A 72,089-nucleotide genomic window follows, 5' to 3' on the forward strand; every position below is an offset into this window, starting at 1 on the left:
ATAAGGATTCCATTGCAAATGGAGCATTTTCACACTTTTCCACTCAACTCAAGCGCATTTATTTTGGAGAAATGGAGTGGATAACATGATTATTTATATAACTAAATAGATTTTGCGTTGTATCAGATGGAGCCTAAAGGATGAAGAAAAATTAGTCGTTTTTTTTTGAACATGTTAACCCGTATAACTTTTCACCCATGCCTTCCCAGACTCCTAAAATCTGTTGTTTATAGGTCAGAGATTATGTTTTAAGTATTTTGAAATAAATCTTGACCATTAACTTTCTCTAGCTCATCGTTAGTTGTATAGAGTAAAATGTAGATAGGTAGAAATTTTGATAAGAATATTTAATGAAATAAAAGAGTCATAATAATAATGCAAGAAACCAGGACCGCAATTTTTCAGTTTCTAATTACAATTTGTAATTGCTACCTAAGTTTTGTTTCACGCATGTATATGTCTCTAAGAGGAAAAAGGTAAATCTGATTTTTAAAATGTAGAGTAGCTTTTATCATTTTATGTGTAATCATAATAGCCTAAATTACACACATTTTCAATATCAGATAATTCATGTAATTGCCCTGCTTTGGTTAGCCTGAAGCTCATAATTTCTCTGATTTTTCCTGAACATGACCCAAAGATAACAAATATCTGGGACATTAAGTAGTATGATTAAGTCACCATTCTGATAGTGTCAAGCAAATTAGAGTTTTCTGGAAGTTTAAAATAATTTATTAGGAAAAAAATCACCCTTTATTACACTACACCTTTTACCTCTGTCTTTTTTTGTAGGGAATAGGATAAACTGATCATTTGGATATTGCATTTGCCTCAAAAGAAAATCAGTGTCGTAGAGACAGTCACATAGGTTGAGAAAAATGAAGACTTGTTTTATAAGCACGCATTTCCATCAATGCTTGTGGTTGCTGAAACTTCTAAACCAAGATGAGAATGAAGAGAAAAATGTTTTCTTGTAAATATTTTCCTTTCAGTCCTTCCTTAAAATCTAATTTTATCACCAGGTTCAATATTTAATTAAAAGCAGGAAAGTGGGGGGGCCAGCCCAGTGGTGCAGCGGCTAAGTTTGCACGTTCCACTTCAGGAGCCCGGGTTTCACCCGTCCAGATCCCAGCTTGTCAAGCCATGCAGTGGCAGGCATCCCACACATAAAGTAGAAGAAGATGGGCACAGATGTTGGCTCAGGGCCAGTCTTCCTCAGCAAAAAGAGGAGGACTGGTGGCAGATGTTAGCTCAGGGCTACTCTTCCTCAAAAAAAAACAAAAAACAAAAAACAAAAGAGCAGTAAAGGGGAAAATATTTTAAATAAATTGGCACAGGATTTTCTAGCCATTTAAATAAAAACTTGAAACTGCAGTGTTGGAACTCATCTATGTCCATTTCATAACAATTTTACAATTGTACATAGAGAGTGAGAACGTTGGAAAAAATCTCTAGGCCAGGCCACTTTCTTTATCTTGTAAAAATTACTCTAAATTTCATCCACTGACAGGCATATTTAAATCCAGAGAGAAAAATATTTTAATAAATATTTCTTGCATCAGTTTTCATACATAAAAATGAACATGTTTCTTTCACTTTCAGAAAATGGAGCAGAAACTTTTTGAGGGGCCCACCAGTACCTGAAGGATAAAGGGTCTTACCTGGAGCTATATGGACATTGGCCATGAGTTTGTCCCTGAATAAGGAGGCAGGAAGGTGATCTGAGTTCACTTCTCAGTTCCGTGGTACGTGAAGAGAGACAGAAGAACACAGAAATGGTCCAAACTTGCCAAGAGCATGTGTTCTGGTCTGACCCAGATCCTTATCTATCAATCGGCAAAGGTAAGCCAGTGATACCAGCAGGTGACCTCTTAAACACGGGGCTGAGATATGGTGAAAGCAACACCATGAAGAAGACCAGGGTCAGCCCTTGTGATGGCAGGTGACATGGAGGTCAGCTACACTCCATTTTATGGACCATTAGGAGCAACAGAAATGTGTGCCCAGAGAAGTTAGAGGGGCTGGGGTAATTCTATCATCATTTAGAAACAGAAGTAGCTCAGGCAACTCATTTGCCCACTCTTCGCTTTAGTTTTCTCCTCTGTGCAATGGAAATAACAAAGCCTATCTCAGAGAGCTATTGAAAGAACACTGAGTATGTGTCCGTATTTAGAGCATTGATGTATTCCTTCTTTCATTCAACAGGTATTTACTGAGCGCACAATGTTCAAGACATAGAGATGGACAAAACAAGGAAAGTCCTGCCATGTATAATCTAGTGAGAGAAGACAGAGAACATAAAGTAAACAAACAGTGAAAGAAAAGATGGTGATATATTAAGATAAGGCAATGGAATAGAAAGTGAACTAGCTGCTATTTCAGAATGTCAGGCAAGGCCTTTATGACAAGATGACCTTAAGATTGTACCTGAATGATAGGAAGGATCCAGCCAAGTGAGATTAGATTGATGAGTCCCCCATGCTGAAAGAACGTCAAGTGCAAAGGCCCCAAAGTGGGCTTACACATGGTATGTTTGAGGAACCAGAAGAGGACTACGGTGGCCATATTGCAGTGGACAAATGAGAGTGCATGGTGCCTGGAATATATTATATGCTCAGAATATAATAGTTGTTATTCACGTAATGAATGCGTGAATGGAAAAGCAATTGAAAACATAACCCTGGGAATAACAGGTTTACCATTGTCTAGAATAATGGCCATGGCATGTGAAAATAGTACCGGTAAACACGAGATTGCCTCAGCCCGATGGAGTGTCTGATGGTAGATGCCGATTTTGCTTAGGAACCAGTGACAAGTCATATTACAGACCCATAAAGTACTCCAGCTTTGCCGAATTTATTACAATTTCTCACTGACTTTCTTGCAGCCCGAAGTGTGATGTGAACCAGCCTTTCCTGACCACGGTCTCACCAGGGCTGGACTCACCATCTCCCGTCAGCAAAGCCTAGCTCCGTCCACACAGTTGGCCAGAGTAAACAGAAGGACATTACACAGATTGAATGTCCGGGGGGCATTCTCCTTGATAGTATGAAATAAATGCCAAGGGCGGAGAAGCAGGAGTTTTTGAAAAAAGTATATACGAAATGATTGGCATTAAAGAAGAGTAACCAAGAGCTTGGTCCATGTGCAACAATGAATCAGTATTGTAGTCACACAGACATGCGCTGAAATATTGATTTTTGCTTTTCTCTGATAAAAATACAGACCTGAGCTTTGAATTTACTTCTTAATGAGAAGCCATTTGTCCCTTCATGATGACTCCGTTAGGCATTCTTCTTTGTGGATATTTATATAAACCAGAATTTAAAGTTACCATGAGTAATCATCATATGACTTCTCTTCAATGTTGCATAGTTTTTGACTAGGTCAAAAAATAACACGTTCAGTCTCAAAAACAAATTTTAAAATATTGTCTATTTTTTTTGTGAGGAAGATTAGCCCTGAGCTAACGTCTGCCACCAATCCTCCTCTTCTTTTTTGCTGAGGAAGATTGACCCTGAGCTAACATCCACGCCCATCTTCCTCTATTTTATATGTGCGACACCTGCAACAGCATGGCTTGATAAGCAGTGCTGGGTTGGCACCCGGGATCCGAACCAGCAAACCCCAGGCCCCAGGAGCAAAGCACATGAACTTACCCTCTATGCTACCAGGCTAGCCCCTGTCTAGTATGTATTTTAAAGCAATAACTTTACTAAGGTGATCAGTAGCAAATCCATTTTAATTTGTACTTCTCTATTAGACAAAATAGAATACTTTAAATAGAATACTTTAACATATAAAAAATATTGCCACTTAATTGACTTTTACTCTATAGGCTATTTATGCTGGTAAATATTAGTTTTCCACACAAAATAAGATAAAGAAACAGAATTTAATTGAAGACAACAAATACAACATATTTTACTTTTACATGTGAGAATGTATCGAAATTGATGATTCTTAAAAACAGTAGATGTAATTCCAACAGGTTTTCTATCACATATGATAGACTAATTTGTGATTATTCAGGGTAAGGAGGAAGACTTTGCTTTGGACAGCTCAGTATAACAGGCAATAAAAATGCATTATATGGACCAATTTATAACATAATATATGTGTAAATAATCTTGGGGGGGCCATTCAACATGGCAGGAAGCAATGTAATTTCTGTATAGTGAAAATATCACTAACAAAGAGACAAAAGAATAATTTTATTGTTTCCATAAAAAATGTATGAAATCAAATCTATGTGGTTTTGAGACTATGAATGATTTGAGATCAATCATAAATCTTATTAATTGTGTTTCAACCCTTAAAGGCATGAATGTTTTCATTAACTACCAAGCGCACAATTGTATGAGCCACAATTATCTTCGCACAGACAGCAGTAGTCAAACCTTAAAGCAAATGCCTTCCTTATATTCTTCTTAATGAAATGATGCAAGCCATGTTCTTTAAAGATTACTTTATCCCATATGTCCTAGACAAATGTGGCAGCCAATATACGTTTTATTTTGTTTTGCATTTTGCTGTAATATGGTAATAGGCCTCCAACAATAAAACCAATAAATATTATTCCCTTGAATTTTCATGTGCAAAAATGGAGTAATGCAGTTCAATAATTTTACTTTACTTCATCAGAACTTCAGCTAATGTTCTATGTGTGTGTGTCTGTGTGAATATATAATTTTCAATATGCGCTTTAGTACCACTTCTTCAACTTAAATAGATGGCAGACAAATTTAATAGGACCAAGATTCTATCAAAAGTGTCCAGGTATATGTGGAAGTGATTGATCAGGAAACAGAGTCCTTATCAGGAGAATTTGTCACTATCTAATGCAAAGAACCACTAATAACACATGCACGGCTACACATATGCACGCCATCACTGTTACCATAGGTAGACCGTGTTTTAACTTGGTGAAGTGTTTTGAGACGAAGTTGCAAGCAAAAACTAATATTTTAAAAGTCTACACTGTGTAACCAAAGCTATAAGCACGAATCTTTTTGGAGGGAAATACTTGATTTACGAGGGTAGCACCTTATAATGTTTTTCAAATATTCCTCAGGTGAATATTTTTATATAATTTCACCAAATGACATATCTGCCTTTCTTGTAAGCATTCCTAGAAATATGAGAAATACAGGAAAAGCACTCTTACCATGAAGATTTATTAAGGAAAATAATCAAATAAACCACATACATAAACAGATACGTAAAATAAGATATATATAAAACATGTTATACGTAATGCGCATAGGTAGTGAGTAATCTTGAGCTAGCTCAATGTATAAGAACTCTTTACCCAAAAATAATAATAATCTAGACTTTCTTGACTTGGTTTTTAGGACCTTTCAGTGCAGTTGCTATATTCAACTTTCAAGTTCCTCCCGCCTCCCCATCTGCGTTCACCACTGCTGTCACTCAGATTGCCATCCTCTGTGCCAACATGCACTGCACTATGTCCAGACACCCAGGCTTTGAGTTTTCACCTCTGTCTTTCAAGAAACTATTCTCTTCCTATTTCCCAGATGAGACACCGCCATGCTGATCAAGACACAGAATAGCCTTCCAAACCAAACCCTTTCTTTGCCCTAGCCCATCTCTTGCAAAGGTAACCATAACAGACATAGATATATCTACCTATCTCTCCATCTTTATACATATATATAATGGAATATTATTCAGCCATAAAAATGGAAATCCTGCCTTTTGTAACAACATGGATGGACCTTGGGAAGATGATGCTGATAAGTCTTCTCTGACTTATGAAATAAGTTAGACAGACAGAGAGCCAAACATTGCATAATCTCACTTATATGTGGAATCTAAAAAATACTGAACTCATAGAAACAGAGTAGATTGGTGTTTGCTGGGGCGAGGAGGATAGTGCAGTGGTTGAAGATGGTCAAAGGGTACAAACTTCCAGTAATAATGTGAATAAGTCCTGGGCATCTAATGTAAAGTGTGGTGATTATAGTTAAAAACACCATATTATATACTTGAAAATTGCTAAGAGAGTAAATCCGAAAAGTTCACACATACACACGCATACACACACACACAAAAGGTAACTATGTGAGGGGATGCACATGTTAACTAACCTTATTATGGTAACAATTTTGCAGTATATATGTACATCAAACCATCATGTACACCTTAAAGTTGTCATATGTTATACGTCAATTATATCTCAATAAACCTGGAAAAACTAAAAATAAAAACGTAATTCCTTTTTCATCTTGTTATCATTTCTACTGAAAGATCTGCTTTTATTTTATTTTTGCTCTGTTGAAGAAAATGTAATTTTTGCTCTGGCTGATTTGAAGATTTTATCTTTATCTTTGTTCAGCAGTTTTATATGATCCATGCAGGTGTGACTTCCTTTGTATTTCTCCTAATAGGGGTCCATCAAGCTTCTTGAACTGTACGTTGATGTCTTTGCCAGTGTTGGAAAATTTTCAAGCAATATTATTTCATATATTTCTTCTATTCTTTTTTCCTCTTAATCTGGGACTCAAATTACACATATTTTAGATCTTTGAATACATCCCCTATATCTTTCAAACTCTTTTCTGAAGTTCCTATTCTATTTCTATGTGTGTTTAAAGTATTCTGATCTTTTCTTTGGTTTCCAATTTTCTCTTCTGCCATATTTAATAGATTAACAATTCTACCTCTTTAATTCTTATGTTTGGTTATAGTATTTCTTTAGTTCTAAGATTTTAAATTGACTTTCTTATAGAATCCAAGCTTCAGGTAAATCTCCAACTTTTCCCTTTTTTTCTGGAACATAATACTACTAATTATTTTAAGTCTGTTACTTATAAAGTAACCTCAATAACTAGATCACCTGTGCATCTATTTTTATAGTTTGTATTTTTTATCTTGGTTTTCATGCATTTTACAGACAAGTCTGATAATTTTTAACTATAAAAACTGTAGAGGTTCTAGCTGATGATCTTCCTGAAAACAGGATTAATCTTGAGTGCCAGTCGGGTGGCACAGTGGTTAAGTTCATGTGCTTCACTTCAGCAGCCTGGGGTTCATGGGTTCAGATCCCGGGCCTGGACCTAGCACTGCTCATCAAGCCATGCTGTGGCGGCATCCCACACAAAATAGAGGAAGATTGGCACAGATGTTAGCTCAGCAACAAGATTTGCAACAGATGTTAGCTCAGGGCCAATCTTCCTCACAAAAACAAAAACAAAAAGATGATTAATCTTCACGCAGACACACAGTGTTTGGGGATCACCCTGATCCAGCCAAGGAGAAGTTTTGACCTTCTTTGGTGAGCTCTTATCCTGAAGGCATGGACCTTGCTCTTAGGGCATGTCTCCTCTGGGATCTTAATTGAAAAGTCCCGAGTGTTCTTTGGGGTCATCCAATTTGTTCATCTCTATACTGCTTATTCATTTTCCCTAGAGCTATAAGACTGCTGAAATATTTGCTCAATTCTTTAGGTCTCAAACTACAGCCTGCTTCTTGGTTTCTGGATGTCTCTTCCCGAACCTCACCAGTTGAGGAAGTGGTCAGATGCCTTGCTGCTAAACTTCATGCAGTCTCCCTCTCACTTCCCTGTGGTCATTTTTTCCCCTCAAGTTCAATTCTTCTCAGAGGGGCCAAATACTAATCTGTGTCCTCAGCACAGTGAGACCTCATGATCTCCAGGCCTTCACCTTTGGCTCTGCTTCCTCACCCACGGACTTGACAAAACCCTAAGGAAAAATAGAGAGAGACACATGGAGCTCTCAAGTCTTCCTCTCTTGTCTCCAGAATGTGGGCACCTCCTGTTCTGTCTGCCTTGATGGTTCTCTGATGCTTTCAGAGAGGTGCTTTATGTACTCATCCAGCTTTTACTCTTGTCTACAGAAGGGTCAGCCTGAGAGGTGCTACCTTGTGATGGTTGACAATGGAATCGATGAATTATGTGAGTTTTTCAATTATGAGAAATACTTAGTCAACACACCTCCTGAATAAATTTGACATCCCTGAATACTAAAAAATACCTGGTAGAGTTACTTCTATTTGTAGGATTGCCATATTCTCTATGTTGTTGGATTTTTTCTCATTTCTTCTGTCACTCTGGATGGTGGTGGTGAGCTTATCACAACCCACCTTTGAGCAACTAGAAAAGTTGCCAGATCAAATTTAGCCAGAGTTTTTAAAATAATTGGGATGTTTTCAGTATAACACAATAAACTGTCGTTCGTGTGCAGCAGCTCATGATTTCATAGTTAACCAATTTCACTTTTGCTGTAACAAATTTTAACATTTATAACTAGCTGATTTTCCTTTCACACAATATTTGAGCAATTGTATCGTCCTTTATTGATGCTGTATTGAGCCTGTGTTGAAAATCTATGGGTGAGTAACCCTCAGGATGTCAGTAGAACGTTTTAAGTGCTACGAACTGGGTTATTTAAAATCTACTCTCCACAAAGTACTTGAAGTGCCTATAACTCAGCTAGCTCAAGACATAATCACAGAGTGGAACTTTATATTCCATATGCTAAAGTAGCTCATTGAACAAAAAGGTGCATTAATATCTACTATGCAGAGAAATCGAATGTTAATTTTTTGACTCTCAGCCAGTGGAATCTGCTGAGCCTGTTATGGTAAATATGAGATTTCCAAAGAATTATCCAGAGAAATCAGTCCATGAGAGATTTCTTTTTTCTGGAGCCTTTCTTACCAAAGAAAATGCTTGCTGTAAGATGGGAGGAGGTGGTGGTGTCAGGGGATAAAAACTTAGAAATAGATTATTCTGCTTACAATTGCACTGGATTTTATTCCTATTCATCCCTATGAAATAGCAATGGAAGTTTATGGGGATCTGTAAGATATATTAGCACTTTAAGTCACATCTGTTCCATTTTACTGCAAGCTGATGTCCTATTAAAATCAAACAACTGCATACTTTAGAGCCAAAAATTATTACAAGACCGCCTCACCAGGAAAAATATGAAACAAACAAAACAAGAGATAGTGAATAGAGCTACTTATTAAGCATGAAAATGATCCTCATCTGGGATTATATGGATTCAACATTGGAAGCATTTCATTCCTCAGTTGTCATTCCTGCAGTAAATACAAATTATCACCGTAGTTTTCCTAGCAAGACATAGATATCCTATTTTAGAGCAGAAACTGAGGGAAGTGTTATAGACTAGGATGGTTCTTACGAAAGAAAGGAGAGTAGGAAAAAGATAAATACAAGGATTGATTTATGAAGTGGTATGTAAAAAATAAAGATACAGGTTATGTTGGGAGTGGCATCAGAGTATTTTGAGGAAACTGTGTTATTAATTTTTTCCAAATCATGGAGGCAGAATTATGGGTCCAATATAGACTTAGCTTAAATTACTGCAGAAATTTCAATAAATCACTTTTGTGAGGCAAAAAAAATTAAAAATCCTATTGTGCTATTCACTTCATAATGACATGAAATACAGGCAAACTTCAGTCCTGACAATGTACATTTTTATTTATCAATAAAGATAACTTTATGCAACTAACTGTATCCAGGAGTAGATTAAACATCTATTACAGTTATTCTGAAGACTTTTAATAGAGTAAAATTTACTTTTGTGAAACATACAATTATTAATCATTGGAAGGTGTTGTATTATTTTAATTAAAATTAATGACCTGAATAATACATGAATATGTGAATACTTAATTGCTCAAAACGCAATGGTGTTATGAAGTACTTGGGTCAAAAATCTGTGGTCAAATGCGTGCACGTAGATACGAAAGCCCTGAAATATTTGGATATTCTTCTCTTGGTCATTTAAAGAATAACAATCGACATTTATTTGAAATGGATAGCCTTTGTTAATCTTTAGGTTTAATCTTCCTATTGATAACTTTAAAACTTGCTCTGCATTCAGAATTAATAGACAATTTACCAGAACATTAGATTAATAGAATTTCACGTCTGGAATAACCATTGAAACGTGCAAAGTTGTGAAGGCACATCTGATGGAGCTAACCTTGCATTCTTCAATTGACAACGGGTAAGGGGAACTCAGCGGAAAAGCACTTTTCAAACAGCATGACATCTCCTATCAACAATTAAAGTTCAGTGGAGGATAGCCTACTGGATTTTCATTTATTAATGGATGCATCCATTCATTGTGAGTCAGTCATTTACAAATACTTATTAACTATACACTATATTATAGACTAGGTTTCTTACATCTCCCTCCAGCCTACCCCGACTACTTGATTACTAAAATTTTTCTTTTATTTTGTCTACATTTACTTCTATGAACGTCTTCTAATGTTAAAACAGTGATACGTTCCATCCAAAGATTCAGTCCCATACAAGAGTAACCTCCCTAGAAAATGTAATACATCTCTTTGTTGTTGTTAGTGCCGTCAAGTCAATTCCAACTCCTAGTGCCACTGTGCACAGCAGAGCAGAACCCTGCCCGGTCTTTTTGAGCCATCCTCTCACCTTCCAGCACTGTATCAGACAATGCTCAGATGCTAGTCATATGGTTTTCATGGCCAATTTTTTTGGAAGTGAGTGACCAGGTCCTTCTTCCCAATCTTAGTCTGAAAGCTCTGCCAAAACCTGTTCACCATGGGTGACACTGCTGATATTTGAAATATCAGTGACATAGCTTTCAGCACCACAGCAACATACAGCCACCACAGTGTGACAACCAACAGACGGCTGGTGTGGTTCCCTGACCAGGAAACAAACCCGAGGCCCAGAGCACCAAATCTTAACCACCAGGGCTGGCTACAATATATCTCCATGTAATATGAAGACACCAAATACTATGTTTATCTTAGTCTACTTGAGCTGCTATGAAAAAATACTACAGACTGGGTGGCTTCAACAGCAGACATTTATTTTTCACAGTTCTGGAAGCTGGGAAGACCGAGATCAGTTCCTGCTGATTCAGTTCCTGCTGAAGACCTCCTTGTAGACAGCTGCCTTCTCACTGCGTGCTCACATGGCCTTTCCTTGGTGCATGCACATAGAGAGAGAGAGAGAGAGATCTCTGCCTTCCTCTCCGCATAAGGGCACTAATCCCATCATAAGAGTCACTCTCATGACCTCATCTAAACTTAATTACCTCCCAAAGGCCACGCCTCTGAATACCATCACATTACGGGATAGAGCTTCAACATATGAATTTGAAAAGGGACACAAATATTCAACCCATAATGAGGCATATTAAAGCATTGTTAAGCTATGTGAATATCTCCTATTGTTTTCTTAATATCCATGCATTTTTCCCAGAAATCATTACCGAATGCTTATCATGTTTAAGGAATTGTGACAAACACAGGAAATGGGAGGGTAAAGCTCTTGAGTTCATGAGGAATTTCCAACTTTGTGGCAGAGAAACTTACATGAACAGATAAACATAGTACTCATTATAACACTTAAATAGAAATATATAAAATTTTTATAAGAACACAAAAGAGAAACTGATTAATTATGACTGGAGGAACCAGGGAAAGTTTACAATAGGAGGTGAGAATTAGCTGGATCTTAATGAGTGCATGGTAGGAAGTAAGATTGGAAAAATTTAGAAGGCTATCTGGGCAAAGCAAACTTTTTTTTAAATACATTTTATTTATTTGTTTGTTTATTCTTTGGTGAGGAAGATTGGCCCTGAGCTAACATCTGTTGCCAATCTTCCTTGTTTTGCTTGAGGAAGATTGTCCCTGAGCTAACATCTATGCCAGTCTTCCTCTATTTTGTATGTGGGATGCCACCACAGCATGGCTTGATGAGCAGTGTATAGGTCCACACCCAGGATCCAAACCCACAAATCCCAAGCTGCTGAAACAGAGCATGCAAACTTAACTACTATGCCACTAAGCCAGTCCCCAAAGCAAACTTCTATGCAAATGGATCATGGCTTTTCAAAAATAACCCACTTAAAATTGGTGAATAGTATTGTGAAGGTGTATCAGAAAATGTGTGATGTTTACACAACTGCATCCTTTTTGGTATAGAAAGAAGGTGAGGATGGAAAGGAAGTTTGTATGAGGGTATAAAAGGCCTTAAAAGGCATGCCAAAGATCTTGGACTTGACCTGGTAGATAGTGGGAAACCAACTAAGTTTTCTAGATGGTGAATGATTTAGGTTACTAGATTATTAAAATGTTAAAATCATAGCTAATCCATCTGACGTGCTTTTGATATACCTTCTCCATATATTTCTATAAATGTTACATACATTAACTTATTTTATGCTCACAGTAACTCTACAAAGTAAATGCTAGGATTTTCTTCAGCTTACAGGTGAGTAAACTAAAGCTTGGAACCACTTGTGTAAGATCATACAGGGAAAGAGTGACAGGACCAAGTGTCCAACTCGTCTTTCTGACTCTGGGGACTACTCTACCAAGCTCTGCACTCTATAAAATCAAAGTTCTCATAGTAGTTTATAAAATTCAATGTAGAAGTAAATGATTAACATTTTTTATGTTAGCCTCCTCTTCATTTTGCTTCTCTCACCCTGGACTTGGGATATGCTTATTTTAGACATGGGGGTTGGGGCTGTGAGGGACAATATACATCTATTGTACTTTTCTAAACATTTTCCTTGTACTTGAAAAAGTAACTAGAAGCAATAGGGAAAGCTAAATAATATCTCCCATAAAAAATCTATTACTGCACTCCACTGCATTTTAATGCTTACTCTAAAATATTATTGATATGCTCAATATCTTCCTTTTAATTTCTCAAGTAACTTCCAGAGAATTTAGGTGAGGTAGATAATAAAAGAGATAATAAGTGGTACATGAAAGGTGATGAAGTTTAAATTTAAGAACATACTTTTAAAACTCTTCTAATAAATGTTGGCTAGTTCAACAGTTTTTTCAGTTCACGGTGCAGGAACAAGATGGCGGCACTAATAGACATTCAAAACAGATTCAAATGTAAAATGATGTTACATGATATACAGCCATAAAGAAGGATCTTTTCTCTGTTTTGAGGGTCTGTTTCCTATGCTTGGTGACCTTGACATATTTTCTTGAGTCTATCCACCTCTGTTCTTGATTTGTGATTTCCAAATTCAAAACTAGATCTGATAGCTTTATCTTGATTCTTATATACATTCTTCTTTCTGGAGACTGTTTTGTCATTGTGAAACTTATTTCTCCTAATCTTTGTTTACAACTCTAGTACAAATAATCATTCTGCTCCCCTCCATCAGATGCTCCCTAAAAGAGCATATTTTTTCACCAAGGATTGGCACATTCCTCATCCAACTGAATCATAGAACTAATAAAGGCCATAGCAACAGATTCTCAAGGTGTGCAATAGTTGTTACAGAAGTTGTAAAATAATATGATTATTAGATGACAATATATTATGATTATTCTCTTATAAGTATTTATCTAATTAATAATCACAACCCTACAAATTGGCAATTTGACAAGTTAGAAAATTATTTACACGAATGTATATTTTTATATCAAAAATTAATAAATTAATAGGCATCAAAATTTTATACAAAATTCTAATCTGAGAAAGTAATATAATGTGTGATTTAAAATTAGAAACTCCAATTGCAAAGGAAGAAGTAAAACTTGTCACTATTTTCTGATGACATGATTTTATATATAGAAAACCCTAAAGAATCCAGCAAAACACTTTTAGAAATAATAAATGAATACAGTAAAGTGGGAGGGTACAAAATCAACATGCAAAAATCAGTCACATTTTTATACAACAACAAAGTAGCAGAAAGAAGTATTAAAAATATAATCCCATTTACAATTGCAACAAAATGAATTAATCAATCAATCAATCGATCTACTTGTGAAAACAGCATTTCTATTACACTTAAACATCCACCATCCACTTATCAGTTCACTTTGCTATTTTCTTTTTCATCCCTTCTAGTAAAGTGGCATAACATAATTCAACAGTAAATCAATGACATTCAGCAAAGTCAATGTTTATATATCAGATCTAAGAAATGCACAACAGAATATGATAAGAGTATTTCCTATAATTAATGTGCTCCAGTGAAGGGAAAACATTTGGGATTTGACGTAATTTTCAAAGTTCAATGGGCTATACGTGGAGCAAGTATTTCAGCCATAATGCAGAGGTCTCAGCCCGCACCTGGTTAGGGTAAGAGTCATAGCATTGCATGTTCCAGTGTTCCACATATTTTTTGTCTATTTAAATACCCACAGCTCTTTAATATGGAACTTTGAATTCCGGATTCCAAGCAATAAAAAAGTTATCATTATCAGGTTGAATTTTTTCCCAAAGACATAGAGAATATTTATCATCCCCCAAGACTTTCACACCAAAATAAAGATACTTTCCTATTTTAACCCATCTTACACGGATAGTTCATTTGAGTTTAAAATCAGTAGACATTGTCTAATTAGCCAGCACCACACATTCATAATTTAACAGGTAGAATTTTATAGTTTCATTTAATGTGTATTTTATATTAGAATAGTGTTAACACATAATTTAGAACTGATATTAACTTTTCATAATTCAGTGGCAGTGCCTTATTTGATAATCTTTGGAATTATTCAAAAATTTGTGTAACAGAAGGAGTCTAAAACAAAGATGAGCTTAAATCCAAAAGAATGTTTGAAGTAGAAATGCTGCATAATAACATAAACCCATTTGCATCTAAAACTGTATATGCCTGAATATACATAAATATATATTTTTTAAAGTCAAAGAAAAAGTAGTGAAGAGTACACACCAAATTCTTAATGATAGGTTCTCTGGAAAGAATGGGTGTTTGTGTGTGTGTATCTGTGTGTATAGAACGACGTTTTACACTACTTGCCTATTTTCATTTTTTGTTTTAAAAAAATATATATTTATATATTACTTGTGTAATTTTCTTAAAGAAGGACTTCAAGTCAAGAATATATGGTAATCCCTTATAGATCACAATGGGAAGGCAGTCAAGACCACTTTCAGTCAATTCTTCTGGGTCAGAAGTCCATTCAGGGCAGGGAATGTGTTATATTCATATATGCACTCCCCTTGATGATAGTGAAGTAGTTTATACACAACAGGTTCTTGATAATGACATATTTGGTGAGTGAATGAATAAACGCAAGTCACCAGCAGGTAGTGATCAGGAAATCTGACTGTGTAAATATCACAGAGCAGTTTCTGTGAAATGCAAGAATAAGGAAATGTGACAGGAAATGTCACAAGGATTTTAGTTCAGGAGCAGAGTTCCAATTCTCAGATTTTGGGAAGTGGAATACAGAGTCCTGGAGAAACCAAGAGAGAAACTCAGGCATGGGAGCAAGAAGACATAAATGCTATTCCTACAATTCTTAAGTGGATCCTGAAACTGAAGTTCGGCCCTAATAAACAGGGTTGAAAAAATATGACCTGTAGACAGACGGCATCAAGGTTGATTCAATGCTGAGCCCAAAGAGAAGAACCAAGTTCTTTTTGTGTTTCTGTTCCCAGAAAATGGCCTAGTCGCAGCACCTTGGATCAATGTGAAGCCAGCCACCAGAAATTAAGCCATTGCAGGATATATAACAGGGTAAGGAGGCAAGAAAAGAAACAGGTCCCCAAGCCCCCCATCTATGAGACACATGAGTGGGAGGCATACGGAGGATTACAGGGCAGTGAAACTACTCTGTATAATACTATAATGGTGGATACATGTCATTCATTATATATTTGTCCAAACTCACAGAATATACAACACCAAGAGGGAATCCTAATATAAACTATGGACTTTGGTTGGTAACAATGTGCCAATACAGCTTCATCAATCATAACAAATGTACCATCTGGTGGGGGATGTTGATAACAGGGGAGGCTGTGTATGTGTGGGGGCAGAGAGTATATGGGAAATCTTTGTACCCTTCCCCTCAATTTTGCTATGAACCTAAAACTGCTCTAAAAACTAAAGTGTACTAAAAAAAGAGAGAGAGAGATATGAAACCAGCAATAGAATAACAGAGATGAGGGAAGATGATTCTAGAAGGAAGATTTTCATTGGTCATGTTTCCTAGTGTCCTAGAACAATAGAGGAAAGCATTTAATGTTTTGGACATGTCCCAAATTTTGTCATCTTTTTTCCATTACAAGTACTATTTTCACAATTCAAAGCTAATCATCTCTTGACAGTAGTATTTCAGTCATGTATTAATTGGCCTCCCTGGTCCAGTCTTTCCCTCTTCCAATCCACATGCTACACTGCTTCTAGATTTCCATTCCACGAATCTCTAACATCACTCCCCTATTTGAATTTCTCAGTAATTCCTATTATGCACCAGATGAAGTCCAACTTCTTCATGTGTCATAGTAGGTCTGAGCAGGTTAAATGTTGCAGTCACCATTAGCTTACAATCAAAGAATAGACAAAATAATATGATTATGAATGCAACACACACACACACCCTAATGTGCCCCTTCAAAACTGAAGAGTATAATAAGGAAACAAGTTATATGAGTGAAATACAACAAAATCTGGTCAATCATAAATTTTTAAATAGCAAAGCAGAAACTAGAACACAATGTGACTAATTTTAAAGAAGGAGTCGACTCCTGATGAGGGCCTTGTAAAGACACGTGGGAATGATCAGACTAGAGGTTGGGAAAATTTCCTTAAACAAAGATGAAGACTGGCTGAAGAAGTGAGTTTAAAATACATTCCCTTTAAGGAAACAAAGTAGACAATATAGTTAATTTAGGGCCAGACTGAAAAGCATATGGCATGTTTTCATTTTTTAAGAATGATAAACCTCTTAAAGAAGAGGAAGTCTCAATGAGCTTTTGAGATCAAGTCAAATGATAAAACTCAGCATTTCACAACTCGAATATTCAATTATTTGAGTTCCAGCTTATCTTGAGTTAGCCAGAGGAATTGAAGGTAGTGAATTCAGTTTAATCTAACCAGATGGACTTATATGGGTAAAATAAATCAAGTACTGATTTTAAAATAAAAGATAACAAGAAAAATAATAATAACAAAAACAATAATAAAACAAGGCTATTAATAAGAGGAGATAAAGGGGGAGTCGTAAATAATGAGATTAAGGCCTTTAAACAATCTTGTTACAAATGAATATGTTCCCAGTTCAGGCATCTTCCCTCATGTTGGATATGACCAGTAGCAGAAATGGTATTCGTGGTTAATGGATTTTGCTTTTGCTGTCGGTGACTGTCTTTAGTTTCTAGTACAAAAGGTCCGAGTTGAGGCTCAAAACTTATGCAAACCAGCAAAATGTACATTCTGATCATCCCGCCCAAGTCCTCACTTCCTGTTACTTCCACTTCCCCTTACTACCCCCAAGAGAGGAAGGTCGTTTCTCACTGACTTATCTACTCTTCAGCAACACGGATTAAAAGCCAGGGCCTAACTGTTAGTGGCTCAACTGTTTACTAAAAGAGAAAACAGAAAAAAACTAGATATTAAAACATTCTGAACTCAGCACTCAGTGACAGTTCCAAGGTGGTCATTTTTCCTTTTTTATCCTATGACTTAGAATTAGACACAAATTTGATCTTCGTTCTCCTTTCCCTCTGGCTAGTCTAGTCCAATGCTTAAGACTGTGGAATCTAAAATCAGACTACTCAAGGTCAAGTCTTAGCTCTGACACTTACTGGTCATGTAATAACATGGCCAAAGTATTCAACCTCTCTCACTTCAGCTGTCATATCTCTAACGTGGAAAGAATGATGGACTCCACTGCATAGTTCTTTTGAGGAGTAAAAGAGTCAATATTTGAAAACAAGTTTAAACATTGCCAAGGACATGATATAAGAGCTCTCAAGGTGGGAATTTCACAAAATGTAATTTGAGGGTTCCTCTGTCAATGTGTAGTTATTTCTATTGTCCTCTCTAGGGAAATAAAGGTCGTCAGCAACCTCCACACTGCTACAATCAATAGTGAAGTCTTCCACCTCCTCTACCTCCTGACTCTCCTGGATCCCCTTCTTCATAGCATCCCTTAGCCCATTGCTGATCCTGCCTCTTCTCACCATGTCTCAAACAGTGGAGCGCCCAAATGTTCAGTGTCCAGACCTTTCTCTTTTCTCTTTATGCGATTTCATCCAGAGCATGATTTATGAACCTTTTATTAAATGATGTTTCCTACATTGGAATATAATTAGGAATATAAATTCCTAAATTTAAATCTCCCAGACACAACTCTCCCTTGAACTTAAAATTCACACTTCTGATTACCTATTGAAAATCACTACATGGATGGCTAATGGATAGCCAACATTTAAAGTTTTCCTAACTGAAAATCTGATCTTTCCCCAAATCTGTTTTACTCAGTTTTCCTGATGTCATTTTACAGCAACACCATCCTTTTAGTAGTTTAGGATGAAAGCATTGAAAACATTCTGGGTTCTTCTTTTCTCTAAAGCTGTATGTCTAAACTGCTAGTAAATTTTGTTGCTTCTACCATCAATATACACCCCAAATCTGACCACCTCTTAGCATTCGCACGGCAACCATGCTGGATCAGGCCACCACCATCTCTTACTTGGACGAGTTGGAGAGCCTCCAAATTATTCTCTCTGCTTTGACCTTCCCCTCAACAGTCAGTTCTCAACTCCGCAGTGAATGATGCCTCCAAAATATAATTCCACTCATGACACTCCTCTGCTCACACTCTTCTAATGGCTGTCAGCTTCACTCAGAGTAAAAATCAAAGCCTCTCCCTGAGGCTCCAGGGCCTATGATGACCAATCCGTTACTTCTCTGAACTTCTCTCTTGCTCTTCTCCTGATAATGGACAAATAATAACAATGATAATTCCTTGCATACATTAAATAAATAGATTAGCCAGTGCAAACAACTTATCTATAATACAGAATAAAAGAATCAAGCATGCTGTAATGTTTTGTACAGGTTTAAAAACATGAGGACATTCTTAAATGGACATTTGGAATATATGTAGAAATTTTATTCAACTCTTTGAATAACCTTTTTGATTTTCTAGAAGGCCACATAGGGGAGTAATACATAAAAATGGCTTTTAAAAAGTCAAAGTTTTTACCGTTTTTATCTTTCTTATGCTGACTTTGCAGAAAACAAGCCAACAAGCTTGGTACTAGAGGAAAGGGAAGAGAAGGGAAGAAAGAAAGAGAAAGAGAGGGACGGAGGGAGGGAGACAGAGAGGGAGGAAACAAAGAAGGAAGGAAGATAGGTTTGTAAATATAAACATAGTTATATGCCAATAAACATAAAACTATTTTACACAATACTCGTCTTTGAAACACATAAAGCAACAATTCATTCCAAGATAAATTACAGTCATATAGGTATCTTAAATGTTTGTAAAACCACTTATACATTCAAACAAATTGCAAGGCACGTTAAATAACATGAAATATTTCAATATTGATACCTAGTGACACACTAGAAGAGTTCCCTAATTAAGGAATTCTTACTGATTATGACTGTCAAAGTAACTAACATCTTTTGAAATGTTATCCATAAACAGACAACTTGAGTACACTTTGCCAATGCATACTTCTACTCACGAATGATTTATTATTCAGAATCCCATACAGATTGATCAATCATATGCAAATTTATAACTGCTGATGAAGTTGTTTTCTTTGAGTTTGAGATGGAGAGTAATTCTTTCCAACTGCCATACCTGTGGGTTATTAATTAATTTCACATTCACCATTATTAAAATATTATTACCCATGATTGAATGTGTTAATGAAAAATAACTACTTGTCACAGGCAAATATTATCAAAAGAGCAATAAGGCAATGAAGGCCATACAACCAAAGATGTAATCCATTAGTCATTTCACGGAAGAATCCAAGAACGCCAGAGACACGAAATAGCGTAACTAAATAATCTTGGTTTATTTGTTGGAGAAACATTAAGGAAAAACAAGGGTGACATTTTGGTTTTATTTTCTTTAGATGCTCCAAAAATTCTTTCACTACCTAACACGTCTGCAAACATAGGATAGTATTTCCCATGTATGAAAAATATGAGAAATAAACCTAAATTTAGAAAAAGTCACATATTCTGATAAAATATACTGGGGGAATTAGTTCAGGCATTAGGATAAATTGATCACATAAATCTCGAGCAAAATATATTAATAGCTACAGTAAAATCCAATAAAACAAAATTAGCTTCTGTCTGCCTCAGGGCACATTCGACTTCTCTTACAGATCTGTTCCCAACACCATTTCAACTGGATGCCCTCTGTCTGCCAAGGAAGAGTTTGTCTTTAAAAGACTCATTTTTTTCTCCAATGAGGAATCTTTCTACCATTGAAAAACTCTGTATTAGAACTGTACAAAGCTTGTTTTGAATTACCACTTGGACAAATAACTAGAGAAAAACCTACTTTTCTTGTCTTCCTATCATTAGTCTAAAAAAACCTAAAACAAAAATAATGCTTTTAATTCTGGCAGCAATGTCTCCACTTGTATGTCCATTAAAAGAAATAATGTAATGAAAATATTTTACAAACTGTAAAGGAATCCATGTTAGGCAGCATGATTATTATTTTATTTACAAGAAAACATCTAGGACTGAGAATTTATAACATATAGTTGGCCAACAAAATAATAATTCCCGCCCTAAAATAAAAGTTTAGAGTAATAGAACTTTGATACTTTTCCAGAATACTCCTTTTACTGATATATTAAACCATCTGATCTGCTTCCAAAGTAGGTAAATTTATTTTGTTAAGCAAATATTAGAGTTACTTATTAGCGTAATATTGTTATTAATTTATGACTCAAAAGCTGACTTAAGTTGTTAAACAGCTAATCTTCAGAATGCTTTGCATGAAAGAACCACCTTATTTTTCTTCTAAAATAAGAACAGAATCCACATCTTCTCACAAGAATGAAGTAGGGTTACATCCGTCCTTCAGATGCAGACCAATGAACTGCATAAAAGCTTCTCAGAAACCAACCAGATTCTATAGGTATGTCAAATCACTTTCACATTCCCAATTAGGTGAAGACAAGCTAATGGTAATGATATGTTAGAAAAAAGTCAACTTTTATTTCCTCAGAAGTATCATGAGTAGTAAAAAAACACAACAAAACAAGCAGAAACCACCTGCTCTTTTGTTTGTCTCTGTGTCTCTCTTTTGTACAGATATTAGACTTAATGTCTTGTGTTCCGACTGAGCATCAGGCTGGCCAAGGTAAGGACATTTTTCCCTGTGGTTATCACTGGAAAGCCATGGAATTACTTACATTGGCAAAATTGGATTTTGTGAGACTGAACGGTAACTTGGAAGGAGGGCTTTACATAACAAAATGGAAAGCCATTTTTCTTTCTTAGATTTTATTTTTTAGGGCTTAGACGTCAAGGAATGAAGCCATTTTTTGTCATGGGATGAAAGATCATACTACTATATATGAAGGCAAAGATTGTGGCAGGAATATTCCCTGTCAAAAATCTTAAGGAATAGCTGAGTAAACCACGTGGCTGAAGCTGTTTTTTCTAATTGCATTTTATTTACATTTTCTTGTCTTCTTCAAACCTTCAATAAAGTCTTATTAAAATATTTTAGCCTGGCCTATATTTAACCACAAAGAATTAAGAGCAGTATTCTTTCCTAGCCCCTACCTCTTAGGCCAGAGGTAAACAGGAAGAAGCAATTTTCCTAAAATCAGGATGATAGTGACAGTGGTATATTCTCCAATAAAAGGAGACAAGAATCTTGCTGCCACACAAGGAAATACTTCCCCTATTGACAATACAGGATCAGCATAATATGTTATTAAAAGACCAGCAGGTTTCCTTTCAGTTAAAGAAGATAACTGGGTTTTTATGGGGAGGAAGTGGGCTTTTTTTTCTTGTTTGTTTTAAGTAGGTTTTTTCATAAATCTAGATATAAAGTTAATAAGAAGTAGAACTAGATGGAAATGTTTTCCATATTTTGGAATCAGTCTTTCGTGGATTAGCATGTGATTTGGACAAGCTTAAAAATTATGTTTACAGACTCAGGACAACATCCAATCCATCAGGAAATCCTTTGGTTCTTCCTTTAAAATGTTTTCAAATCCAACCACTTCTCAACAGCTCTCCTCCTAGTACCTTGATAACCTGTAGACTTCCTAACTGGTCCACCTACTTACACTCATCCCTTACAATCTATTTTCAGCTTAGCAGCCAGAAATGATCATTTAAAATATAAGCCATGTCATGTCATTCCTTTAACGAAAACCCTGAAATGCTTCTCCATGACAGCCATGTCAAATTCCTGCCAAGGCCTCAAAGAAACCGTATAATCTATTCTCCCAACTCCCACCCTTTGCATCTCAGAATCCAACTCTTACTCTTCTTGCTCTTGATGACTCTATTCTCTCACTCTGCTCCAGCCACAATGACCTCCTCATTCTTCCTCAAATACACCAAATGTGCTTCCACCAGACAGCCTTTTGTATTAACTGGGTTTTCTGCCTAGAAAAATCTTCTCTTCTCTCACAAATCTGTACAGCTAACTTCCTCCTTCAAAGCATTTGATTAAATGTCACCTTTTCCTTAGGACCTCCAGACCAACCTATTAAAACTGCGACTCTCCTCATCTACAGCTAATCTTTCTTAACTTGTTCTAATTTTCCATTTTCCAAAGCACTTGTATTTTTCTATTATGCTATATAATTTACTTATTTTATCACATTCAGTATTTATCACCTATTGTCTCTATCCCTCACTATAAGTTTCACAAGGGGAGAGATTTTTGTTTTGTTTACTACTATATCTCAAGCATTTAGAACAGTGTCAGACACTTCATAAACACTCAATAAACTGCTGTTTAATGAAATGAAGGAAAAAGCAGAAGAGGATCAAGACTGGGCCCGAACAGACGCCATTCTAATCCTAACAAAAAATTTCCAATTACTGCAAGCAAGAGGTTTTCTCATTCATTTTTTTAACCATATTTATTGGCTATAACTATGAGTCCTAGAGTTCTAGCTGCTGGGGATATCATGGTGAGCCAAAACTAACATGGCCCCTAACCACAGGAGCTTATGTAGTAGTAGGAGAAACAAAAATTAAAGAAACACAAAAGTAAATCTCACTTGTTATAATAAAACCAGGAGGCTATGGGGAGATCTGACCTAGGGAGAAATGCCAGGCAGACTTTCACAAGGTAGTAACAACTGAGCTGAAATCTGAGGGATGAGTAAGAGGGATTTAACAGAGAGGAGGAAGGCAGATTTTATGAATATGGAGTAACACATTCAACCCTGATGACAGAAAACACAGTACTTACCAGGCACTGAATTAATGCCGTTGTGACTGGAACCTAAAAAACAGGATGAGGGTGGAGACCAAAATAATCCCTGGTTGTGTAATTTGACAGGCCTGATCATGGGCCTTGTAAATCATGTTTAAGATTTTGATCTTTAGGCTAAGAGAAATAGGAAGCTACTAAAGGATTTCAGTGCACGTGCATAGGTATGAGAGAGGATCGGGGCTAGTTACTGACAAGATCAAATTTGGTTTGAAAATGGTACTTTGACAACTGAATATGCATAAGAATGAAGTTGGATCCCTTCCTTACACCACACACAAAAATTAATTTAAAATAGATCATAGATTTAAATGTAACAGTTAAAAGAAAATATAGGAGTAAATCATTGTGACCTTGGGTTAGACAAAGGTTTTTTTTTGACAAAGATCAGCCCTGACATCTGCTGCCAATCCTCCTGTTTTTGCTGAGGAAGACTGGCCCTGAGCTAACATCCATGCCCATCTTCCTCTACTTTATATGTGGGACGCCTGCCACAGCATGGCTTGCCAAGAGGTGCCATGTCCGCACCTGGGATCTGAACCGGTGAACCCGGGCCACCAAAGCAAAATGTGGGAACTTAACTGCTGTGCCACCAGGCCAGCCCCTAGACAAAGGCTTTTTAAATATGACATCAAAAGCATAAGCAACAAATGAAAAATTAGATAAATTGAAAATCTTCATCAAGATTAAAAACTTTTTTGTTTCATGGAAAACCTTAAAGAAAGTGAATAAAACAGCCTACACAACAGGAGAAAATACAAAGGATTTATGTTCAGAATAAATAAGAATTTACAACTAAACAAAAAGATAACCAAATTTTTTAAATTGGCAAAAGATTTGAATAGAACTTTCTCCAAAGAAGATATACAGACGGCTAGAAAGCAAAAAACATCGACATCTTTAGTCTTTAGGGAAATACCAATCAAACCCACAAAGATAAACCAATTCACACTCAGTAGAATGGCTATAATCAAAAAGGCCCATAATAACAATTGTTAGTAAGGATGTGAAGAAATTATAACCTTCATTACATTGCTAGTGGGAAAGTAAAATAGTGCAGTGCTTTAGAAAATAGTGCAGCCGTTCCTCATAAGGTTAAACATCGATTACCTTATGGTCCAGTGATTTCACTCTAATGTATATACCAAAGGGAGTTGAAAACATATGTCTTCACAAAACCTTAGTCAAGGGGGCCAGCCCCGTGGCCGAGTGGTTAAGTTCACGCGCTCCACTTCAGCGGCCCAGGGTTTCGCCAGTTCGGATCCTGGGCGCGGACATGGTACCGCTCATCACGCCACGGTGAGGTGGAGTCCCACATGCCACAACTAGAAGGACTCACACCTAAAATATACAACTATATACTGGGGGGATTTGGGGAGAAAAAAGCAGGAAAAAGAAAAGATTGGCAACAGTTGTTAGCTCAGGTGCCAATCTTGAAAAAAGAAAAAAAAAAAACAGTCAAGAATGTTCTTAGCAGCATTATTCATCACAGCCAGAAATGGGAAAAAAAAACCCAATGTCCATCAACTAGTTAATGGATAAACAAATCTGATATAATCATCCAATGGAGTATTATTTGTCTATAAAACAGAGTGAAGTATTAATACATGCTACAACATGGATGAACCTTTTAAATATCAAGCCAAGTGAAAGAAGCCAGTCACAAAAGGTCACATATTTTATGATCCCATTCATGAAATGTCCAGAATAGGCAAATCCATAGAGCCAGGAAGTAGCTTAGCAGTTGCTAAGGGCTGAGAGTGGTTGAGGAGAAATGCAGACTGACTACTAATAAGTACAGAGCGTATCTTTCCAAATGTTCTGAAATTGCTTAGTGGCTGCACACCTCTGTGAATGTACTAAAAAAACATTAAATTGTACATATAAAATAGGTACATCGTATGGTGTATGAGGTATATCTCATAAAGGTGTCATTTTTGTTTTTTAAGTTCATTGGTAATGGTACAGACTCTGGAGTCCGACTGCCTGATTTTGAGTCAGTCTACCCTGTACCATCTGGTTGAACTTAGGCTATTACTTCAACTCTCTATGAGAGTCACTACCTTACAGCGCTGCTGTTTGGCCCACACATGAAACAGTACATGTAAAACGCTGAAGTTGAGTCTGGCAAAGAGTAAGCCCTAATTAAGTTAGCAGTTACTATGATCCGCCGCTGCAGCACCTCAGTAATACGTGACCATACCGGATTCCCCTGAGCTCACCAAGATGAAGAACACCGTTTAAAAAATGTCGCTAATCATTTCTAAATAACATTTTGTTTCTTATATTGAAATAAATTAGTACGTTGCATACCTATGTATAGACAAAATCCAGTAGAAAGAGAAAAACTTAAAATAACTAGGTATACTCCTCAAAATAGAAACATATATGAAGAAAATGCCAAAACTTTACTGGAAGATAAAAAGGAAGTCTTAGCTAAATGGAGAAATTTTCCACATGTCTGGATGAGGAGGCCAAATACAATAATTCCTTTAAAAATAGTTTATATACAAGTCATTTCCTTTGGATAGTCTTTTTTTTTTAATCGTAAACTTCACCTGGAAAAATTAAGAGGCAATTACTAGCTGAGAAAATTTGGGAAAAGATGGGACGGACGCATCTTTCTGAATATTAAAATAGATTGCAAGATATAAAACAATTAAAACAGGGCTGCACAAAACAACCGAGTATAATAATTCAGTACAATAATAATCCGATACAATACCAGATTTACCAGGCAACTTAATAGACTACAGTAAGCCACCATAAAATAGACTCTACTGTGCATAAACATTGACCGCATGCTGAGGGAACTGTAGCAAACCAATGGAGAAGGAAGGTATTATTCAATAAATAGTGTTGACCCCATAAACCAAAATTAGTTTCAAAAAGACCAAAGAGTGAATATTTAAAAAACTATTAAAAAGTAAAATTTAAAGAGATATTTAACTCATTGCCGAATCAGAAGCAACTTGCTAATTACTAAAACAACAAAAGCAATTACAAAAGAAAATGTTAAAGGTGTGAATGCACTGTGAGCTTCCTAATGCCAAAAAGAACACAAAATAAAATTTTTAAATGGGAAAATAGGCCAAGCTTAATGTTTTATTTGTATACACACACACACATACATATAGTCAAAATGAATGTGAAAAATAGGAAAATGTGAGAATGAAAAGGCAATTGGACAGAAAAGAAAAGAAGAAAATATAATTATTTAATGAAGATATAAAAATATGCAATTTCTGTAGTTACCATCACGTTGAAAGAAAACATGCTTTAATATATAGAAAATATTTTTTAAAACACTATCCAGTGCTCATGAGTGGGGATAGCGAATATAAATTGCTTTGAACATCTGGGAAGCATTCAACAGTTTGCATCAAGAGGCTTAAAAATGCATATGCCATTTGACTTATTCTAATTCTGACATCTTTCCTAAGTATATCATCAGATGTTTTGACATAAAAATCTATTAAAATATCTCCATTACAATCATGTTACTATAATAACAATCTTGTTATAATATGCAAAGAAGACAACTTTTCAACAATTAGAAAATAGTTCATTTAATTAGGGCAAATCTATATAAAAGATCATTTTATGTAATAAAAATAGGTTTTGAAGAATTTTAATGGAATGAGAAAATTTTCACAGTATAATATCTGGTGAGAAAAGCACGACATAAACTGTACTTAGAGTTTGATCACAATTTGGGCATAGAAAAAATATTCAACAGAAATATACAAAATGCTAATATGCTAAGATGGTTATCCTTGATTAATGAGTACGAAGTGATTTCTATTTTTGCTTAATTTGTTCTCTATTTTCTAAGATTGGACTCTTTTTCTGCAATAATCATGTACACCACGGCAGAAAGTGGCTTCTCTGAATATCTATTGTGTTCTTGCTTCAATCATTATTTTTTATTTTCTGCTAGTTTGCAATTATTAAAAGGTGACTCTGAGATGCAGAACCACTTTAAATGTCATTTAAATTTCGAAGCAAGTATTTTACCACTACCAAATTTACAAGAAAACTGATACATTATAGTACCTATTATCAACATGGATGAGTTTTATCATACATAAATAATAATTTTAAAGGCTATTAGTACATTCACATCTTTTAAATATATTCATAGTTTATATTTTCCCCCAACTCTGTCAAGTAACAAATGTTCAAAGAGACAAGTTTAAACAAAATTATTATTTACACTTTTTTAAACTTCACACCTCTATATGTTACCAATTTGGGGGGATATGTTCAGTAAATTTATGAAGAAATGAATTGTAAGAGAAATTTATGAGTTTAAAGTATACTTACTTAAATTACAGCACATAAATCCATACAGGACAAAACCGTTTTGTAAGTAGCAATGAATGAGGTGGAACATATACTAATTAACTTGCATTTGCTTAAATTCAAATGCAAATTAAAAGTAGAGGATTTCTTCTGATCATTGTTTCCTTTTTATCTAACAATGATCACATAGATACGAAATGGGCATCACTTTTCTGAAATGTGGTATTACTTTTGAAAACCAAGTATTGCAAGAGTAAATTATATAGAATACATTTTGGTTAAATCATTCAAGTGAAGTTATTATCACTCCGGTTCCTATATCCCGCCCTCCCTAAAAAAAATCCAAATATTTTCATCTTGGGGCAAGTTCACGAACTGAAATGAGGGTAATGTTTAATTCAAATCCCCTCCTCCTCCTCAGATCTTGGCTATGTTTTAAACTTATTATAAGCAAAAGGGATTGAAAGAGCGTCAACAACCTATTCTAATCTAAGTTTACATCCCCTGATTGCTGGTTAACGCCCTCATTTCTTAGATATTTTGTAAGAATTCGTTTCTCTGAGAATAAATGCGCTAAGCACAATTTTTAAAAAGATATTTACAGATTACAGTCTTTTGGAGGATTCATTCAGCAGAGCTTCACATTCTTTCATTCACATCTAAGCTATTTTTAAAATTGACTATTCACTTTTTTTGGTAATTTCCAGTGTATATTGGTGCAAGTTAGATTGTTTTGCCCATCTCGTTTTTATTCCACATCTATTTCCCCTGAGCAGTCAAAACTACTGCAGTATAACATTTATTACTATCTATTTTTTATTGCTCCTCAATTCTGTAGTTATGCATCACTTACTTGAATTTCTCTCATTAAAGTTAATACACGTATATGCTTTAATCTTGTAAATACGTTCATATCACATCCTATTGGAATAGCTAAAAGGATATCAATAAACTGCCTCGTGTTTGCAGGGCTTCCGCCCTCCTTTCTTTCTTTGCCTCTCTCTCTTTCTCTTATTTAACTCAGCATCCTCAAAGTGTAGAAATGATTGGATTTTCATTAAGTCTGCTAAATAAGTCTTCACACGTTACAATGAGCAGCTATCGCTAGGAAATGTCAATAACCTTAGAAGTCAAGCCATGCTGACTCGCTTCCATTGAAGCAGGGAAAAAACCATTCCTCTGAATTTATTAGCTAATCACGTGGAGAACATTCAAACACAATTAAGCTTTTGAACATGGACAAGAACAATGAGGACTGTGGAAAGCGCACTACGTTGAGAGCAGAAACTGTGGCTCTAATGATGGCTCTGTCGCTGACCGCCTTTGTGAGCCTTGACAGGCCAGCTATGAGATCTTTCCTGCATCTCCGTTTCATCTGCAAAAATAGTATTTGGTTACAATTTCAAAAGTTTTATTCAACTACTGTTGGAGAAATATAATTAAAAACAAAATCTTCCTCCGACCCATAAAAAACATAACATAAAATTATATATATATAAAGATTATATATATGTATGTGTGTATATATGTGTGTGTAGAGAGAGAGAGAGAGAGAGAGATTTATTATAGGAATCAGCTCACACGATTATGGAAGTCAAGAAGTCCCACGATCTGCTGTCTGCAAGCTGGACACCCAGGCAAGCCGGTGCTGTAATTCAGCCCAACTCCAAAGTCCCGAGAACCAGGAGCACTGATGTCCAAGGGAGGAGAAGATGGATGTCTCCACTCAAGCAAGAGAGCAAACTGGCCCTTCCTCTGCCTTTTTTTTTTCAAGCCCTCAATGGGTTGGATGATGCCCACCCGCACTGGTGAGGCAGATCTTCTTTATTCAGCCTACAGATTTAAAGGATAATCTCTTCCAGAAACACCCTCACAGGCTCACCCAGAAATTATATTTTACTAGCTGTCTGAGCATCCCTTCACCCAGTCAAGTTGACATAAAATTAATCATCACATAGCCCAATAAAAAAAGAAAGATCTTGCCATGGTCTGTAATATCCTAAAAGACGTGTACATGTGTGTCTAAGAGAGAAACCTGTGGAATGGTGATGAAATGAAAATAGACAAAACACACTAATAAGAATCTGTCAATGGTGGGCGTATCACGAAAGGTCTAGCGTGGTGACAATACAATCAAGAAGTGAGTGACAGGGAGGAAGGTAGAGCGAGAGTGTGAGGGGGCCACTCTAACCCCAGAAAGGTCAGTAATAATTTTAAGACTCCGTGGGCTTTTAACTAATCTCAGATCTTCACTGATGCTGCCGGTAGTATTGACCTATGTTCATTAGACTTATGGTCCTTCTAAAATCATAGATCCAATAAAGAAAAAAAACTTGATGTTCCTCACCTTTCATTGATGAAACTTTACATTTATTTGGACAGACAATTTGATAACGTAGAGAATTGGTGTGTGATTTAGACAGAAAACACCACACAGCCCCTGAGGAAGTATACAGCAATTCCTTTCTAAGATTTGTGTCCTTCTCTGCATTACTCCGGGGCCTTCTTTTCAAGGAAAAAGATGGGCTTATTCTTCAGTCAATAAAGTGTAGAACTATGCACTCAATAAATGTTGATTTCTTATAAAGTTTTTAAAGTACAGGCATTTTTTCTATGTTTCTTTTGTGTGTAATTTTACACAAGGGACTTCGTGTGCCTGTTCTATGCTGTCACTTTAGTGCCATTTTTACTCCTGTTAAGAGCTGCATGAAACCTTTGAAGAAAAGAGAAAATATTCAGAGTAGACTGCTTAACATATTAAAGAAACATATTTAGATTAGATTGCAATAAATTTGATTTAACCACATCACTGCAACCACAACATCAACATACACATTACCAACCATGCCTGCAAAATGGAAAAAGAAAAAAGTAGTCAAAGGAAATGCTTTATTACATGTTTTACCTACTTTAAGGTGCTGACTATTGAATAATTCTGCTGCCTCAGAACTAGGTTAACGACTTAAAGTTGCGTAAATGTTACTGATTATTTCTGTTGCTTTTTCATACAATTAACATAAACTTGATCTATGTTGGTAATTTTAAAAAACATACACACAAAGAATCTCAGGCAGCATTAAAAATGCTGATCTGCAATTTGCACCCAGGAATGCAGAAGCTCATTCTTACATACCCTGAGGGTGAGCAAGTTTAGGAGATTTTAATAAACTCACAAGTTAAATTCTGTAAGAAAGAAGCATTAGAAATTAATGCTAAACTCTGAACAGGTTCGGATGTATCATACTAAACCATAAGTGATATGCAAATGCTTTTATTTTTTTAGAAAACAACACTAGCATAATTTATAGAACTATTTACAAAGTATAAGTGTCAAAAAAGAACTGTTCACAAAACTACTCTTCAATTACAGTTGACCTGCAAACAAAGAACAGGAGATTTCTAAAGGCTATAATCTAAGGAGTGGCGCTCAAAACCAATTGAATACAAAATAATCTAGGGAGCTTCTAGAAACTAGTGATGACTGTGACTGATTCCCAGAAATTCTTATTTAATTATTCTGAGCCTGGGCCCCTGATCTAGAGAATGACTGAATTATGACTGGCATTTTAAGTCAAGAATATGCAGACCTTAACATTACATATATCCTTCTCACATCCCCATGCAGAAAATACAATAAGGACAGAGAATAAGTGAGGAAATCAACTTTTTCCCAATGTCTGATAATAATATTGTCTAACCAGAGCCGCTATAGCTTCAGTTTAGGAATAGCATTGGAATTTGATGCCAAGTTAACACTCTGGGCATGAGAAGGGGAGAGTGGGAAATAAAAAGAGAAGGAATGAATTCTGGGACAAGATACTCCAAAAAGTTGTTGTCAGTTTGGTTTTGGCCTTACCTTCCAGGTATTTCCCCAAGGATGAGCCCCTTTGTACAATCTCAGCTGTGGTAAAAGTCCTCTCAAATCTCCAATGACAGGGACTTCCTCGGTTAGGAGACAAGCCCTTTGTCTCTCTCCAAGCTTTTTTGTTCACATAGCTGAATGACACAAACTCTAAGCTAAGCTTTGTTGGTTCACAAACCAGCCCCTGTACACAAAGGGAAAGGAGACATCCAAGAAAGAGGCGAACCACCCCAGATGGATAGGTGGCAGGTTTAATAAGCAAAGCAATTTGCCTATGAGGCTTGTCTTGGAGGCCAAAGGATGAATAGATTTCCGCACACACCCACCAGAATCTTAAGAGTTTATATAGAGGCCTTAACTGGGGTCAGTCACGTATACTGTTCAGATGGTCTCAACAGCGCACTGTTCTCTCAAGTCTGTGTCCTTGAAAATGGCCCCAGTTGTGGGAACAGAGGACAGAAGCTACATTGCAAGGACAGAGGAGGGGGTGAGGAGCCTCCAATCGCCTGGGTCCAGCTCTTGGGTCAACCGGTGGTCACATCCTCTCAAAGACCTCCTCCAACAATTTTCCTATTTCGAGATGGACATTTAGAAATAGACACAAGAATGAATTCATTTAACTGTTGAGATGAAGAGAGAAAAGTTATATTTTAGATACCCTATAGCAGAATTACTATCAGAATAAGGTACTATTCACCTGTCCCGACCCTTAAATTGTATGCTCCAATCCAATTCTATAATCCAAATTCTAATTCTAACCAACATTCAACACATGGAAACAGGTGAATTTCGATATACAGAAAAAAAAGCCCAAATCATGCCTGGAGATTAATTGATTACTTCCATCTCCCATCCTACATTATTTGGTACAGATACCTTCATTCAAAAATCAAACATGGAGACTTCTGCTTCAGGCCATTTCAGATTTCTTATACTGAAATACTGAATTTCCTAACACTGAAAATACTGTTTTCAGACATTGGACAACAAGCAGCAGAAAAATGTAATCTAAAGGAAAGAAAATAAGCGTGATGAGTTCCACAATAACCCCAGCTTTCTGCCCAGAGGCCAGTCTATCTCTCTTAGTTGAAAGAGAAAGGGATCAGGGTTGGAGCAGGCCAAGAGAGCCAGAACAGAGCAGTGAAGAAAAGAAAGCTATACAGAAAGAGCTCCAGAAATTTGCTTGATGTTCCCCTTAAGTTTTTTGCTGAAAACTAAGATGCTCAAGCAAAGAGTTAAACTCCACAAGCCCAGATGTGGAATGCTAGGAAGCTATATACTGAACAATTCTCAGAGCTCACGCAGAGTAAGGGAACATTTGAGCTCTAACCATAGAAGAGAAAATCCTCATTGAACACACAGGGTGTTCAGTAAAGACCACAGAAGAATACTACCTTAGTAATAGGGTCTACCAAGACCTACATGAAGGTCAGTCTATATCCAGAGTTCTAGGGTGGTCTCCCAGATTCCTGCTCTCTGTCATACATGCTTCATACAATCCCCTCCCCTCGAGTGTAGATGGAACACTGTTCACGTAACAAAGAAGTTACATTTATTCATAATTTACAAACTCCCAGCAAGCCGGGAATAAAAATAAACTTCCACAAAAGATGAAAGCAAAAATCAGAAACAACAAAAATATAATAATAAAAATAAATGATACCAACAGTAAATTCTTTAAAAATCGATAAAATTGATAAAACTCTAACTGGACTGATCAAGAAAAACAAAGAGAGGATGCAAATTATCAACGTCACAAATGAAATGGGTAACATCACTAAAGATACTATAGACATGAAAAAACTGATAAGAGAGTATTATGAACAATTTTAAGCCACTAAATTTGACAACTTAGTTGAATTAGATTTCTTAAAAGACACAGAAATTGATCAAGAAAAAAACAGAAAATCTGAAAAGGCTTGTATCTATTTTAAAAATTTGATGCTTAATTTCAAATAACTTCTCAGGAGAAAATAAAATAAAATTTAAAAACCTCTAGGCCCATATGACTTCATCGGTAAAAAATTTAAGGGAAGAAATGCCCTACAACCGTTCATGCTAAACACTCCTAGAAAATTCAGGATGGAAGGGAAATTTCTTAACTTTATAAATAGTAGCTACAAAATCCTGAAACTCACATCACATTAAATGGGGAAAGATAATAATTTCCCACTGAGATTGGCAATAAAACAAAAATATCCAGGCTCATCTCTTCTACTCAATGTTGTTATTGTGCAATAAGGGAAAAAAACTAAATAAAATTCAAACAGGTTGGGAATGATTTCATGATCCTGTGTAGAGAAAATGTAAAGGAATGCACAAGAAAATTACCAGAAATAGTAAGTGAATTTAGCAAGACACAGAATATACAGTCAATAAAAAACAATTATATTTCTATATAAAAGCTGTAAAATAAAACTAGAAAATTAAATTTAAAAATTAATTTATCTTGCAATAGCATCCGGAAACAAAATATTCAGAATAAATTTAACAACTTTGGGCAAGACATGTACAGTGCAAACTACAAAGTATCATTGAGGGAAATTAAAGAAGGTTTAGATCAATGAAGAAATATATCATGTTTGAGGATCCAAGAATGAAAAGTGTAAAGATACCAATTACTTCAAAATTAAGCTTTAGAATCAATGCAATCTCAATCAAAGCATATTATTTCTTCCCATTCTCCCTTATTATTTACAACAATTTGCTTTCACTGTTATATGTGAAAAGCAAGTTTACTGAAGACTATTCCTGAGTCTATGAAGCTGAAAGGAAAAAAACGAAGTAGAATGAAAGGGATAATGGTCCGAGATTTGTTCCCAGGAAGCATCAACGTTTAGAACATGGGCAGAAGAGGAGAAAACAGTGAGTGAGACTAACGGTAAATTATCAGAGAAATTGTAGAACAATTAACATGAAATGTTTCAAGAAGGAAAGCAAGGACAATTGTTGTTTGCTGTAAAAAAATCAAGTAGGATGAAGGAAGCGAAAAAAGAGACCACTGAATACCATGAGGCAGTTTTCGTGGAGTCTGTAACAAACGCCTTTAGAAACACGTATCCAGTTTCTGACGTGCCCCTTCCTTTGAGAATCATCCCTCATCCGCCTGGCCGTAAGGCTGTGTGCCTTCAATGACGTTCATCCTGTGTCCATTAGCATAATTTGATGGCTGACTGGTGCTGTACCAGTAAAGTGCTCTCTCCAGATAAGCTGGAGTTGCAATTCATTAAGCTCAGTTACTCAGTGTTGGATTATTTAGATGATTTAAAATTTTTAAACTGAAAGCTGAGACTGTCATTGTACATGTCAGAAGACAAATTGTCAATATCAAAATGTCTCAAACCAGACTTCTAAAATTGATCATAACCTTGCATTTCCTATCTCAATGAATACTACTCTACGCACAACAGATTCATTCACTCTCTCATTTATTCAACCTTATTTAAAATGTGTACTCTATTTATAAGCACAAAATATGGTGTATATATATAGCTTTATTAATCCTGATGTTCAAACTCTCAATTTCCTTATGTTTTATATATTTGATAATATTTTAATGCGAGTGGTTTACTAATGACTCCTCCAGTAATTGTGCGGTTGTCAATTTACCTTGGATTTTTTATGGCTTTTGTCATAGATATTTTGCTGCTTTATTATTTGTCACATAGTTTTATGACTGGATTGTCTTCCTCATAAATTATACCGGAAGGAGTTAATGCATATAAAGAGCCTTCCATAGTACATACCACACATAGGTAAAAGTGAGTGATTCTTAAGTCTTACCAATAAAAAATCACCCTCTTTGGCCCATTTTATTTAATGAGCTTTTTTCGAATGAACACTATGTCCCTGTGTCTGGCTGTGAAGATAGTCTTTATCCCCAGAGTTCACATTTTGCTGAGACTCAATATTACACCCTTATTATGGAATGTACCTTTTATTGATATAAAAATTACTCTCTTTTTATTATCTTAAGTCCTTTTCTATCACTAATGAAACTCCTGTTTGTCTTTCCTCTTGTTAGTCTAATAAATTTTTGCCAATTCTCTCAAAACTTTCCTTGTAATTCTACTTTAGTTTTTTCCACTGTGGGCAGCGTGTAATTGAATTTACTTTTGTTTTTTATTTTTTAACACAATCTTAGAGCATTTTTGTTTCAGTAGAGGACTATTCTATGAACATTTGTAGCAATTATCGATGTTTTTGATTATATTTCTGTTTTTTTGTTTTATACTTTTGGCTTCTTAGGCTTCCTTGTTGTTCCATTTATTTTCCATCTATGATTATATGCACAAAGCTATACTTGGACTCTCGTCAATGATTTGGAAGTCAAACATTTTAAAAATCCCAGTGCTATTTGTTTCTAAGTTTTGAAAACCTCCGTGAGTCTACTTCTCCTAAAATGAAAGTTAAACAAACAGACACATATTTTAACTTCCTTTCCCTTCATGCTGGAGGAAAAAAAATCTTTGATTTTTCTACCTCTGACCGATTTCTATTTTCTTGTTAATTCAATCTTGAAATGTCAACCTAAGTAAATATTATTTATTTTTAAGAAATCGAAGTGTTCCCCTTTTGTGCTATCCATTCCAATGGCAGCAGATTTAGATTTGTTATTTTGTGTTAATATTTCAGTGACTACAAGTAGTATTTACATCCCGTGAGTACACATTCTTAAATTCTTCATTTGCATTCATGTCTAGGTCCGTTGTTCAGCAGTAGTAAGTCTTTGAGACATTCTGTCCACTGCCACTTCCCCAGCACCCCAAAAGCCATTGCGTTTCTGAGAAAATCTTTTTTGTTGCATTTACATGGAAACATCAACTTGCTTGCGTATAGACATTCTGTTTCAAAACTGTTTTCTCTCAAAATTTGATGGTTGGTTATTGTCCCATTGTCTTCCAGAATTTCATGTTGTAGACAACTATTGCTGTAAGATTTCTTTTTTTAAGTAACCAAGGTTTTGTTATTGTCATTGTTCTGCTTGAAAGCCAGTAATGTTTTTTTCTTTTTCTTGAGATTGAAGATACCACTAATATTTCTCTAGGCAAGGGTTTCTTCTTCAATTTTGCCTAGAAAATGACAATCTTTTTTACACGAGGTTTTATTTTTACTTCCTTAAAGCTGTCTTCATTTATTCTGTTTTTTAATTGCTTTTGTTCCATTAATTTTGGTTTATGCTTCAGGATTTATGCTTTTATAAGCTTAGAGAAAATATACCTGTGTATTGTCTTTCCTATCATTACTTTATCTTTTGTCTCTTTCTCTGTGTTCTGGAGTAACACAAAGTGTATTATCTGACTCACTCAATTTTCTGTCAATCAGCTCTGTGCTGATTCCTATAGTTCTCAATTCCTTTGTTATATTTTCAGGGTCCCTTGCTGTTTCTTCTCATCTCAATTTCTCTCTCTTCATCTCTGCCTGCCTCACAGGTCACTGCCTTTTCTTCCACTGCTCTGTGCCAAGCATGTGTGTGCTAAGTGTGCTAAGCACAGAACTTACAAAGATGAACACAGCATAGTTCCTGACCTCAAAGAGTTCACATTCCAAAGAATGGGGCAACTGCACAACAGACAACTGAGAAACACTGACCATGAAGTAACAGAAATGTGTAGAGGACATTATGTGTCTATCAAGACTAGGATCTTGTGGAGTCAGGAAACACTCCTTGGAGACAAGCTGTAAAGGATGAACAGGGTTTCACCATATGAAGTGGAAAGGGGAAGGCACTCCAGATACAAGGCATTTTGGACAAGTGCCAGTAGCATTTGGGTAAACACTACCAATTCAGTACTAGTGAGACTCAAGTGCCACGTCAGAAGTAATAACAAAGGAGGCTGGAGATCCACATAAGTGTCTATTTCTGGAGCCCCCTATGGCGAGTGGATTGGATTTACCTTGTGAGTGGTGGGGAATGATTGTAGGATTTTATGCAGAAGAATGATACGAGAGATAAAATTGCAAGAAGAAAGATGAATTCGCAATAGAATAGGTGTCTCACTATAGTCCCCTGCCCTTGAATTTTGGATCATTTTATGAATAAAAATGGATTATTTATTTTTATTATATCTGATTTCTTATATGATTTTCACACTTTACTCTTGGCTTCCACAGTAACATTCCCCTCCCTTCATGTCACACACTTTAAGAGATTTCACATTCATTTGAGATATCTTTATTTATTTTTGAATAAGGATATTTCTTTTTAGGTCTAACTTTGCCAACAAAATAATGTTCATTATTCTGAACTTCATTTCTAACTCTAATTCCATTCGTGTAACAGCTGGGGCCATTTTTCTCTCAATTCTAAACCAGACGTAATGGTTGTACTACTACCTTCAGTTTTATTTCCAATTAATTGGCTCAGGATTATTCTAGAGTGACTATATTGACCTATTGACTCTGTCCAATTCTAAGATTCTGAAACAAGAATAAATGCAGAGTCAAAGCAGTGGGCTCCAAACTGTTTGATCACAATACCCTATCAGAAAAAAAATACACTCAGAATACATGTGAAAGATGACATATTAATGTGCTCCTCTCCAAGCGAAGAAGAGTTCCTGGCAATAAGAGAGGGACCGCATGTTTACTAGTTTCACATCCCTTTAACCCAAGCTAGAGGACAGATAAATGGAAGCTCTCTGTTGCCTATAATCTTATTTCCCTCAGAGAATGTTCAGGCAGGGATTGTGCTATCATTCCAACCCATCAGTTTTTCAGTTAATTCTGACATAGGTTGACTACTATTTTTAGGTTTCCTTGCCATGGTTTATTTTCATCATTTTTGCCTGTAGGGGGACAGAAGGAAACTTTCATGAGCATTTTAGTTTGAACATGTTGTGTAACATATCAAATATGGCCAGCCAACAATTCACCCGAGAATATCTGAAAGATCAATCTTCTAAGACAAAAATCTGATCATGTCACTCCCCTCATTAAAAATCCTTCAGTGACTCCCAATCACCAACAGAACAGAGTTCAAACTCCTCATGGTCATTCATGGTCTGGCATCTGCCCTCTATTCCAGCATCACTTCTGGCCACCGCTCCAGACATACCCTGGCCTCTTGTACTTAGGAACTCCTTTATTCCCTAAACACAATATGCTCTTTAATGCCATCATATCTTGGCATGTACTATTTCTTCCCTAAGAAATAAGGAATATCTGCTACTGTCCTCTACTGTTTGCTTGACCAACAAGTCATCTTTCCAGGGAGCTAATATATAATCACTACAAGAAATGGGTGCTCAGCCTACTATCTATGATGTTACGTGTGTGTATGCTGGTACGTAGAAACAGATATGTATCCATACATACATACACGTGTACACGACTATATTATATATAAAGAATGATAGAGCTTCAAAAGGATGAAGACATCTTTAAGCAGCTCTCTCTCTCTGTCCCATCACATGGTACTAAGGATTGTATTTATTTTCTATCCATTTATTTTTTTTTTTGTAGACTGCTTTCTTTACTTACCATCTACATTATGTATAACCCCAATTTGCATCCATATCTCTGTATCCCAAATATAGCCTCATAAACCTAGAAAAGCCAATCTGATTTGTGTTCACTCATGACCCAGCAGTAGCAGAAGTAGAGAACGCAAATTGAACAAAGATGCCACCTACTGGCCTTGGTCCATGTTCCTTCTCCAAGGAGATGTACAAGGGCAGTGTGGGAAAGGAGAAGAGCTGACATCTCCGGCGCTGGCAGTAGATTTAACACCCATATTTCCTGGCCATCTTTTCCATTGGACTGTGAATGTCTTCAGAGTTTTTGTCTTTGTCGTCCTTATGTTGGCAGAGTCTAGCACAAACCAAGAACATTGTTCATTATTTGATGAAGGAATGAAAGATAGGATGGTAAACTAAAAGGGGGCAACTGAATAGAGAAAATATTTTTATATGGAAGGGTCAAATATGTTGACGGTAGTGTAGGCTGAGAGGGAGTATAGATGAAAAGGTATAAGATATAAGTAAAAAAAGTGTATAATTAGCAGAGCACACCATGAAAAGCTGGCAGAGGACAAGCCCAGGAGTATGGATTAGAGAGGTATTACCAATTTTATATCACAGCACAAAGAGAAAACCTGCACCTATTTCATTGATTTGGTCTGCAATTATAATTTCATGTATCAGCCCACTCAAGAAAAAATATTCATAATTTTTAGTTGAAAATGCCAATTATAATGATAATGGAAGAATAGCAAAGATTTCTCAAAGCTTAAGATAGTCTTTTACTTCATTCATGACAAGCCTTGAGGTATCAATATTTAAATATCAATATTACATTGTAATCATAAGACATATATATTAGAGAATAGCAATCATACATACACCCACATGTATATATTCCAGATAATTTACACATTCAATAAGTTTAATTAAAAACAAATATCTAGCTTTAATATTTTCTGGATAACACTATTTTACCACTATTTTCTACCAATGTTAGTAGCAATCTTGTTAATAAAAGGAGCTCTAAGTAATTTAAGTAAAGTAAACCATAGGCAGAGGAGAAGAAAAAGAAATTATCCAAAGAAAGAGTCATATTTTTGTTCAACTAATTCAGTAACTTGACGGCAAGGATATGAACCAATTCATATTGAAAATCACAATTTCTCTAATATTTAGAAATAGTGTTACACATTCAATTAAATATATAACTTCTCTAGGATATTAGCTTGCAATTAAATGCTGCTTACAAAATGTTAGGCACAGTTTTAAGAGATTTCCATTTAATCTTCACAACAACCCTAAAAAATGGACGTCATTATTACCCGCAGTTAATCCATGAGCTAACCAAGGCACAGAGAGGCTGAATAACTGACTTGAGCTCACACCACTGGGACATATCGATCAGGCTCTTGGCCACAATGCAATACATACTGCTCATGCAACGTTTATAGGAGTCCTCATGAATTAGTTTATAATTAATGTTTAAAGTAAAATTACACTTCGTATTTATGGATCTTTTTAATTATAAAAGTCAAATAGCATTTTCTGATTCATAGTTAATTGTTGAATTTTAGTCATCTTATTTCTGTAAGGAAAGACATGACTATTTGTATATCTTCAGTAAGTTTAAAAGCTTCATCCACATTGCTTTAATATAAGTGAAAATTTCAAAATCCTGAGCAATTTGATTAACACGGTGGTAGAGAACGGTACTTGTTGAAAGACCACATTTGACCAATTTGATAAGTAATTATTAAATCTTCTTGTCTTCAGGGGATAGCCAATATCTAACATATTGTATTCTTCCTGTGAAAAATACAAAATGTAACCACTGGCTAACAGCACAAATAACCACCGGATTGAAAGGTTTCCCGACAGAGCATAGGTACATTGTTCTCTTCCTGAAATTGGCTTCCTTACCCAATGTCTACAAGGCATATTGCTCCAACTTGGTCCTCCACGGTCTCTTTACCACAAATACAAATCTATACACCTGGAAGGCAAATCTGACTTTTCACCCACGGCCCAGTACACTGTTTCCTCCTCTAGTTGTTAACTCTTTGATAAGCACATATTGCAGATGAGGGCAAACAAATCAAAGATCAAACATGACAAACATTTGCCAAATGGAGTCTGCTGCATAGGAGAGTGAAGTTCCTCTGAGAATTTTTATTGAGGAAGCATTTTAAAAAGCTATTTAGCATACGTAACCTAATAGGCAAGTAGAGGCTAACCATCAGCAACGCTATTCTTACATTTAACTCCTAGTACTTGATATGCATGGAAAAATAATTTTAAGTAAATAATAATTATTTTAAGTAACACTCAAGGTAATTTTTTAAAATTTAGAACCATTTACCTTTAAGTCCTCTAAAACTACATCATGAATTCAGGGCAATTGGAAGGACAATGAGAAATAAAAAAATAGGCATCATGAAGTCCTCCAAACTCTCTTCTCACGTCAAAGTCCCATTTAATGCACAGAGGGAGAGTAGGGACCCTCTGAAGTTACCGTGCATAATATAATATATTATGAAATATGTTGTATGCATAATACAACATTTTATGTTACAAAAGTAATTCTTCTATTGCACGCAATGGGCCTATTCTATAATATAATTCCTATTGTGAAGTATACTTGTTTCCAAAATGAAAAGTCAGAATTTCCTGATTCTATTTCTGCTACCGTATTCTTCTATGAACCTTCTCAATTAACATCATTTGTCTGACATTCTCCAAAAGATCACTCTTAATCAGTTTAATATTCCCTCTGCATCCAAGGCATACAAATTTTAACAATTAAACAGATAGGTATTTTGAAGTGCTTTCAGTAACTGAGTGGGGGGTGAGTGGGAGGCAGGAAAATCTGAATTTTATATTATAACTATGTGAGACATAATGCTACGTAGATTTTAATAGCCCCTCTGAACTCATCTTAATGATGCTGCATACATAATATTTTAAAAGCAGTTATCACAGAACAAAAGCATCAAACCATGGATATACTTATTGTGCTCAAAATACTATAATATACTATTTGCACATATTCATTAATGTTGTGTTTATCCCTCAATGAACCTGAAGTCATAGTAACAAAATCTGATGAGTAGAGATATTCTGAAATCTTTTTAAGAATGAGAATCCAAATGATTTCTGATTACTTCAAAAGGACCTCTACATATACGAAATGCACAGTTGATTTTTATGAAGAAATATGTTAACTCTCTGAATTACAACTCAACCCTCTACAACTCTTAGCTAACACTCCGTATCCTGTTGCTTCTTCTAAACTGGTTTATATATATTTCCCAGAATCCAATGCTGTAAACTAGGGATTGTCTCTATTCTCTTTTACAGTGTCGACACGGCAGCATTTTTGCCTATTTTAGTAAGAACGTTAGGTCTCTTTGGAGGATTATTCAAAACCCTTCTAACCCAGGGTTTTATTTTAATGTTGAAATTTTTGTTTCACTATTTCGTAATTAAAGAGATTTTTCTTGATGCAAATATTCAGCAACATTCTTTAGGGACATTTTTAAGCAAATGTTCCCTCTGTGTGGTGTAGCAAATGGAGTAATTTTTGTGTTTTTCCTATTACATTGTGTGAGATCGTGAAAGTGTTTTGCTCTTAGAAAGCCCTACCATGGCCAGAAGCACAGCGGTCTGAAGAAAAGCTTTAAGAAAACAGAAACACAATTTGAGACAATGTGGAGGAACTGTTGACTTTGGGGAAATAACAACAGCAGACAGACCGACCAGGCACACAGCAATCAGAAATGAGGTCATTCGCATTTAGCAAAAGCCTTGGGCATTTCAAGGGAAGAGAATAAACCAAAAACAACCATTTCCCCAAGCCAAAAGATTCTTCAGATGTACAGTATAAAAGTCTCTTGATCCCTTACGGGTCCTTGCAGGCAGGTTTATGCTCACAGCTAACAATGACACCAGTCCATCATATTAGCTTCAATTATGGAGTCTGCCAATATAATGTATTAGCGCAGTTTCAATAAATTTCATTTGACCAAGCTATTCAACATCACTCTCTCCCTTTTCAACTGCTGACTTTAGCACTCTTATTTTCTATAGTTCTTTCTTCAAGTAATTTTCTACATATTCAGAGAACTGGAAAAAAAGTTTATTTGAGAATTGTGACTCATGTTCAGCTAGCTAGTAATTGAAATGCTTTCTAAGCACACACATTCCAGTAGGGTGTTGCTATGGGGGGAAATTTACCTCCTGTGGCTTGTCTTCAAAGCTATAAAAACTTCTTATTTTGTTTTCTTTTGCTTGAGGTTGGGGTGGGGGGTTGATGTTACATCCTCATTCAGATAAAATGATTTTTGTTCCATATGTTCTGTTTGAAGGCCTGTAATTTCACCACTGATGGTGGAAATGAAGTTTGGCGGAGGAAATGATGTGGAAAGTTGCATTTGATATTTTTGGGCTATCCCAGCAAGTTTCAGAGTGAGAAAGCTAACGGATTTTATACACAGCACCTTCCATGACATTAGAAAGCTAAATATCCTTTCCTTTTCAAAGCATAACGATTTTGGTTTGATTTATCAGTAACGTTTTCACTGTAATTATAATAGAAATAATGAATGGATTTTCTGTCTGCTAAGAATTCTGCTGTCTTATCTGAAGCTTGTTTGGTGGACTGCACCAATAAGTCAACACATTTAGCACATTAAGGCTGTTATGCAGTCATTTTCAGTAGAGCAACACAATAGTTCTATTTCCACGCAATAGTTTCTTATAATAAACTGATATACAAACAAATGAAAAGTTGCAAAGTTATTTCAGCTAATATAAAAATGCATATTATATAATGAACCTGTTTCTGTGCAGGTTTATGGTGATTTCAACACTTCGTCTTGATGCATAGTTGAGTTAAAGTACAGAAACAAACCGGGCTCAAGCAGGATCAACATGGAAAGTTCTGAAGTTGATGGTAGAACAAAGCACAGGTTCAACAACCGTCGGCATTATTTTGGTGGGTTTCTGCTCGCTTGCTCCCTGCCTTCCTTCTTTTGACAGATCTTACCGAAAAAACGATGTGATCCTTTGGATGAAATAATGCCACATGATTTCTCAATCACTTAGCCTTCCTCTTGGCCATTTGGAGTGGTCACGCCTGTCACTTCATGGCTACGTGCAATAATGAAAATGGACCTTTTAATTAGTTACGTACAACACATAATGGCTGCAAGACTGTAACATCCTTTATGCAAATGATTCTTTAGAGATTATTAATTAGTTTTTGAGGAATATTAATTTCTCTAACCCTCCAAAATTACTACTACTGGAAAATAGGCCTGACTTCATTTTAACTATGATAAAATTGCACTCAGTGACAATTAATGGAGCAAGGAAAGAGAGACCTTGACGGTAAACGAGAAGTGCACTCATGATCACTTCTCGTGGATACTTTTAATTCATATGCACAACCTGATTTTAAGCACAAAAAGAGCCATCTACGGTCAGATAAATGTTTTGCGCACCTGATTTGAAAGTAACCTATATGCAGTAACATTAATTTGAGTTCAGAGGTGTTTTTGTAATCAACATGCCTATGTTTGTAATTTCAGTGTTGTATATTTAAAAAATGAAAAATAGAAATTCAAAACATGCTCAGGGGAGCATCTAACACTGTTTTGCAGGAAGACCACTGACCTATTTAAGCTCAACCAATAGGACTGCCAGCTAATGCCAGGGGTCCATCCTTTTTGACTGCAAATGAGGCACTTGGTTTTAACTAGAAATACCCTGGGGCGAATATTAAAAAATACAAAACACTGACAAAGCACAAAGTTAATTATGTTAAAATTAGCAATATCTTATATTCTACCAATTTACTATCAGAGGCAATACATTAGGCGGTACTATGAAGCAACTTCTATTCAAATTTGGGGGTTAGGTATGTCAGAAGTTCAGCCCCATTTGTTTCCTACCTTAGTAGTAAATCAGTACAGTTTATATTCCTGGAAGACTGAAATTGCAAACTCCACATTAAAAATGTTTGAAAAAGGGGCCGGGCTAGTGGTGCAGAGGTTAAGTGAGCATGTTCCACTTTGGCGGCCCCAGGTTCGCTGGTTCGGATCCCAGGTGCGGACATGGCACCGCTTGGCAAGCCATGCTGTGGTAGGTGTGCCACATATGAAGTAGAGGAAGATGGGCACGGATGTGAGCTCAGGGCCAGTCTTCCTCAGCAAAAAGAAGAATTTACAGCAGATGTTAGCTCAGAGCTAATTTTCCTCAAAGAAAAAAAAAATTTAAAAATGAACAAAATAAAATATCATGAGCCACATTGTGATTTTTTTGCATTAAGAGACAGTTTAAAAGATTAGCATCTGTGACCTAGTAAGAGAAGAAACTGACTAGAGAACAATTCAGTTTGGAAAAAAAGTAATCCATGAGGATATTGAGATTCTCAGATTAGTGAAAAAGCTCTATTTAAGAGTAGCAAAAAAATGCTTCATGTTGTGGCAAACTATTTATGTAAAAAGGCAACATACTACCAACAATATATATCAAGCAGTATATAGAGTAACTATATCTAAGATGGGAAAACAACAGCTACCATTCAAACTTTGCACCTTTTTTTTTTTTGGTGAAGAAGATTGGCCCTGACCTAACATCTGTTGCCAATCTTCCTCTTTTTGCTTAAGGAAGATTGGCCTTGAGCTAACATCTGTGCCAATCTTCTTCCATCCTGTATATGGGACACTGATACAGCAGGTTTGATGAGTGGTGTGCAAGTCTGCACCTGGGATCTGAACTCACGAACCCCCCAGCCGCTGAAGCAGAGTGTGAAAACAAGTACTACACCACCGGGCCAGGCCCTTCACGAATTTTTATTGCATGTATATTTGTTGGCTCCATTCAAAAGTGTTATTGAAGTTATTAAAAATAGGTCAAAGGTTTTTAATGTGTTGAGATGTCTCAGATGCCATTGAGAATATGAATGATGCTTTGGATCCTCTTTCTAGAAAAAAAATACAAATGTGCATATACAAATTGTTGTAAACTCCTTTCATTGTTGCAAACTCTTCATAAACACCTGGTTCTCTGGAGTCAATCTTTGCATTCTCCTGTCATCCAAAGATCTAGGCTAAGAAATCACAGTCTAGGGGCCGCTCGTGGCATAGCGGTTAAGTGAGCACTTTCGGCTTCTTGCCGGCACGAGGTTCTCCCGTTCAGATCCCAGGTGCAGACATAGCACTGCTTGGCAAAAGCTATGCTGTCATAGGCGTCCCACATATAAAGTAGAGGAAGATGGGCACGGATGTTAGCTCAGGGCTAGTCTTCCTCAGCAAAAAAAAATGAGGAGGATTGGCAGTAGTTAGCTCAAAGGTAATCTTCCTCGAAAAAAAAGAAATCATTTGCAGCTAACATCTGTTGCGAATTCTTCTTTTTGCTGAGGAAGACTGGCCCTGAGCTCACATCCGTGCCCATCTTCCTCTACTTCATATGTGGCACACCTACCACAGCATGGCTTGCCAAGCGGTGCCATGTCCGCACCTGGCATCCGAACCAGCAGACCTGGGGCCGCCAAAGTGGAACATGCTCACTTAGCCAATGAAAAGCTCTGAAAGTTGATGAAAAACTAACATGTCCAAAAACATTACTTTATTAGTCCGCCTTCATGTCTGAAATGATCCACTGCTAATACCAAAATGATATATCTTGGAAATCACCTGCTAAGCATTATGATAACTGTAAAACTTACACAATATTATATTAGCATGGACAATTTTATCAGAAAACTAGCATATAACCCTGTCAAGGTAAGTCAGGAGGATGGTCGGAAAATTGTCTACCCTGAGGTTTAAAACAAAGCAGACAAACAAACAAAAGCTCAGGTCCCTTCAGACCCCGGTGAAGAGCCACAGGAAGCAGGGGCACCGCGAGGGTTCTGGGGTCTGGGGACCAGCTGGGAGGCAAGAGGCTCATGAGAAAGAAGTGGAGAAGGCTAAAGACCAACATCTCCTTTCACAAAATTCTCTGCACTGAATGTCACTAGTTTGTGATACAACTAGTATATCGCGGATTATGTATAAGGATGGTGCCCATCCAAAACCCAAATCTTTAAAATATACTGGTTTACCTTATGAAAATAACACACCTGTCATTTTTATCCTGAATAAACAGTATTGGCATTGCAAATTCAAAGGAAAGTAGCTTTGCTTTTCCTGTTAAGAAATTATCCAGGGACATTTCAAGTAATCACAATGTGGCCTGCTGATCAAACGAGTGTAGAAAAATCATTCCTTTACCATTTCCATTTCCTACTAAAGAATGATTCACCACAAATAGGACTCCTTGTAAGTACGGTATGTGGTTCATTCACGTATGTTTATCTCTAACTCTAACCTAAAACTAGATGGTAGGTGATAGAGGCAGGGCAAAGTCCCTCCAAATAAGGGTGTCACATATAAAGGGATAAGACATCTGCAAAGAAATAATTATACCATAAAGCAATGCCATAGTAGGATAGACAGCTGGCTAAAGGGTGGGAAAGTGGGATGGAACTCCAGGGCAAGCAGGATGTCTACACTTTGAGGTTGTGAGTCTGTAAGAGGATGGTGGGGCACAGAAGGAGGAGGAGAAATATGGAAGATATTAAACCCAGGAAGCGTTTGATGCAAGTAGAAAGAGGGGATGGAGAAGTGAGAACTCAGCAAAGAGAACAGGAAACCCAGATTGCCTCAATAATTCACTCCCCTCACAATTTAGAGTAAAGTTGGAGGAAACGAGCTTCATCTAACAGATGGCTTGCTACACTATTATTACACCAACAATAGTCTTAGAGGAAGAATGGATGGATTTTCCTCTGAGACAGAAAAACGTAGAAAACAGAGAAGATATGAGGACATATTAAGGCGTAGCAGAGGGAGTCAACATTGGATTGTCTTGGTCAGTTTATTAAAACAGAAGAGAAAGTTATGTAATGAGAGAGAAGTCAGATTTCGATGAGAATAAAATAGTTTAGGACAGCTACTGTTCAGAATTCAAAAGCTAAAAAGAAGTGAAGAGATTTGTGGAGCAGCAATAAGGGTCCAATTAGTCTTGAATAACATGAATTTGAATGGAACTCAACCAGTTCAATCACAATACTTGTCCCGACAACACTTGTCGAAATGGAAGAAGGGACAGTGGAATCAAAAAGGGAAGGCGGGCATATTATGTATGTGTCTATATATAAATTCACTAGCATTATTCTAGGAAGAGAATTTTTTGAAAGAAATACGGTGATAAGCTACTTCAAGTGCAAGGTTAGCAAAATCTACCCCATTCACCAACCAAGGACAGGATCTCGTAGCAAAGGATGATTTCCAATCTGAATGGCACTTTGGTCATTGAGCACTGATGAGCTCTGGTCAGCAAGTTTGAAGACAGAAGCAGGTAGAGCAGGATAGGTTTTCATGATATGAAAGAAGAACACTGAGGTTGGGTGGAAAACAGCTAAATATCCAGGGGAAAACAGACCTGGATATATTGAGGAATCCCATTTAAAAATGTATCCTGTCTTTACAGTGTGGTGGGAAAGTGCCAAGGAGCAAAGTTATGGAAATAGGATGCCCCTAATCTTGTAAGCCGTGCTAGGAAGTATGGCCCTTTTACAAAAGCATTGGGAGGACACTGAAGAGCTTAATAGGAGTCTCTGAAGTGAGGTCTCCCTGCACAGCAGCCTCAGTTGGGCTGAGGATAAATCAGGCAGCTATATTTGGGTCTCTGCAAGGTTTGGGGTTTTGCCAGGTTGGTGAAATGGAGAGTGATGTTTAGCATACAGAGAACAGGATGGCTGGGATGATGAGCCTTAGAATCTTAAGCACATATAGAAGAAAGTGAAAAAGTAAAAACAGAAGGGGTCATTAAGTTATATAAATATGGAGGGAACAATAGATTAAAATTTCACATAAGATCAAAAAAGTGTACTGAGAATAGCAGAATAAATGAACTGGAAGGATATTCTTGGACTTTTTTTTCAACTTTAAATTATTAGTTCTCTTCCTTCTCCAACCTCCTTTCACCCAAAACATTTTGTACATCCTACCATGCACATGGTGGATACTTAACGTACGCAAATGGTATTATGCACATGGTAGATATATAATGCAGGCAAATGGTATTATACATTAAGATTTCTTTCCTTTTCCAGGCAAGCTCAGAGACCTAAAAATTCCTGCTCTTGGTCTTCTCTTCATAATTTCAAGACTCCTACAAACATATTTGCTTATAAAATGGCTTTAAAGCAAAAGTCTTATCATAGAATATGATTTACATCCTTGTAGTCTATGCTGTACGGGGCAAGGGCTTCCGATTATACTAAAGCACGAAAGTATGGACAATTAACTCTGAATTCTTCAAAAGAATGGGACAAAGTATCTCTATGGAGTTTTTTTCTTTTTATTAATGACCTGTTATTTTATACATGATCGATGAAAAATTAAAAGCAAAGAGATACCTAAAACTCAATGAAGAAGCGACTTTGCCGGTATTGCTCTTAAGGCGCCTGTGGGAGCAAACTTGAAACGAGTTAGTGGCTTATTCAGTGGACCCTGGAGTGTCTCATGCAAAATGTCATTTCAATTATTTATGCAGAAAAAAGAAATTCCATCGTGTACTAGGATTTCTTTTTGGTTTCAATTTGCTGTTAGAAAGAATAAAATTTGGGGTTTATGTAGTGCATTTTGTCTTAGGAATACAAAGTGCTTTGAAAACATTATTGTAGGTTTTCCAATAGAGTGAGATTAGATGCCTATTTTTCTTCTCATGCACTGGGTAGAAAAGTGACTTGGACAAAGTTAGCCAAGTTAGTGACAGAATTCAGAATTAAGCTCAGGACTCTAAATTCTAAAGCAATGCAGTATCAACAAGGACCAACACTCCGAGACAAGGAGACTTATCCCAAGGAAAGCAGCGCAGTATTTTTGACATTAAAATATACGTGTTATCAGGTACATCTTAAATAGCTTTTGCAAATCAGAATTAAAGATAGGACAGACTAATTATGGAATTCTTAAAAGCATGTAAGATATCTCATGAATGACACAATCCATTCTAAGTATGTAAAGCAGAAGAAACACAAATTAGCCATTTTTAATTTTTCTCAGGAATTAAGTTTAACGATTTAGGAACTCTGACAGCACTATTCTCTTAGATAAGAATATAGTGTTGCTGGCTCGTTGGTTTTTGCTTCTCATTATTTTGAGACTCAGATTAAGATTATTTTGCTAACTGAGTAATTGTAACCATAATAGAAACAAAAGGTGTATGCCTTTGACATTTTTCCTCAAAATAAATACATACAAACAACAATCGCCAATTATTCTAACCCTGGTCTGGGTTCAGCATTGTCCTAGACCTGCGCCGGACTTTTCACTCTCTCACAAATACCACTTCGAGAAACACAACTTCTCCCATTCAGCAATGGCATCCTTCTGCCTTTATTTGCTATCATCTATTTAAAATTTTTGCAATATTTTAATCGCAATATTTTAGCTCAACAGATAGTTATTAAGAGCCTATCACGTGTCAGGTTCTGGGGTTATGAAAATGAGTAAGAATGTAGTCCCTATAGTCACAACCCGGGGAAAGGACAGTTACATAAACAAATGAGCACAATGGCGTGTAAAAGATGTAATAACGGAAATATTGATGGAGTCACAGAAGTAAGTGGAAGGACTGGGGTACAGCAGAGGAAGCGTCACCTCTCTCATGGTTGTGTCGGTTGGCTGGGTGAGGGAGGAGAAGCTGACCATTGACAGTATTTTGGCCTGACAGAGTCATCACACCAGTCCTTTCTAAGGCTAGAAACTATGTTTTCCAGAACCCACTTGGCCTGAATAGGGCCAGGTTACAATCTGACACTGAGAGGAATTTGTGGAAGGTTGGGAAGGAGGAAGGAGAGTAGAAACCATTAAACTTGACATTTTATAGTAACCTTTCCTTTGTCGTCCCCAGAATCAGCTGCTTCCCCCAGGCTGACATATTGACTGTTTCTCCAGTCTCCCAGCCTCAGTTTTCTGAGCATTTGGTCTCCCAGACCCTACCATATTCAGAAAAACTCTACTCCCTATTTTAGACCCCTTATATAGAGTCCTATATTAAATGACTCCTTTCTCCAATACTTGGGATGAATCTTCTCCTGACCGAACCCAGACAGATGCAGACAATTTCACAGAGGAGATAACACTCGAACAGGGTTTTGAAAACTAAATACGAGTTCATCAGACAAACAAGATACAGAAATCAGCCCTGGGAAAGGGCAGAGCATGGGCATCAGACACGAATGAATCATTTTAAATCCAGGAGAGAACAAAAAATATTCACGTCTAAATGCTCCCAGAATTGTCCCTCTCTCTAGCCACTAAGGCAGGTGATGCATTTTCCTGCTTAGTTTTAGCTCCTTATCAAATTCCAAGGAGTGGCCCAAACCTTGGGGTCAAAGGTTGAGAGGTAGATGTCAGCCTGGGGCTTCAGGAGGCCCCCACTCACGTCACCACACATAGAAAGTTCACGTCAGAATACAGCCAAGCGAGGCAAGCAGAGCCAGGTGGTAGAGGGAAGCCGAGCTCGGGGAATATAAATTGAAGCCATACGAAATTGGTTCATCTCTTGGATTTGTCAGGTGTGTGAGAAAAATGAAAAAGAAAAAGAAAATCCTTCTTCTATAGAAACACTTTGACATGTTCATATTTACTCAAAAACAAGGGTCCTCATTAGTAATACAGTGTTTGAGAAATGTAAGCATTTGAGTTACTTTGAAATCACTCCTTGCCTTCCACACTGATTCTGCGATTCCTACAAACTGTAGGAGACGGAAGTTTTATCAGTGTAATTCATTTTCCCACCACCTTTTGCGGTGACGGGTATGTTGTATACCTTGATGGAAGTCATAGCTTTGCAGGTGTACACATTTCTCAAAATTCATCCATTATATACTTTAAATGAAGACATTTTTTGCATATAAATTATACTGCAACAAAGTTGATTTTAAAACTCCAGCATGGTCAAGTTTGCAAGGACACCAGACAGTGGGAAGAAAAAAATTCAACAAATTAACCACTATTATGGGCTGAACTGTGTCTCTCCAAATTCATATGTCGACGTCCTGACCCCCGTACCCCAGACTGTAAGTATATATGGATCTTAGGCATTCAAAGGGTCATTATGAGGCTGGAATTTTAACCCTTCAAAGGGTTAAAATGAGGCTCTTTAGGATGCACTCTAATCCACTAAGACTGTTATTCTTACAGAAGAGAGAGAGAAAGACACCAGGGATGCACACACACAGAGAAGAGGCCAAGTGAGGACAGAGACGGCCTCCACCTGCAAGCCAAGGATAGAGGCCTCAGGAGAAACCAAACCTGCCGACATCTTGATCTCGGACGTCCAGCCTCCATAACTAAAAATAAAAGTAGTGAGAAAATAAATTTCCGTTGTTTAAGCCAACGAGTCTGTGGTATTTTTTTATGGCAGCCCTAGCAAACTAATACAACTACATTTCGAAATTGAACATAAAAATCATAAGTACATTTCAGTAGATACATAAAAATCATGGGATAAAATTCAAATTCTCTACATAACTTTACAAACCAAATTTTTAGCAAAACAGGAACGGAAGGATACTACCTAAAGTGATCATGGTGTCTTTCTAAAACCATGATCAACCCTGACACATACCAGTGAAACATTAGAGACCTTTCTTTTAAGAGTAAGAAACAGGGCTGGCCTGGTGGCAGAGTGGTTAAGTTTGTGCACTCCATTTCGGTGGCCCAGGGTTCACAGGTTCAGATCCCAGGTGTGGACTTACGCACCACTCATCAAGCCATGCTGCGACAGCATCCCACATACAAAGTAGAGGAAAATTGGCACAGATGTTAGCTCAGGGACCATCTTCCTCACAAAAAATAAAAAAATAAAAATCAGAAACATATGAGAGTGCTTACTATCACTACTGTTATTCAGTATTCTACCATATTTCTAAACAGTGAAATAAAAAGAGGGAAAAAACCAAAATCATAAATATTGGAAAGGAAAGCTCATATTTGCAAATGTTATAATTGTGCATATGAAAACATATCTACAAACTTTTAGAACAAAAGAAGTGAGGTCAGCAACTTTGATGGCAAGAACATTGTAAAAATCTATTGCTTTCCTATAAAATCGCAACAACAAAATTTTTAAAAATTCAACTTTATAATAACAAATAAAACTATAATTTATCCAGGAAAAACTCTATCAAAGGAGTGCAATGTCTTCAAGGAATTCCAAACACAAGAAGAAGTATATCAATTGAAGAGTCAATATTGAGAACATGTCACTTCTCCCAAAATTGCTCCCTAGAGCCAAAACAATTCCTTTCAACGCTAAAACAAGTAAGGTGTATTTTTTGCAGCTATTTTGGAGGAACCTGATAAATTGATTCTACAATGTATATGAAAATTTCAGTGTCCAAAGATAGTCAAGATTCTTAAAGAAAAAGAATATTAGAGGGAGGGGTAGTGATACCTAAGAATCATATTACAAAATTATAACAAATGAGATCATGTTAATTTGTGCAAGGATAGACAAGAAGACAAGTGGAACTCAAAAGCTCAGAAATGGAGCCACACATTGGAAACTTGATACAACATAGAGATATCATGGCAGATCTTGCCATGGGGCACGGAAGCCTTTTTCAATTATTTGTTCTGGGACAGTTGGTTATCCATGTGGAAAATTTTAAAAATGAAATTAGATTCGTACTTCAAACCATACACAAAAATAAACTCTAGGTTAGGTACCTTAAAGATATGTAGGTGAAAAGTATTTCTATGAAATTTTTGGAATAAAATATGCAACAGTATCTTATGATTTCACAATAGGAAAGCATTTTTTATATAAGACAAAAATGCACAAAACTTAACATAAAAGAATAAGTAGTTTCTATACAACCAAATTCAATATAAACAAAATAGGAAAGAAACCACAAACTGGAAGAAAATGTTTATAACCTATGTAACCAAAAAAGAATAAGTATTTAACATATTTTAAAAATTTCTTCAAACTGATAAGAAAAAGAAAAATAATCAAAAACAAAAATAGGCCAAAAAAAATTAATAACCAATTCAAAGAAAAGCCAAATGTCTATCAAGCATACGGAAAGTTTCTTAAGCTCACTAGTAATCATAAAAATGCTAATTATAACAATAATGAGATATTGTTTCCTGATTGTTTAGATTTGTCAATATTCAAAATTTGACAAGATTTGGGGCCAGCCTGGCAGAATAGCCGTTAAGTTCGCACACTCCACTTCAGCAGCCCAGGGTTCACCGGTTCAGATCCTGGACACAGACCTACACACAGCATATCAAGCCATGCTGTGACAGGCGTCCCACATGTAAAATAGAGGAAGATGGGCACAGATGTTAGCTCAGGGCCAATCTTCCTCAAAGATGACAAAAAAATGACAAGATTTTCAAAATATGAAAGTTTGTCATTACCAAGTGTTGACAACAGGTGAAGCAATAAGAATTCTTGCAAACTGCTGGTAGAAGTGCAAATTAATACAAACTTTTCGGAGAAATATTTGAATTTGGAATTCCACATCCCTTTACAAAACACTGAAGCAATGTTTGTAAGAGCAACACACCTGAGTGAATCTGTCCTTTAGGAGGTGAGGCAGGAGGAGGTAAATTGACTTTCCTACGGTCACTCAGCTGGTAAGTGGCGAAATCATGATTCATCCCAGACATCTGACTCCAGAGTCCCCATCCTAGCCACTCCATTGGTGTGTAATATATCAACATCTTAAAACACTATGCAGCCTTTAAAAAGAAATATCTGGTCTGTGTTTATTAATATTAAACGAGCTCTAATGTATACTATTACACAAAAAAATTAATGCTAATGAATGTAAATAATCTAACAAGATCTACAGATGACATCCTAGAACTAATAAGTGACTTTGGAAAATTTGTGGATTACAAGGTTGATATGTAAAAATCATTTTTATTTCTATACCCCAGCAACAACAATAACAAAATTAAATTTTAAAAAGATATTATTTTATGAGCATACACACAAAATCAAATACATAGGACTACATATAAAAACATACAATTACTGAAAGAAATGAAGAAATCTTAACTACGCTGAGGGTACTATGCCAAGCAAAATAAGTCAGAGGGAGAAGGTCAAATACCATATGATCTCACTCATAAACAGAAGATAAAAACAATAACAGACAAACGCACAGAGACAGAGATTGAAGTGGTGGTTACCAAGAGGGGAAAGGGGGGAAGGATGAGGGCGAAAAGGGTGTTTAGGCAGCTGTGTGTGGAGATGGATGGTGATTAGTCTTTGGGTGGTGAACATGCTGTAATCTACACAGAAATCGAGATAGAATAATGTACACCCAAAATTTATATAATGTTATAAACCAATGTTACCATGATAAAAAAATTAAAATTTAAAAAAAAACAATATTCAAAACCGAATGTGTATTTTTTTATCATCAGCCTGTATGTGCATAGTTTATCCAGATTATTGTGTAACTGATAACGGTTGCATTTGGGAATGATGCAGATGAAGGACAGGGCTGCCCAATGTGTTTGAAAATCATCCCTGCATTTACGTCCTCTCCCATTTTACAGGTCAAGCTAGAAAACTTAAAACTGGGTTTTCAATTCAGACTCTTCAATCATTTTGGAGATCTCTTAGCTATCAAAGTTCAAAGACATCCTCTTTCTCCATTAAGAATCAGAGTGGTGCCTGTTGTTTGTGTTGTAAAAACAGAGTTAAAACACAAAATCTCCCGTCAGCTCAGGAAACGTTCCACAAAAGTCAAAGAGAAAGTAACCAATTTTATAATCAAATAAGCGTTAATCCAGAATGTGATGTGCATCACACATGGCCCACTAAGAGATGGTAGGGACAGAGAGAAATCTCAGCCTGTTACACAGCAAAGCAGATACAGTCCATTGCACATATGTTCTCAAGATCAGCAATAACTAGGCCTCCAGTAAGAAGACTTGACAGCACCATTGGTCACCCATAGTTCACATCACACGTGATTCACCCACCCACATAGTTGGGGTGACCATCTGTGTTAGCTAATTGGCTTTAGCCAAAGGAAAAATAAAGTCATATCTTTATGAAAACGGAGTACTTTTGCAGCTTGGAGTGAGGTACCCACCAAAGTTCAGCTCCCACAGACGCTAGAAGCTGGGGGCACTTTCTTTCTTAATAATCACATTTTAAAGACATGGTTCCTGGGTCCTTGAGAAAGACATTCCTGGGTGGTAAAGCTAGCCAGAGGCTTATTTAGCTTTTAAAAATATTTACATACATTTTAAAGAGACAGAGAAAGAACTTACAAGTTTTCTAAAGTAACTGCTTTACGAAAAGAGAAAGGGGACCATCCCTCCTCTTAATTTCAACAAGAAAAATTAAGCCTCTTATTTTAATTTTCATTTACCCTTACACTTGCCACTTAAAAACCTAATGAGGAGGTCGGCTGGGTGGCACAGTGGTTAAGTTGGCATGCTCCATTTCAGCAACACAAGATTCACCAGTTTGGATGCTGGGTGTGGACCTACACACTGCTCATCAAGCCATGCTGTGGTGACATCCCACATAGAAGAAGTAGAAGGAGTTACAACTAGGATATACAACTATGTGTTGGGGCTTTGGGAAGAAAAAAAAGAGGAAGATTGGCAATAGAAGTTAGCTCAGAGCCAATCTTCCTCACCAAAAAAAGTATACCTTAAAATATTAGCATTTAATATTTGAATGAATGAAGAGAGAAACTATCTTTAATAATAAAATGTTTGATAGATTTTGAATATTTTAGTGTCCATATATTATTTATCATGTGTATATATATACATTTCTACTTATACATATATATGTAAATTATTTATTTATTTTTTTAAAAAAAGAGAGGACTAAAATAAGAAATGTTAGCTCAGAGGTATAGAGGGTTAAAAATACTGAGTGTGATCATTTCCAGGGTAATATCTATAAGTACTCCAACTATTTTTCCCATTCCCATGGCAATATTGAATCAGGCTAAATTCCTAGTGGCAATTCAGGGGCAAATGAAAGCTTGTTAATTCACCAAAGCACCATAATGAGCTACAAGGATGGGGGAGATGCATATTCTGATTTGTGGCTGCAATAGTGCTTCCAATTTTGTCATCACTGTATTTAAATAGAACTTGAATATTTTGAAACTCAGCATCTCCTTTTAAAAAATACAGTAAGTTTAATTGCCAGCCTCATCAGGGGTTACCTGGTTGATTAAACCTTATTGAAAGGTCTAGTGGGGGATTTTCAAGCTGCTCGATTGTCTAATAAGCTTATATTAAGTGATTCCCCCTCTCGCAATACAAGCAATTCAGAGACATAAGGGACCTAGTTAGGGGAGAGTATTAAAAAGTGTCTGGTGAGCTGCTTAATTAAGAGAAAGAATCTGATACAGTGAAGATAGGAATAATTTTTTTAAAAGCCTGCCACCTTTATTTCACTCCAAAAACCAATAATCTATACATGACATTTGAACATTTTTATGGCCATGTATTTTATTAATAATTATTTTCAAACAAATATAAGATACTCTGGGAAACATAGTTCTTTACTTAATCAGAGGTAACCAAAACTCTGATAAAAATAAGAGTGAAGCAAGTAAGAAAAAAATGAATTCTCTATTTCTTGCCTCCATCTATGACAGTATTTAAATAATATTAAAAAAAATTTGGAATGGCAAACACCCTACAGCATAGCTATCCTCAGCAATATATTCCAAAATCTTGAAACCATTTACCAGGAAATTCTTTCTTATAAAATCAAATTATATCATACTAAATTAAATATATTTAAATTTGCTATTGTTATTTCTTATGTGGAATATACCAATATATCCCTCACTCCATGCCCATCTAAATCCTATACATCCTAAAAATGTCAGATTAAATCTCATTTTTTCTAAATAGATTTGTTCACTTGCTCCAAACCCATTGAAACTGTAGTCAGAAATGATACTCAATGATTAGCCCAAACCTCACAATTCAGTAATCATTGCCTAGAGCTTGACATCGTTCTATAACCGTCTTATTTTCCAGAATAAATTATGAATTCCTCGAAGCCTTTTCTTAATCATCTCTTCACAGGTAAACTACTTCAAATTGATCCAGCCCTTTAAACTGGATTGCTGCGATATTCTTATTAAACCTCTTAAATCCTCCACATTCCTTTATGCTTTGATTCTAATACCATCCTCAGAGATGTTTCTCTCCTGTGTATCGATTGCAATTTCACACTTATTTGTAGAGTAGAGCCAAACACTAGAGTCAAATTCAGCTTTTGAATTTCATCCCATTTGCACTCGCATAGGTACTGTGCCATTTATTTCATGTCATTTTTTGTTATTTATCCAGGTTTTTATCTATTTGTTTCCATTTGTTTTCTTATTGCATTTTGCTTTTCTTCCCCAAGAATATTTGTTCTTAGTGAGCTTCACTCATTCCTTTATGATTGTGGTCTCAGTTTTTCAGGGTTATTTTATAATCATTCCATCACTAAAATTCACCTCTCACAACATGGTAAAAGAAGAATTCAAATTGGGAAACTGAATGAAAGTCAAGTTCCCAGGCTCAGGTTAAACGCATTTAAGAAGTCTAAAGGAATTCAGTGGAAAATAGGAGAAGCATCAGCAGAGATGTAGAACCTGCCATTGTGAGAGGCGATTGTAGCAGAGCCCTGAAATTGCCAAGAGAATCATTGGTCACATTTCAGCCCTGCCCCCTCGGGCTGGCAAAATAAGGGCCCATACGTGGACAAATAGCCACACTCCTCTCAGCAAGCAGTAGGATCTGGCCAAGAAGCCGATCTATGCTCCACTGGCCCTGTTAACTTACAGGATCTGAGTATAGTGTTGACGATCCACTGGCCCTGTTAACTTACAGGATCTGAGGATAGCGTTGACTCCCTCAGCTCTGTCCCTGAACCCCATCTTCCTCTCTGCCCCTTGCTACAAGCTCCCCCAGAGAATCAAGTTTCCCACAGGCTCTCTCTATGAAGATCTTACATGCCTCTTCTATGGAAATTTGACTCTTCAAATGGGGAGGTGGAATATCTTTCAGATCATCAGCAAGGGATCAAATTTTGCCCCAAGACCACCGCCACCACACTACTTGCTGCTGGAAAGGTTGAGTAGCCACAGGGAGAGTTGGGACAGTCATCAGTGAAATGTTCTTGATGTCATCTCTCCACAGTGTCCCTCCTACATAAATTTTACTTTTAAAAACTAAAGATAACTTACCCATGTCTTTAAATTGCTCTAGCAACAAACAGCTATCAAATCTGTAGCAGTTCATGTAGGATCTAGCAAATTCATTTAATTAGTCTTGCCTCTCTCATCCTGTTTTTGTTTGCTTTGTTTTGTATTTTTGCTGTTGTTTTTATTGTACTTTTGTTTTGAATTGCATATGCCCTTTGAGTTTGTTAAACCTTTTTATCACATATTCAATATTCTTTTTGTTTAATGGGCTAATGTTGTTTTGACCAAAACAATCATAAGGGGTGAGTTCGAATTCTATTTACTGAACGTCTGATGCAGCGTCAGCCATCAAGGATGCGGAGGCAATCAGAATCATGCCACCCATAGAAGACTTCTTAGCCCAGCACAGCTGACCCACCCACAGGCAAGTCATTCTGGTCCCACAGTGCAATGATGAACCCACACAGTGGGGAGGGCGATGGTGCAGAGGGATTTGCCAAACCAATCTGAGAGAATCAGAGAAAATTTCTTAGAGAAGATGATATTTCAATTGAGCCTGAAACAATGATAAGCCAATAGGGGGTGTTAGTTATTTCAGGAAGAGAGGAAAAGGTAAATGAAAGTTCAGCAGTAATAAGCAATGCTAAGAATGCTTTGTATTATTGATTAATTCATTGGAAAATGTTGATGCTTCTCTCGGATTTGTTTTCGTCTACCATTCAATTTCAGTATGGGACTAACCCCTCCCAAAGGAAATGGTTCAACTAGGAGGGTTCTCTGCTGATTTAGGGAGTCACAAATAAATAAAGTTATTATCAGTTGTAAAACAGATAAGTAAGTTGGTAGATAACTTATGAAACCTTGTAAGTGTCAACACTGGAAACATTCTCTGTTTAGGACACAATGAAATACTGTCAGTAAACAAACACAAAACTATTTAAAAGGTGAATTACTTTTTGTCTAAAAACTGGTACCTCACTAAGTCTCTTGTCTTACAAAGTTAGCTAAGGATACTTGCTTTGTTTCTTTCTCCTTGTAAGAGACATCTTGCTTGAATTTGATTTGTATATGGATGAAACATTCAACATGCTAATTTTCTGGTTAATATCCCCTTTGGCACGTACCAGTGAAGGATAATTGGCAGTAATGTGGTTTAAACTTACTTGAATTTGTAGCTGTTAATTGAACCTTCACTTTTAGTAACTCTGCATCACAGCATAGAAATCACTGTATTCGCATAAGATGTTCCCAAATCTCCTTCTGAAGAGACAACCATCAGCCTGGGTAAGTTTCAGTATCCTCCCTCCCATCTGGAATCTAGGGGATCAACTCTAACTAACCTCTAGCACTATCTTCTAATCTCATGATTTGATGATCATGGAATGGGCTACTTATCCATCTCTCAAAAAAAAGAGAGCTCAGCACAGTGCGAGGAAGGGTCATTAATCCAAGGAGGGACTTTGAACTAATTTCATTGAGGGATGAACATAGTCAAGAGGTGATTTTAAATTGTAATGATGAGGAAAGCAATCAGCTGATGCAGATTTTAGAAGTTGTACCAGGAACAATAATGAGAAAAGAGGATACTTAATCACATTCACAAAAGAATTATAGGAATTCATAATTAAAGCAATGATAATGAGTAATAAAACTCTTGGTGAGATATCTTTCAAATATCACTAGAAGTAGAATAAGAAGCAAAAAAAGACACTGTCATCTGCACCAGTGACAGAGATTTTTGCATGGAAGTTCAAGAAGACAATTTGTAAAGTGAGAAAATCCTAGAGCTAAATAGAATAAATGGCCGTTGAATACGTGATGAAGGGGTTGAACAACTTTGTAGGGTGTACACTGTAGAAAACAAAAAGAAAAACAAGAAGACAATTTAGTATTTGAATATATTCTAAGAACAGAGGAGTAGCAACTAGGATTTTATACGTGAAACAGGAAAAATGGTCAAAAAAGCACATCTTTCAAAACAATACAAAACATCTCATAGGCAAACAATACAAAAGATCCCATGGACTAGAGGGGAAAAAAGGAGAGCAGGTAAGTTTGTAAATAGAAGTATTATTAGATGCTTAAATAGAATGATGACAATGAATGAAAAACACTGCAGGGGATCAACTTGGCAAAATAAGTTCTCTAAAGACCTGAATCTCAAAAGTTATTCAATACAAAATGGAAGTGAAGGCAAATTAAAAATAAGGTTTATAAGCATGCAGAGACCAAATATAATGGAATAGTGTATGCAAAAACAGTGAAATATTGGGCCAGCCTAAGGGCATAGCTGTTAAGTTTGTGCACTCGGTTCAGCCATTTGGGGTTGCCAGTTCTGATTGCAGGCGGGTGCAGACCTAGCACCACTCAACAAGCCACGCTGTGGCAGCATCCCACATAAAACAGAGGAGGATTGGCACAGATGCTAGCTCAGGACCAATCTTAGCTCAGAGCCAATCTTCCTCACCAAAAAAAACCCAAAAAAGCAAAATGCAGGGGAATTACAATTATAAATACAGTGACATAAGATAGAGCATGTAGAACATGCATATTATCATAAATATGTATATTTCAGTAACTGAATTTATTTCCTCATTTCTGATGGCCTCTATGTGTGTGTTTGTGTGTGTATTTTGGATCCTCCTTTGAATCAATTTTAACGTCTTACTGGTTCCCTCATTAATCGATATGTCAAATAAAATATTTGACATATATTCTTATTACATTTGTGTGAGTCATACTCATATCTTTAGAATATTTTAATTTATCCTTTAAACATCTATAACACATGTATAAGTATACGGAGTAAGTAGCAACATACAAGGCAAATAAAATGCCATATTTGTATATATATATTCAGGGAGGTAGGGAATATAATATGATGTATATGTGGTAGATACATATACATATAAATACTACATGTCTAAATAAGAATCAATAGTCATAGGGCCCACCAGGTGCCCTGTACTGTTCTAACTGCTTCATGTATTAATTCACTTAATCCTTGCAATTACCCTAATAAGTGGGTGTGAGCTAGTTCCCACTATGGCTGCAAAAAGGGAAATGAAACACAACAGGCAAACATGTTCACAAAAATAGTAAATGGCAAAGCTGCAATTCTGAATCCAGGGCACTTGGCTCCAGTGGCCTTGCTCTTCATCCTTCATTGTGTAAAGATGGTTGTGCATAAAGCAGACAAAGTTTCCTTCAAATGAAATTAGCATATATTTTTAAATAAATAAAAGAGGAAATCCAATTTATCAGATATGAAATCGTATTTTCTTTCCTCTTCCCAAAAGGGACTCAGCGTGATCACAGACCGCTCATAAATGTCCACATTGATGGTACAGCGACTGTCAACTGGAGCTCCCCAAGTGAGGGACCACTTAGTCAAGCTGCATGCTCTGGAGTAATCCAGACGATGAAATCTGCCCTGGAGTACTCAGAAACCGCTGATTAAATCTCAGTGCCACTACCTATTATATTTAAAGACTCACCGAGGATCAGTGAGACCCCAGCTGTCTGAGCAAATGCAAACCTATGACCCACTTTAAATAAATAACATTATCCTCAGGAATTATAGACCAGCAAACCCAAGGAAAGATCTGGAAAAGTTCTAAGCAATAAATGAAGGAATCGATGCCCAAGACCTCTACAATTACGAGGTGATGAGTAGGAATAAATATAGATTCATCGAGATAGATAATAGCTCCCAAATGTGCTAGCATACTTCTTCTCTGAAGCAAAAACTGAGTGTGTAAACGTATTGTGGGGTGTTAGGGAGAATAGATAGAGAAAACGTGGGTGGAATTTTTGACTCTAATGATGTTGTCAACATTTCTGCACAAATCAGTTTCCCTAGCAAATGTTATATTGTCACCATCTTATTTGTGCTTGGACACTAACATAAGTGACCCTGGATTAAGCAACCTAAGCATCAGGACCATGCTGGTGTATGCTTGCAGTATTCTCGTGTCCCATAATCAACATGCAACTCATGAGAATAGAGCATAACTAGGTACAGAAGCAGAACATTAATACGATAAGCTCCAGGCCTGGCTCCTTCTTGTTGATCCCTCCCATCCAACGTGGGCTACTATATCTAGCCATACAGTGGAAATGTTTGCCCATTATTCCAAGTGGAAGTGTTCTATTGCTAATTTTTCAAAACCAACCTTTTCGTTTCAGAGTTTCCTTCCTAGTTCCTTTTCCCAAAGGCCTCAGTTTAACCCCACTTATTTTTTTTCAGAAATGCAGTTTTCCCTTGTTAAACAACATGACATGTACGTGCATCAACTGAGGCTTCTCATTTAGTTCTGAAGAGAAAGTCTGTCAGAAGTCCTCCTTCTAGAATGGTCCAGGATGGCTGGAGGTTCAGGGAGCATAATAATGACTCTACTGACAACAGTGTGCCTGAAGTAAACGATTAAAACTCTGTCAATAAAAATTAGGGAAAACTGAAATCAGAGGTTAGTTCTCCTCTTTTCTAAGAATTCAGTTTCACTCAATTTTTTTTGATGTTTTGAAAGTTTTTTGAATGTGTGTTGCTCTGCTTCCATTATCTATGAAATACAGTATTTTATTAAGACATCAATTCATGTCTTGTTGAGGATATTATACTTCTAAATTGTCTACTTATTACTATCTATCATCTTTGAATACTGTTATTTACACTGCCCTGGATTGTACTTTGGGAAAGGCAACAGATGCTACAAACGAATGGAGTTAGCCTAACACCACATTTATCCAGGATTGTTTACCTGTCAAGTCCATATACTTAAATCAGGTGATAGCTGCCCAAAGTTATCCAAAAATGCAACCAAAGTATATGTCACTTGAGCTATTCACTAAGATTAAAAACTCACAGAAAAGTCCTTCCTAAGGTTAATACAGCTAATAGCTAACTGATTATTGGTTTTCCTAAAGCACAAGAGCAAGTTGAGGTGGAAAAATTAGGTAGAATATGTTGACAATCACAAGTAATGACCTCAGACAAGTGAGAATTCAAAAAGACATAAAAAAACATATAAAGGGCATGTGCATTAACTAAAAGGAGAAAACCCAGGACCATTTAGTATTTATTAATAATTCACTCTTCAGATGTTCTGCGAGTTATTCAAGAGAACTTGATCAAAGATCAAAACATATGCAGGCTTATCATAAACCAGGTAGTGCAGAAATATAATATTAAACTATTAAGAAGTAGAAAAAAACAAGCCTACTAATGATTTGGTCAGTTACTGTGAATGAGTATTCAAATTACCTTCAAAGGAGTACTTATGTATGATGACGGATGGCAACTAGACTTTTGGTGGTGAACACAATGCAGTCCATACAGAAGTCAAAATATAATGATGTACTCCTGAAATTTATGTAATGTTACAAACCAATGTGACCGTAATAAAATAAATAAAAGAAAGAAAAAATAACTTCAGACTTTCTAGAAGTCTAGACGACATAAATAATGTATGAAATATTAACCGCAAAATTTTATAAAAGAAATAACAGCCAACATTTACAATATTTTCTTACTATTCTAAGCAGTTTACATAAATTGATTCAGTCAAATCTCAAGAGCTGGTTAAGATTACAGCCCCAGATGCTGGCCCTGTGGCCGAGTGGTTAAGTTCTCGCACTCCATTTTGGCAGCCCAGGGTTTCACCAGTTTGCCTGGGCACGGACATGGCACCACTCATCAAGCCACGCTGAAGCAGCGTCCCACATGCCACAACTAGAAGGACCTACAACCAGAATGTACAACTATGTACTGGGGGGCTTTGGGGAGAAGAAGAAAAAGAGAACAAAAAGGGAAAAAGATTAGCAACAGATGTTAGCTCAGGGCCAATCTTCAAAAAAAAAAAAAGATTACAGCCCCATTTTAAAGACAAGGAACCTGAAGTCCAGAGATCTTAAGCAAATTGCCCAAGGTCCCTCAGATGGTACCTGATGGAGACAAGATTTAAATCTGGGTAGGCAGAGTTCTGAGTCCATGATGCTATGAATTCCCTAAGAGAGCAGATCTTTGCAAAAAGGAATTTATCAACTGAGTCCTTATATGAGGAACATACAGAAACATGATAGCCACTTTTTCAATAATACTGCTTTTAAAACATGCACAGGGATTTTTTTTGATGACCTAAGTACATAACAGTAAAGTATGACTCAGTGAGGACATTTTTGTAGCAGGCAGGCTGATTTCTTTACTCATCCGTTGCACATATTTAATGAGTGATTACTGTGTGCAAGTCACTGGTAAGGACCACAAAATGAACACAATCCCTGCTCTCAAGATGCCTGCAGGTGGTAGAGAATAAAACAAAACACACAAAAGAGCCCTGGAGGGTAACAAGTGCCAGAACAGCTGTACATGGTGGAGGAGACCTAAGCTTGCTGGGGGGTGCGGGTGTCAAAACAGGGTTTACTGAAAGGTGATACAGAAAATGTGCAGTCAAAGGTGAATTGGAATGCCAACAAAATTTAAAAGATGGAGGAGGAGGATTTAAGCGAATGCATTTCAGAGAATGCAAAGTCCTTAATACATGGGAAAATATCATATGTTTAGGAAACTGAAGTTAGTGAAATTTGGGTGTGCAATTTTCTTCTGTTTTATTTCCATTTTAGTAAAAGAATAAAGCTTCCATCAAAACCATATGTTGTGACTGTGAAAAGTGCCAGTTCCCCAAGCACACTTCAGAATCTCTTGAAGTGGAGCCCAGGCATCTGCCTTTAGAACAAGCTCCAGAGGTGGCTTCATGCCCAAGGAATTTCGAGCATGATGGAGACCACTAAGTCTCGTTTCAGAGGGTTTATCAGTCTCCCACTTCAATCAAAGATCCTTGCTATTCTGTGGAAAGCTCTATCAGATGTAGGGTAATGCTGCCTCAACCTTGAGCCTAGAGAATTGAGTCAAGATATGCATGCAAGTAATTGAACAAATCAGCTTTCTCGGTTGAATTTTCTTCTTATTTTTTACTTTTTTGGTGAGGAAGATTGGCACTGAGCTAACATCTGTTGCCAATCTTCCTTTTCCTGCTTGAGGAATATTGTCGCCGAGCTAAAATCTATGCCATCTTCCTCTATTTTGTATGTGCAATGCCACCACAGCACGGCCTGATGTCTATGACTGCGCCTGGGATCTGAACCGGCGAACCCCAGGCTGCCAAGGTGCAGCACACAGAACCTAACCACTATGCCACCAGGCTGGCCCTGCTTGATGGAATTTTTAATAGTGATTATTTGTAATTATAATTTGGAGAACATCCATAAAAAATAAAACAAAAAAATAACATTCATATTTAGCAATATACTGTTCTTTATGATAGTTATTAGATAATATGATCACTTGAGTCTTGAGGCTTCTCCTCCATTGTGAGGATAAGATCTCATCATTGGATACATGGGACATCACTATATGCATAGGGATGGTCACATGTTGTCCTCTGTTATTCAACGTAATGCTTTACCTGTGGTCAGACACCAGCCTGGCATAAGTTCATTGAGAGAGCAGAAAAGAGAATCAAATTGAATATTCAGTAAGAATGATACTATGCTAGAATTTTTCTTTTCTTTTAGGATCCATATCATATGACAAAGTTTAAATAAGAGAGAATTAGAGTGAAGTATTTTTACTGTCTTCAAAAATAATCATACTTGGATGAAAGTTGACATAGATCTCCCTCATTGACAATACCGTGTGATGAAAGGAATGGGCAGAGAAGGTGAGTCCATACTTCTGGAATGTTGTTGGTTTTTGTGGAACCTTTCACCTATTCCCCATCATTTGAAGTTTTCCTGTGTACTAGAAAGGCAGAGTGGTGGTGGTGTGCTGGAGTGGCTCAGACTGGCTCAGAAGAGCAGATAACAAAACATTTGGGAATTCTGTGAGGTTTAACACAATTGGGAGTCTAAATGTGCCCATAAGTGGGAGTATTTACATCACAGAAAATCCTAGCATTTTTTTTTTTTTTTTGGCTTTTTTGCTTTTATGAAGCCGGTTTACCAGGACACAGTACTCTACCCTTGAAAGCACAGGACTTTGGGGTTGGGTGGACAGAAGCTTAAATCTTTACTCTGGGATCACTACCTGCGTGAATACAGGTAAAGTGAACTTCAGTTTAATTTCTCCCCAACTTACTTTGATAGAGAATTAACTTTATATAAAATAACTTTTGATTAAAGCATTTAATCATTTTAAAATGACACCTAGTATATCATGCTTGCCTTGTAAATTGTGCCCTTGTGTTTCAATATAATAAATACCCTGCTGTTTAAAATTTCCATGGCCTTTATTACCAAGAATTTTTCAGATTAGGAAAAGTTAATTCCTTCAAAGAATTGTTTAGAATGTTAGACATCTGATGCAATGACAAAACAAGACATTCTGAAGAAAAATGATTCAAATTGTTTCAATAAATGCAACAAATTTTTTTGAGAAAGCTTGCCTTTAAACAAATCGAGATGAATGACTTCAAAATTTTTAATTACAAAAGCAAGCAATCACACATGAATGCTTACTCTTTATTTCCCATAAGAGGCTATATCTTCTTTGGTCCATAGTGTGATCAGTGAGCAAGCTGCCAAGTTATTTCATGAGTACATTGTTAGGAACTTAACAGCAAACAGTGGTGATGATTTTTTTAAATTTGAAGGTTGTGAAACAGACATGGATGCACATCACTGCTCTGTGCTAGTGGACAGAAATGTATGACTAGATATTAAAATTCTGAATGCATAATAAGACACTATCATGAGAGAATCAAAGGTGTTTCAAGACACCTCCTTCCACACTGAGAAATCAACTAGCAGCACTTTCCAATAGAACTTTCTACGATGATGGAAATATTTTAGATCCATGCTATTCAATATGGTAGCCAACAGCCATAAATGGCTATGGAGCACTTGAAATATGACTAGTGCAAATGAGGAAGTGAACTTTTTATTTTATTAAAATTTAATTAGATTTAAACCTAAATACCTACTAGTGACTAGTGGCAACATAAGAAAAGCACAGAACAGGCATTTTAACTGTGCTCATGTTCCTGTGTGTGTGTGTGTAGGTGTGAGTGTGTGTGTAGAGATTGGTGGGCAGGATAGAATAGTGTAAGCGGTAATTGTGGCATTTCTATAATAGGCTAAAACCCTCATGTATTCCTCATTCTACAGTTATGTGAGAGTCATGAGTGACATCTCTTGAACTGCCTTACTTCATGTCCTGTATGGTGTAAAGCTATGAACAGTTATTACCTTTCAGGATTGACAAGTGACTCAATAAATCTAATATTTGCTGTACAATCACTGGCCTTAGGTAAACAGAGAGTAAACAAATAGTGTAATATTGTATCTTCTCAATGAATATTAAATAATATGTGTTTCCAGAACATTGTTGTATGGAGTCTATTGAAGGAGCCAATAACATAATAAACCATTTGAGACTCTCCTATTTATAATTTACTTTCCTTTTATCTAAGAAGTAAAAGTTATTTTTTTCTTCCAGCTCTATTAGTCTTTTCTCTCCTTCGTGTTTTCATAACAGATACCACCTTGAAATTTGAGATGAATAAAGTCTATCACAGTTTTTAGTCTGAAGATTCAAAGTTTTACTCTTTAAACTAGTGGTACAGCTAATGATGAGCAGACAACTTTAAAGCTGAGGATTTCTTTCATATTTACAAATATGTTGACATTTCACTAAATGATTTGTACCGAGGTACAAGATACCTAAATGAATGGTTTCTTTTAAAATCTTTACATCTGTTATAAAAAGAAAAAGAATATTTTTTAAAACTCAAATGTCAATATGTTATTAATACGAAGAGAAATTAGGTTAGCAAGGTTCAATATACTATGGGAGTTTTTCTTTGACATTTAACCCATCATATTAAAAGCTTCTTCAAAGGAAAGACATATCAGCTCATCACCTGGAGATCGAAATTGAGCTGTTCTAAGACAAACTGCTGTTTCTTGCCCATGATGAAATTCACAGGACGGACAAAAATGTCAGGATAAAAATAGACCACCTGGGGGAAAAAGCCATCAGGAGAATAAGTATACCTATTGTTATAATTACAACTAAAAATCATTTTAAAACCAGTTATTTTTCGCTAAAAGCACATGAAAGAAGACCTAGTACATTGATTTCTGTTGTTAAATACTTAGGTGAGAACAAAATGTGATAAGACTATGCTTACCATAGTCTGTGGATTTAATTTTAATAAAAGATGAATCACGGATAACATGGTATTTTAAAGAATGGAACATAGTTTAATTCATAACATACAAAGGACATACCACAAGCTGGTATTTGGAAATTCCAGGATAACACAAAGGAAGATATACATCAATGTTAAATATCATACAAGCCGTTGGGAGGTTGGCTATCAAAATATACATATCTTAAAGGAAAATAGGTGAAAATTCAAGAGTGACACAACAGTAAATAAATCTACTAGTAAGAATAATAACTTGCATTTTCCAACAATTTAAAAATTATCTTGAACAAACACCATATAACAGAAGCAGAGAAGATGAAATCTTTTACTCCTAAAAACATTCCCCAAAAAAAAGACTGAATACAGGGTTTCTGTCTGTGAAATGGAAGAATATGAATTTGTGCAGATCTTATTAAATGCAAACATTGTTTGCCACTGGCCACTCCATATTATGGATTACTCCATTTTTGATGTTATATCTGAAGAAAACTATTAGTGACTTTCATGGATACTTCATCCTGTAGGTTATATTATATTATTATCTAATGAGATTTTAATCCTTGGCAAATGAATACAAATTTACCAATCATATTTGGATTTTATTAAAGAATTATAATATCACCTTTTTATGACTCATTTTCAATTATTTAGGGAAGTATTTTCTAGTCTTCTGATCTTTATTCTGCATTGCATTTCCAATCAGTGTTTCTTATATACAATTAATTACGCAAAGAGAGACATTCAAAGCAGGGATGGGCCAAAATCCAGAGTGGCTTTAAAGACAACCAATAACTATCAAAATAAGTGACACTCCTAGCACATCAGATTGGCAAAATATTCTTTAATTTTATAAAAGTATTGGATTTATATTTCAACAGTAAAACAGGAAGGAGGGGAGAGAGTGCTTTGTGGATTATTTTGGGTTGTGCATAAAAAATGTTACAGAAGGAATAGTCACTAAGTGTTCAGAAACAAAAATATTAAAGTGTAGTTCTACACGTCAGACCTAGATTTGGTAAATTTCAGTTTCCCAGAGTGAAAATATCGGCTCGTGTTAGAAAAGCAGAATGACAAGCGCAGACTTGTCAGTTGTCCAATTTAGGATGACAGAAATGTTTTATATATTCATTGTATGTTTGATGGCATTGTGAGGACATACAAGGAAGTTGCTTTAAGCAGAGATTATCCATGCCATATTCAAACATATGTAACATTTAAAAACCTGATACGCAGAAAATTTTAGGAATAACACTTGAACATTCTACTCAGTTTTGTAAATGGATTTCAAAAAACCATTTATAATAGAATAAAATATGTCTATAAGGCCAATTGTCCTTATGTATTAAAATATAATTTAACATATTTGACTTTTACCACAGGTTCAAATAACTGAATTAAACATGTTACACAAATTATGTTTTCACTTTTTCCAATCAACATTAAATTTTGAGGATTACACATGTCAGTTAAGTATTCCATAGTATAGAACCAACACATTTTGCTTTTTTTCAATCCCTCTCATAAAAAATACCAAAGTTTCCTCCAATTCTCTACTTCCACAAATATATCAGCTATGGCCCTGCTTGGAAACAAGGGCTAGATTTTCTGAGGTATAATAACAAATACTGGATTGTTGAATAATAAGATACAAGCATTTGTAAATTCACTATGACATATTTCCCTCCAGGCAGACTGAATCAGACAAGGTCCCTACAAGCTATAGATGACAAGTATCATTCCTCCAAACTCTTATCAACACTTTGTTGCATCTTTCTCATTTTGTGAATCCTATAGGTGTGAAATAGTATTTTATTTTTGTTTTTCATTCATCTGATTACTAAAGAGGTTGCACAGCTTCACACATAAAGAGCAGTCATTTTGTGCCTATTTATATCCTTTGCCCATTTCCTTACTAATTTCCCCACCTTTTTTGGTTGTTTAGAAGACATTTCTTTGAATAGTTTCAATGTTAAACTCTTTGCAAACATCTTCTCCCAATCTGTCATCCATCTGTAAATTCTTTCCGTGATATTCTTCAGAGAACAAAAATCCTGAATTGTTATGGCGATAAATCCATTGCAGTTAAATCTATTTGCATTTTACTTCTAGGGCTCTGTAAGGAACTTTCTCCCCATTCCCATACTTTCTATAATTTTACTTTTTACATTTATATCATTAAGCTGGAGTTCACCTTTGAGTGTGGTATGAAAGAGGAAGCCAACTTTATTCCTCTGTTGTGTAAGTCTGTTTCCCCAAAGTAATTTATGAACTGTCCAACCTTTCACCACTGGATGGGGGACCACCTCCATGGTTATCTAGTTCCCAGATCAAGGGGTCTGTTTTGAACACTATGTCATTACATTAATCTTTTTGCTATTTCCTACGAGAGTATTAATTGTGTTTGTTATTTAGGCTTCATAGCACATCTATATATCTCTTAGGAGATATCTTCATTTTTGTCACCTGAGCTTTTCATGGATATTTATGTATATATGTTCAATTCTTCAAAATGAATTTTTATTGGAATCACATTGAACTTATAAATTAATATAGGAAAAATTCTTTATATTGTTAAAGACATACTATGTCTCTACATTTATTCATGTCTCATTTTATTTCCATTAATACAATTTTAAAATTTAAAATTAATACAATTTTTAAAAATATAAAGGTTTTGTATACTCTTATGCAGGTTAATTTCTATATACTTCTTATTTTTGCTGCTATTGTTT

This window comes from Equus quagga, chromosome 22 (genome assembly GCF_021613505.1).
Source record: "Equus quagga isolate Etosha38 chromosome 22, UCLA_HA_Equagga_1.0, whole genome shotgun sequence".
In the NCBI taxonomy this organism is placed as follows: Eukaryota; Metazoa; Chordata; class Mammalia; order Perissodactyla; family Equidae; genus Equus; species Equus quagga.